Here is a 72,089-nt window from a genome sequence, read left to right as displayed (position 1 = left end):
TTCAGTTTACCATGGATCACTGTGGGTATTAGAAATGATCGAGTGTCAGGATGTGATTAAACATATTGTCGCTTAATAGAAAACACTGCATGCTTCAATGGCAATAACGTTATATTCACGACTTGTGTAATGTCATGGGCATAATTCAATGGTGGAAGGAGAACTTGGCAGTTGTAGAGGAATTATACTGAGGGTGTCAGGGACGTTTATAGGCATAGGCAACCCAGGCAGTCATCGATTGGGCGCAATTATATTTTAGTAAAATAAAATGTTCTTGTCAAATTAAAAAGTGTTTTTTTCAGAGGCGGGAGGTTCGGGTGCCAGATAGACAGGAGACGCTGCTGGAGAAAATGCTCATTCAGCATTTCATCTCAAGTGAGAATGATGGATTGTCAAGTCTTATCTTATAATCCCTCCCGCTGCATTAATTAGGTTTTGATCTTTTGTTGATCAAATCTCCCTGTGGTTTGCTTTTGAATTTTTCTTTCTCGGTTTTTAATTGTACTGGAATCAAAAAATGTTATGTTTAAGAAAGGACCCTTGTTCCATTGTGAATTGACTCTATGTCAAACAGCAATACAGAAGGTTTATATTATTAACAGCCATCCTCTGTAAGAGACTAGGTGCCTCTCACAGTCTTACATAATGTTACCCAACTGGAAACAAAGCCAGCTTTCAACAACTCCCAGCCTGCCTGTGAGAAACGGAATTTGAGAGTGGAGAAGAGGATAGACAAAGAGAGTGTGGTGTTCTCACCACACCTTTGTGTGTTGGGAGTAAAAAAAAAGTTGAGGAAATACATTGGGAAGCTCTATGGCCAGTGTCCAATTACAAATGTTCCTGTTGCCCAGTCATTTTTATAGTACCCTCTTAGGTAAAGCCTGAGGTCTGAGATGCAGCCCTCTTTTCCTCCTTCTTTTCTTCTTTTCCTCCCTTCTCCAACCCCTGTGTTCCCACCCTCTCGTGCTGGAACCTGATGGATGAGTTTCAATCACTCCTACCCCCCAGTGCATTACTCTCACACACTGTTATTGCAACAGGCCATACCAGCAACTACACACACATACTTCCAATCCAGTCCTGAACAGCATTTTAAGAAATAATAATTTGAGAAGCTCCACAGACAAGCTTTGGAGATATAACAGTGTCTGTTGTTCAATCTCATATTACTACATATCCGTGCTGCATAAGAATGTGTATGCAAGTGACTGCCTCAACATTTCATAGCGTATGTTGAAGAGATGCTATCCTAGTTGATAGTGTTAAAGCCATCCCAGTACAGTTTCCGCATATTAATTGAAAGATGAACTCTCCATCTGCTGGATTGAAGACCAAAAGTCCATTGGCTTCTCAACAAAGCCAATCTTGTCCTTTCATTTCCATCCTTTCCTAGCAGGAAAATCATAGGTTAGGTAGTGTTAGCATCTTTAGCCCAAAATACCTCAGCGTTAGCATATCCCGCTATGGTATAGGGCATTGCATTACAGCAGCCTGCACGTGGAGCTACTGTGGACACCATGCGAACAACCAGACCTTGGCTGTGGTTCAGGAATGTAGAGCACGTGAGGACCAGCTGTGGGAAGCCCAGAAACAGAGACTGAACTCAGACACCTCTTGCTGGGCAAGCTGCATTTTAGCCTAGCTGAGCTAAGAGCTGTGCAATGTGCTAAATCAATCTCAAGTACATGTGTGGATGGTATGGCTTAGGTCTGAAAGTTCCGTCAGTGAGTTTACATTTGCCTGGCTCTAACCCTATCAGACCATTGTCTTGAGGAGTAGGGAATGCCCTCTGTTGAAGATGGCTGAGAGTCTTATGAATGTCTTGGTGAACGGCTTGTCCTTTGAGTTTTTTATTCTCTAAAACCCCTTCTGTAGGGTAATCACATTCAATCTTAGAAAGACCATTGAAAATTGTTTTTGACATTGTGGGAAGTTTCTACCACATGCACATAATATAAATACATGAGGCTTTCCAATTTGACTTCTATTGCAGAGAAGGCAGGTTGTTGCAACCCAGACAGATTGCACTGTTGGATTCCTTCCTGAGGAATATTCCGCTTTTCATACAGATTCTGGCCAAACTATGTAATCTTAGTGCTGTTAGGTTTGGTTTCCCTGTGCACTGCTGCCAAAGGCAAAGTTTTGGGATTATAGTTACCATGAAAACATGAAGAGGAGTGCAAAAGTGGAACATTAGGCGACCATAATGTATTTTGTCAGATAAATACATCGTTCTGACTTAAGTTACAGTGCAACATGTCCACTTTCAACAGCCTTGACCAAATGTAGTTTAATAAAATTTCCCTTTGACATCCATCTCTGTGGCCTCTATACAGACCTTGGGATGAGAGAAGAGAGTGAGTTTGTGAGGCCCAATGACAAAGACGGAGTGAACAAGATGGGGGAGGGGGGGAGGGGTCAAAAAAGGTTGTGTGCTCCTGCAATGGGCCTCAAATTAAAATAATCCTCATAAATCTAAATTCAGAATATAGGATTTCTCTGTGTACTGCCGAAGGGAACAGGAAGGCTGAATTAATCACTTTAAACATATACAAACAAATTGGGCATTTAGCTATGTTATAAAAGAGCAGTGACTAGTCCAACCATGATGACAAAATAAGAAACAAATCTGTGTCAAAGAACAGATTTTAAAAAGGCTGTGTATACTATAATGTTGTACCTCTTCTTATAGTTCATCATAATAGAGAAATGGTTTCAAGAAAACACCAATGCACCCAACCATTGACATGAGTCTTTTTTCTGGAATGTGTACCACCACAATCCGTTCAGACTTGAAAAGCAATTACACCTCAGCATAGTGAGCAATTTAACCAGTTTCGGTTCTATCTCCCTCTCACACCATGAGACCCAATGCTTGTTAATGTGTAATGAGTGACATATTTACTTTATTTATTTATTTTTATTTATGATTCTTTAAGCTTATTATTAATATTACAATGCTCTGTAGAAGCCCATCTGCTTTCAGGTCCCTCCTCAGGGGATCAAAGCATTAGTGAAGTCAGATGTTTCCATTTGTGCAGGAAGTCTTGGCATGGTACAATAATGCACTCAAATACATTACAATTGACATTAGTGTGTTACCACAAAGGTTTAACTATGTACCGCATTTGGTATGCTTTTACTGACTCACACATTAAACAAAACTTGCTACTTAACTTATTACCAGACATTTCATACTGTATGACACAAGTCCTTTCATTCAAAAATCAGTTTGACCCATTGGGCAATGGAAAACTCAGTGGAACACACCATTCAAAGAGGGGGCCAGGGATAATTATCTTCCAGTGACCACACATAGGGTTAACCTAATTTGAACTTGCCTAAAGACTGGAATAAAGGATATATGTATGTGTTGTTACGGATGAGTGCAGGGGTAGAACCCAAACGCAGGAGAGATGGACAGGGTTCTGAAATCAAGGGTTTTATTTGTAAACTCGGAAACAGGCAGGATATTCAACAGTAAAATTTTCAAGGACAAGACAAAGACTGGACACAAAACAGGAACTTAAATACACAGAACCAAACAATACACAGGAGACAACCAATAACACTAACGAAAACTGAAACCACTCAACGAGACACAGGTGAAGACAATGACTGACACAAGGCAAAATCAAACAATCGATGAAGCGACTACTGTTGAGACAGTGTGAGCATGGTTTTTATTATCCCTTTATGATCAAATCTATCCAACTCTGTCTGGAAGATAGCCAGACGAAGTTACGTCCATGGGGACTGTTTAAAGTTGACATGAGAAGCTCCATTAAAGAAGCGGTAAGTAAATTACACTTAATCGTTGACACAGTACAACACAAGCACACCTTTCTGTTTTAAACAACCTCTTCATTCATTCCCTGACTCTGTGGAACTGATTGTAATTGTATTTTATTTGACCTCAAACTGTGCCAATGGGACTTCTGTTTTAGGCTAACATGGCTTCATCGATACACGGCCCAGTCTTTTTCCCCTTCAGCTTCTTTATTGCTTCGGTCTATGAGTAACAGTATCTTTGACATGTCAAACATGGTCATTGATATGATGCAGAGGTCGTAGGTTAACTGATTAACATGAATTATGTAAGGCTTGCAGGCTGTTAGGATCACAACCAGACTCTAAAAGCCATTGGAGTCAATCTGGGTTTATGATTGTTCAAAACCTTGTTTTTGTTCCTCTTTACAATGTTAAATTCTTTGTTAAAGACAAAGAAAAAACAAGAACAAGTTTTTTTTAAATTAAACATTTGTTATTTCACATATAACATATGTAGTAAGTAATGGTGGCAACAACCGAGATTTTGTCACAATATACACATTCAAACTACGTGTGTGGGTTTAACTCAAATGATAGCTACTACATTGAAACAGCACGAAGAAAGAATGGCCTTTATTTTATCATTTGAACTTAGAGTTGGACATTTTTATACACAATCGACTGGCTGTGTTCATTGATCCCTTTGCTCCTTCTACAACCCATGTTGTTTTTTCTGCTATACCTTGTCTCTGGGTGAAGGATCATGGCTCTTTGGGGTTAAGTAGTTAGTGACCCTTCTTTCTGCTACTGCCATTTTTTGTTGACTCTATAGTCAACTCCTGATTTAACCATAGTTCAACAACCTCATGTTTGAGGTTGTTGAGAATTACACGCAACTGTGTTTAATAGTTAATATTTTATCAACAATTTCATTTTTGATCTTCGTTGAGATGCATGGTCATGTTTTAACCATTAGATGGATGTAATGTTAACATTAAACAGTGAACAAGCACGAGCCACAGAAATGTGAATAAAAATGTGTATAATACTTTTTTTTAAGTTAAGTCAAGAACCGTGCTGGGATCAGATGGTGGGTTCTGAATGCACACTTTCTTCAAGGCACAGAATTGGATGTAGATGAGGTATTTTGATATGGCCCTGTCTGAGGTAGACTGCATTGCTGTCAGACTTGCTGCACTCCAGAAAGAAACAAAATAGATCCTTGTGGCTGACATCTGTAGGATGTTACAGCAAATGGTGCAAACAAGGCACTTTTGTAACTTCATATTGGCACTACAGACCTACCGGACATCCCAGGCAATTCATTATATAATGGAATGAAAAAAAAAAAAAAAAGGAAAAATATTGAAATATCACTTTTTCAACAATGGATTACTGTTGGTCATGAGTGTGTCACACACTAAACACTTGATTAGGCTAATCTTGAAGGTAAAAAAAAGGCCCCCCCAGTCTGTCTCAGCAACCTGTATTGTTGCGTTTGTCTACAGTTTGAAGGGAACTTCGCTCACCTCCTCCAGTATTGGGCCATCAAGCACTGTGAATGTGTACATTCATGACAATTATGCAAATGTTGTAGTTAATTAGTCAATGGTGATTTAGGAGAGGAGGCATTTTTCAAATAATGAAATGGACCAATATTATTCCTCCTCAGTGAATCTGTAATCAGTCACTAGACTGTGGCTTTTATTTTCAGTCTGGGTCACAAGAAGATGCAACATTGTTCTCTCATCCTCTCCTGTAAACTGCACTCATTCTGAATGTGCATCCTATCACCAAGATGAAAGGAGGGAAAACAATACATGAAAAGAGATAAAATAGTTTGAGTGGAAAACCAATTTGTTAAAAGTAAAATTATGACTATTTGTAGGCATATTTCCTACCATTGTCTGTTATGTAAGGTGGACATTTTCAAGATGATTTAAGAAAGCCATAGACCTGATATTTAAGGCAGGAGTACACAAATACAACTGGGTCAATATTTCAGATTCATGAAATATTTAAATATATTTTAGGTATGCACTTGTAAATACATATTTCATGTCTTCAATGGGGAACAGTGCTGGAATTGCATCACTCTGAACTGCTCATCATCTATCCATTACTTCAACCTGCTATCACTGCATCAAACATTTACCATCAAACATTTAGTAAGTTAACAATGACATCATTTTATAGCAATAGTCATTTTAGATTTTAGCCATCTTAACTGTCATGAACTGTCGCATGTGATGATGAAATTGGAAATGTGAATAGTTAATTCAGTTTGGCTTTCTTTCTGAGCTCCTTCATGAGTTATGACAGGGTTCATCAGTCCTATGGGACTGCTATGCAGGTAACATGTCATTAATAATTTTAGCTCTATAAGCAACATCTAAGGCCAAAGTTGATGGCTCAAATGACCTTATCTCTTCAATGACATTAACTACTTTTAGTGCAATTTCACACCACATCCAATAAAGGACCTCAAAATTTATTAGACCCTTGCCAAATGAGAGAAAAATGAACTTTAGTCTTCAATATAAATGGCAAATAACAATTATAACCCTCAAAGCAGCCCTATCGGAGGGGTTTCTTCTTAACATGTGGCTTGTTTTAAGAGGGGACTAAATGTATCTTAAATTGAGGTCAAGTGTCATAGTTTCCTCATAAATGGTAACACTTGGCCATTTAATGATCACTTGCATTGCCTCCAAGGCACAGCGGTGGGGACGGCCCTGAAGGTGCTTTGCAAGTGTCAAGATGAAACGAGAGGCCCCCTCGCTCTTTGGCACCTTCACTTACCTATAATCCCTAGCATATTTCTAATAGTGAAAAATGGCAAGCTACTGGCCGAGCAAATAGGACAATGAGCAAAGAAGGCATGAGGTCTGGATTTGCACCACTTCCAAGTGCTTCCTTGGTTGTAAATCCAATTTTGTAGAAGAAGGCCTATAGTTTGACATGACACAGATAGAGTTGAGAGACTGGGGCCAAGTGACCACAAACGTCATATTATTTTCAGCCATGATTGAAGATGGTTCGAATTGAAGTGCTTAAGGAATTAAAAAACGTAAGTAGCACAATTCATTCAATAGTTTAATACTGATGGTCAAACATGACAGAAGTTTGATTTAGCTTTAGCAGAAGCAGTCAAAAGTAGATGAATATTCGGCCTAGGCAAACATCAAATGTAGGTGTCAATAGTGTGGTATTAGATGGTGATATTAGTGCAAATTGAGATTTGAAGGCAAGGAGGAAGAGTTACAGAAGTTCAACTGTGAGTTGTTTTTGTTGTTGTTGAGAGGAACACACAACAAGGATTTAACAACCCCAATTTCTCTAACACATTCTGTAGGACGAGTTTCAGGCTGTGGTTGCTTCGAAAAAAATGCATGGATCAACAGGCCAATACTGTCATTTGTTCATTTTTTTATGGGTTAGTTAAACAGCAATAGTTATATGCTTATAATACAGACCGTTCTGTGTTGCTGCCAACATTTCTGAATCATAGAAGGTCACCAAGATATTTCTTTGAGAAAATGATCTATAATTGGGCCCAATCACGGTTTAGATCATCTGGATTTGGTTTTTGAGTCAACAAAGTGAGGCAGGGAGAGAGTGGTGGCCTTGGTAGTTCCCGTCAGTCCCGTGACGGGAACAGAGGGCCATCAATGGACACTGATGACCTCTGCGGAACTCTAGAAATGTGTTGAGCTGTGAGAGTGGGACAGGTGACTTCCAGTGATGACAGTGACTGTTGTCACAGATGGGTGAACGTCCGAGACTTGTGTCACACGGTGGGACGCCTAGGGCGCCATTGGGCAAAGAGGCCCATGCCGGGGACTGCATACCCTATATATAAAATGTAATTGTCAGTTATGTTTGTGACAATGTGGGATGTTGTTAATACAAGTACAAATGCTAGTAAAAAAAAATCTCCCATCTTTTCTACTTTCAGAATATTCTAGGTAAAGTTTATATTTATAAAATTCTATCAACTCACAAATTCCTTGCATAATTGTGACATTGAATGTTTTCCTTGCAACTCCAATACACAGTGAAACAGTTTGTGATAGATTGCGTTCTATTTTCAATTAAAACACTGCGAGAGCGGTTAGGAGTTCTGACTCTGGTTAAGATTAAGACTGGAATGAATCATTATTTTCTGTGTTGGGGGCCTGCAAACAATTAGCATCAGTAGCTGGAGGGTCACAAGGAGGAGGGTGAGCAGAAGGGAGAGTATACTGTAGTTAGCACACGTGACACAACACAAGAAGGAGTTATCTGAGTGCGTGCGTGCGTGCTCGTGCATGTACATGTGAGAGAAACTTTGGGTGTCCTCCCTCTCTCTCCCTCTTTCTCTCTCTCTCTCTCTCTCTCTCTCTCTCTCTCTCTCTCTCTCTCTCTCTCTGTGCCTCTCTCTCTCTGTTCTTCTTAACAAAAAGGCTGTTGCATGGCACTACAGACGCCTTCAGAGGAAGTAACATTTGGCATTAGCAATGCTAAAATGTCTTTCACAGCATTACTTCCTGGTCTACTTGGCAAACTCGCAGCTGTGCATGAGAGCTAAGAAAGCTCTCTCGTTCCGTCCGTCTCACGTGAATGGTCCTTAAACCTTTTTTTAAAGAGGAGAACACATACCACATGGTTGGTTGTGTTGCTGAAATCCACTGTCATTGGTTGGCAATGTAACTGTTAAGAACAGGTGTGGTGTGATGGATGCGTTTGAATGAGCCGTGGTATGTACTGCCACCTAAACAACTGTCCTGCAAGTGCAGCTTGAGGTTGACACAGTAAGCTTAGGATGAATAATAAAACTTCATAGTAAGATACCATGATCCTAGGTGAAGTGTATCCCATCATTTCCCTCACATGCAGGAGCAACCCAACAGGGCAACACCATACTTGATTTCCACCTGAAACCATACTTGATCTCCACCTGAAACCATACTTGATCTCCACCTGCACTATCTTAACCATGTACCTTTGGCGGTGAATTGAACCTTAGCGAACTTTAGCACTCCACCTGCATTGTGTACGCTGATAAGTGTTCTCTGTACCACTTTCTCTAGGACGGCTGATAAGGTTTATATGGGGGGCAGGGATAGGAAACCATGTTGACAGCTGGGCTTTGTTCTTTGTGTACCCAAGATGCTGTCGTGCCTTATCGCCAAAACAGATGAATGATTTCCTGCCCTCTCCTGGCATCGGTCCAACATTGGAGGCGTGGAGACTGGCACCAAGACAACAGTCGCTACAGTCGGTAGAGGAAGGAAACTCCTTATATGGGTACTCATTGTGTTAAATGGTATGTGTATGGTTTTGTTTAACCCTTCAAAGGAGAATTCTGTGAGTTTTTGCTGCAGCAATGCATGCGTTTGTCTTGTTCACTGCGGCAGGGGGTACATGAATGTATCTGTGTTCAAGTATACATTCTTCACACTTTTTTGTGTTTGTACAGGACTACGGCCATATTGTACAGTATGTTCTCCAGTAAATGAATTACGATTTTACCTTCCAGTGTTTACATTTGCTCAAGGGTTTGGGGTTTAGGTTTACAGTACATACAACAAAGAAATGAGGCGAAGACAAGTAGGCAAAGTAAACAAAAACACACACGGTCATCAGAATCTGCCCGGAGATTTCCAAATTGAATGTAGTGTAAGCCTTTTAACTGTGAACCTGCTTCCTTGGTGTCACACTGCATTACATTTCCGGTGATAGTGAGTGAGTGAATGCCATGAATCAGAGTAAGGGGGAGTGGGTGACAGCATTACACGAGAGAGCTTCTCAGGTGTCTCAAACTATAAATTTGCTGGCTGGCTTTTGCATGCTGTTGATACCCAATACCTGTTCACGTGCAACACTTAAAACAGAAAAGGTTTATGCCCATAGCACATGTAATAAGAATTCAACCCCCATAAGGGGTTAACTGTGGGTCAACACATTTTTATGACAACCCACGCTTTATTACAACTCTTGTAGTAAATGTAATGTCATCCAGAATCAAACTATGACTTGTAACACCCAATTGGGCCTGAATGCCACTCATGAACCCTCCAGCCTCTCTAACCTCACCCCCAAATTCTCTGTCACCTTATCTCTTCAACCACAACTGTCTCCTATTCCAGTTTCTCCTTTGAACCCACTCTGCTCCACTCAGACAACTCCTTGCTCTTTCATGTTTTTGAAGAAAAAGGAGGGGACGCAAGATATCTGTTTACGGCTTCAATCTTGGCTGAGGAACACGTGGGGTAGAACCTGGAGGTTGAGTGCTAGCCTTACCAGCCCCGAGGGACACGCATGTCTGGGTCAGAGAGATCTGTGCTAGGCAGCAGTAGCAGTAAACTCCAGAGGTCATGCTTGTGTACGATACCTACACTACCAGTCAGGGGTCAAAAAGACAGCAGGACGGTGCCAAAGTTCAAAACCTTATTAGGGACATACTTTACATGTGCCATACCTACAGTACACACACAAGCATTATTTATACTACATTATCAGACCAATAGTTGTATGCAATCACGCAGACTCGCAGACACACATTGATTTATGTGGGATGTGAGACATTTTATACAATCACTTGCCTGTCCCTTAAAATAGCCTTTTGAGCTGTTGTTTGGAAATTTATTTCAAATATCATTTAACCATTGACATTGAACCAAGCTTGAATGATGCATTGCCTTCATGTCTCAGGAGAAATAATTTCCCAAGTCCCACGGGATGTTGTTTGTGCACAGTTTACCCAATTCTGCTGAAATGTTTCATGCCAATAACTCTATTGCTGCTTGTCACATTGACGTATGATGTTAGCTACTTTGTCCTTCAACCCTATCAGCTGCCATAGTTGCCCAATCAAAATGCACACCAGACAAACTCCTCCACATCTGCAACCCCAATGCTCAATAATATCATGTAATGTGTCATTTGAAAATTGCATTTAAAAAATTACTTTTATTTTACTCTCACAGACAACCACACAATGGCTTCCAAACATTGCTTATGGCTGATTCTCCCATTCTCCTTGACTGGCTACAACCTAGCAAATTGGAATTAGTCTATTGGGAATTCTGTTTTGAAAGGTTGATGGTACAATTGGGAAGATCTTTTCAGTGGATTTTCTATCCCTTTCATACATTTGTTGCGTAAGCTAAGAAGCCCCTCTGAGACTTTTTTAGCAACATAGACAGTTCAGTACCAGTGGAGTGTCATTCAGAGTTCTTAGCTATAACATGGTGTTGTTCATGTTTGTAACACAGGTGCCGTTAGTTCAAGTTTGTTTTCCATTTCCAAGAAGGCTTAGCTTGGCACAGATTCTTAGACATGTTTTACAATGTATTTTATAATCCTTGAGGCTGAGCTTTGTCTTCTCCAGGAATCCTCAATTATAGAGAAATCCTACTGTAGCACCAAGAGCCATTTGTTTGTTTACTTTTGCAGCATATGGCAACTAAGATGAGAATGGCAGCTTGACAAGGAAGCTGATGAGTGGAGGGTAGAAGGGAGAGTGTGAGAGAGCAGTAAAACAGCACATTGGGTCATTAGGCTATTCAGGTCCACACTTGGGGGCAGTTGGAGGCACATGTCCTTGGTATTGAATAATTCAACTGCAGTTACTTACCTACAATGCATAGTGTAATTGGTGTACTCTTGCTATTACTCCTTTTACTTAAAAATACCAGTGTTCTTACTACTCTGTACGTACAGTAGTTATCCATATTCTTTACAGTGCATGGCAGTGGACAGTCAGCTGATTTGAGTTGAACAGACTTGACATGGTTCATAAGGTTGTATCCAAATGTGATTTACACATTTGTAATAAAAATAAGAATAGTTGTATATTTACATATAACATCGTTATTGGTGTTAAGTGTAGCATGTAGGTTTATCAGTTGTGTTAAAATCATCTTTAACACGGCAAGACAAGTCAAGGATTTTAGATCAATTGCATAAGCTGCTAAAACCAGTCTGTGGGGGGAGAGAAAGGTCAAATGCACATGCTCCCAACACCTGTTTCACATGCTGTTCTACAACCTTTCTACCAAACCTACAGTGATATGTTTCAACAATGAGAAAGAAGAGAAGACTTGTTAACTTTAAACCTCCCACCCCCTTTTCAAAAAGGAATTGGCCTCTGGGCTCATAAATGTCAGCGTGGGCACACCTGGCACTATCACAGTTTGGTTTCAGAATGAGCACTTTTCCAGCGATACCTCACTTTTAGCTGTGCAGGAAACTCATTCATTTGAGATTAGGCCAGAGGCCCTAGGTGGCCAGCCATTGAGCCTCTGTCTCCAACTGAAAGGGAGTCACAAATCAGTGTCAGGATAATAAAGGACTTCAGTGGAGATCATATCCGCCGCTCACACACACCAGCCGTAAAGATAAGCTTAATGCTTCAACCTTCTGTGCTTGCTCAATTGGGTACCTATGCTCACAGTTTCTACGTAACTTCTCATAGAAAAATGCACATGCACGTTAACACCTAATCTCCAAGTCTATTTCCTAGTTGTTGTTTTTTTACACACACACACCTTTTGACACAGGTACACATGTCACCCACACTCAGAAAACGTTTCACTTCTTTGATGAGGCAACCATAACATGCAAAGGTGGGGCTCTCAGCTCCCTACTTCACATTGTTCCAAGGGAATGGATAAGTACCTACAAGCATGTTCAAACAGAGCTTGGAAATGACTCATGTTCTTAATGAAGATTTAGCTTAAGCTTTTTCTAATTTCAAGTTTCCAGTTTAGACTTGTATGCATCCTTATTCTTATTTTATGAGAGAATCTCTTCGGAGGACCCAGACAAAGAACAAACATACTATTTGAGCTGCAAAGAAGGGAAGAATACTGCATAGTTACCAGTGAAAGTGAAGAACATGTCATGACGTGCTGTGAGACCAACTGTTGGTTTAAGAGGGCTGAAAAAGGAGTGCGAGAATAAATCTATAAAACAAACAGTGACACTTCTCTGAAGTATGAGGATATAGACTCTGTGTTAATGTTGTCAAATGTAAGGAATAAAATCAACATAATTTAGTGGTGGCAAATGACACCTTGCATACTTAACAGTAATTTTGAACAGTATTGAATGGAAGTATAAAGCAATATTGTCATACAATGCACATATTTTGTTTTCAGGTGAAGGGCAGTAGAGTTCAATAGTGTTCTTTTTTCCTCCCAGATTTTTACTTCAGTATAACCTTTAGTAACTGTGAATCTGTATGGATCGTCTGTGGTGGGACAAAAGAGCATCAACATTTTTTACAATTTTAACTTTGACCATTGATCACATTTATACAGTAAAGGAGGATAAAAGCGAATAGGATTAAATAAAACCAGTATTATTGAATCATATTATAACATGGCCCTTTATGGTGTTTGGGTATGGGAAGTGGGTTATGTTTGAAGACCTTTGGTTTATGGGAACAATAAAAAAACTTGGAAAAGATCAAAGGATCTTTATCTGCAGTTCTTTGAAATACAGGTGACTTATGTGAACAGTGAACGTGCATTTTTTCTTAATCCTATAATCAGCGTGTTCCTTGTTGCTGGAAGACAATGGCATGGATGTGGTTAAAGACTCAAGAGAGATCAGAACAGATCAGTAAAGAATGTCATCACAGAACTCACTATAGCACAGATTATGTAACCCGTGCAAACAACTGAATGTTTTTCAAATTCATAGTATACTAGAGTCAAGTAATTAGTCATTAGATTTATATTAATTAGATTAATTGATGTATCACAATGTATATGATACATTAATATTACATTCCACCAAATATGGAATGTAATATTAACATCAAATCAATTCCCAGTTAAACCCACACACATCAAAATGTATTTAATAAATAATGTAATATGATTTACACACGTAATTCACATTATAGTTCCTCAGATACCGGTATTATTTCCCTAACTAGTAAATCTAATCTAAACCCCACACAGTAATTCCAGTTGAAGTGTCCAAACAGTACATCTAAACAAGGGAGAGAAGTAGACTTGTTTTATTATATTATTTTAAACTATGTGCAAATGCATAAATTGGGATTACGTAATATGACAAATTGAAAACTGAATCCAAAATGAAAACGAAAAAGCTGATTTCAAAGGAAATCTAAACTAATGTGCAGAAACTAACCCCAAAATAGATATTGCCCAACACACTAAATCAGAGAAGTGTGACTAGATGAGGATCCTGGTAATCAAGTCCACCATAATGTGTCATGCTGATAATAAACCATATGATTGCATGTTTGTCAACATGATCATAAGTTAACAAGATAGAAAGAGGTGTGGTTGGGTGTGTGTGGCACTTCAGACTAAGCACTGTTGGTGGCAACATCTGGAAACATAAAAACGGTGTGTGGGGCTGTGGTGAAGAGAGCAGTAATGTACTGTACAGTGTAAACTGTATGACACAGTCAGGGAGTAGTTAACCACTGGGTGGATTGTTAAGACTACAACCATAGAAACTCAGCCACAGACCTCTTTCCAAGTCAAAAAAAGGTCACGTAGCTTGTTATAATTTTACAGAAAACCTCAAATGAAATGTATTTTTGATTGTAAACCTATGGCATATACACAAACTACCCAAAGAATGCAGAACTTGAATGTGTGTGGATCTTCTGCATGTAATCGAAAGCAATGTCACAAGCGGTCAATGAACACTAATTGTAAACAATGTCACAGTTAAAGACTGCAGTTTACGGTCTCAAAACCATGTACCCATTCTATATTTTCGACCTCCCATTGTAATGAGAATCCTCAAATTCTGCATGGTTCTGACATAGTGTTGCATTATAGCGTTAACCTTTTTAACTGTAGAATCCTAGGAGATGATGAGACGATGATGTTATTTTTCTATAAATGCAAGAGTTAACTGCTCAATAACTGCTGTAACATAATATTCAAAAGTTATTGTGCTTAGTAACGGACACAAAACACAATATTGAGTAAAGGTTCCAACTACTGTACATGTGCTAAACTATGTACTGTAACTTAGGGCCCTGCACACTAGGGTCGGTATTATAGTCTGCATTATCGTGTTTGCTGAAGCTGTGGGCCATTCATTAATAATGTAATACTTAAGTGAAGGCATCCATAAAAGCTTCTGCTTGTACTGTAATATCAATATATAATTTATAATATCAATATATAGTTGTATAAAAAGTATTTGGGAGTAGTAATTATTCAGATTCACACTATTCAGGACTGCCACAATTTTAAGGCACCAATGTCTCTGGAAAGATCTACTCTAAGCAACCATTAAAGCTAATGACGAGTGTGGTCAGAAACTGTTATCTGTGTGGAGTCTGTACAGTCCAAAACAGCAAACCTAAAATCTGCAAAAGGTAAGATTTTTGATCTAAATAAAATTTGAAATAAATTCAAATGTGAAAAAGCCCAAGTTTGCTCAATTTTGATTGACAGGGGTTTCACAAAATGAGCCAAGGAGGAAGGCCCACCTCACCGAAGGCGATTGGATGGAACAGGATTACTGGAACATAATTTGCTGGAAAGTAGCGGGCCGCTCCAAAATTAGAAATTGAACAGCTATGGTTAAATGCTGTCTTGCAATCTCAAGATGCAGATCACCACCGCCTTCAAGCAGCTTCTGTCAGCATGAAATAAAGGGGATTTCCCAGCTTAATTGACAGTTCCAGCATGACACTCTCCCACCCAGCCTAAGGTTAACATCTTTCAGAAAACAAATAATGGGGCTGTCCCACAAGTGCCGACTGTTTCATTGGAAACTACAGACTAAAAGTGTCCCCACCACACACACACACACACGTTCACTTTGACATACCTTCTTTAATGCATGCATAAATGCCCGCACTCACCAAGACTCCCCCTTTTAGTTTCAATAGCTACAGTACTGCACAATGGGCCTGATAACCACTAGTCAAATGGACACCCTGCTGCCCCCATCCCCTTTATCTTAAACAAGCATACGAGGACGAGAAACGGCGCTACTGAATTCCAGCTCTCCAAACACATACACTTTATCCCCTTCTTCTTCCCTCTCAAGCACCCCCCCCCCCCCCCCCTCCATTTTGAGTTTAGGCCTCAAGCATCAATACGGTCTTTGTTGCAGCGTAGGAGAAATCCCTTATTGTTCTCTGGTGAGACGCCGAGCCCACCACCTTGCTTATTTACCCACGTGTCAGTGGGGCCGGCCCGCGAGGCTGTGCAGCCACAGGATGTCCCCTGTGGGACTTGGGAGAGACAGAGTAAGGGGGAGAGGAACTGAACGGGTCAGAGGAGTGTAAGCTGGAGCCTTGTGCAAGTGACCGTCTCTCTCTGTCAGGACAATCTATCATCTGTAGGGAGTCCTCTGGCTGTGAGTGGAGGAGAGGAGGGGGAAAGAGAGGGAGATATTTAAAAGGGGAAACCTTAACTGATTTACAAGGAAAATTGAACCCTGCCTCAGAGCTGCTGGAACAAACATGAACTAACGTCTTTGATTTCTAGTGGGTGAGAAGGGGGAGACAGTTTGGCTGGGGTAGTGTGTAAAATATTTGTGGTTGTTTAGCAGTAAAAGTGTAATTCAGTCATTCAGTAGGCTTACATATCAAGGCATTACAGTAGTATCATATGCCTACAGTAGTATAGTTTTACATATATCTCAAGTATAAGAAACGAACAGTCAATTATATGGAAAGAAATACTATTGTCCTGTGACAATGGTGTCTCAAGATATCCTTATTAGACAAAGACGTGCATTATTATAAACTTATACTCCTTATATATGTGTTGAAGTGGAGGCAGGGTGCCGGAAGAGTTAATATTGTGTTTCAAGGTAATTTGCAGGAACTAAAGAAAGGGTACTGATCCATGACTATACCTCCCACTCTCGCTTCACCTGTCAGTTAGTGTTTGTGTGTGTGTGTGTGTGTGTGTGTGTGTGTGTGTGTGTGTGTGTGTGAGTGTGTGTGTGTGTGTGTGTGTGTGGTTTGTGTGGGCTCACACACTGCTTTGTCATTATGCTGGAGGCATTTGTTGTCAAATAAGCCTTATTTCCTCTTTTGCACTGTTGGGACCCAGGAACTAGAAGTTCTTCTATTCAAATATGTGTTTGTTGTATTGACATGGGTATATCTGAAATAGTACACGTTTGCACATCTGAATCACACACACACACACACACACACACACACACAGAACAAATGTCAATGCCTTAGGAGATGGACATTTAAAAGCAATTAGGGGCGTTTGTTGATTTGAGTTCTGCTGCAAGCCTGAATGCTGCCTTCAGAACCTACTGTTTTCAACGATTCACTGTTGAATAATTAAACATGACCTCTGGTTAAAGTTAAAAAAGCAAGTGTCGGTTTCCGGTTAAAATAATTTCTTTTTTTTTGGACTAAGACTGCCATGTCACATATTTTTTCAGGAGGTGTCTTGAATGAAGCAATTTATGATCAGATCATGCCAAAGTGATTACCTTATATTAAACCTCATTCTTCCCTTTCAAATCAATACCCATCCTTTGCTTGTTTCCCAAGAGACAGAGACTGGGACTGAGCTATATCTTCGCTATCCATCTGTGTTACTTGTATTTTTTTTACCATTTGTCATTTTTTGCACTTCTGTGAGAATAGTTACCATATACAGATAGTACATCCACAAAACTATAGTAGTGTTGCTTATAAAAATGGAAACTTGCAGATTCATCAAAAATGTCATGCACAATTTAATTTTCTAAATCTTTTCAACATAATTTTGATGCGCGGATACGCACACACACGCACACACTCAGCCCATTTGTTGTATGATAAGTGCTGCTGCCACCCTCCACCCTCCCCTTCTCCCCCATGCTGTCTGTATGTTCTATCCATCAGGGGGATTATATCTCTATTGCTCCCTGCCTCATATGTCATGTATGTATGTGTTGCATCGAGGAGGCAGAGTGCTTCCCTTAGATCATCCACTCCGCCAAAGTTAATCTACATGTCCATGTCATGTAACAATAAATGCTCAAATCTAATACGTGATTGTCTTGACTGAACTAAATAGATATTCAAGTTTAAGTCTAAATAAGTTTAAGATGAATCCCCCTTCGCGCTACACATTCCAGTGACCCTCAATAGTGTAGGATTGTAACCAGTTATGTCTTCACATAAAAGGCAATTTATAGGAAGCTGTAAAAATCTTGATATTAATATTTGAAAGGCCTTTCTTTATCTGCAGTAATATTTGCATTGCTTGCAGCTTAAGGGCCCCATCAGTAGTTTGACTATAAAGAACAAAGAGCCATATAACGGTTAATAGTAGAGGTAATAAAAAATTTTTTTTGATGTGAATTGATTTGGAAGGTGGAAGAATCCAGGAGAAAGTACATTTATCTTTTCTGTACGCATTCAAAAAGAACAGCTACACATACTGCTTTTTTTACCAATTGAACTTATTGGGTTAGTAAGATAGGATAGGTCTGTAAATGCTGGGGTTTACCTAAAGGTGAAATAGATTGGAAAGAATATTAGTATTCACAGAAATAAACTCTTGTATTCAAAAAGATTAGTCTTTATTTAATTGAACAGACAGGTTGAAACTCCTACTGTACTGTACATGAGAACTAAGCAGAATCAATACAAGAGGATGAATAGAACCCTGCAGTGCAGACACCCCTGTGGCAGAGATGGTCTATCTAGCTTTGGAAATTCTGAGGGGACCAGCTGTATGTCCTGGCCAGAGGCCTCAAGCATTATTTGATACCACTGCTCCACCTGCAGGAACATCACATTCACACAAGACTTTGAAACACTTTTTAATGTTATTTCTCATTATTTTGTCTTTAAATGGTTTTGTTAAGGATTTAACAATGTGATCTTGAATGTGGGCTAATATGTGCATTTTATTATACATACATCCACACAACACCTGCATCAAGTCATCATGTCTCTTAGAAAAAGGTTGTGTAAACCTGAATATTCATTGATATCAAATGCTCATGCAAGGCACCCTTTAAAACACAACCAGCCAAACCAACCACTGAACATAACAAAGGAAAATCAAGAAAAAGAACACTTCAATATAAACCAGCAACCATGGCTGTGTCTGCCTATTCCTCAGCCATCTAGAGGCTCCCAAACAATCTCTACCTTTCTCCACAAGTAATCCGTTCTGGAGATGGGAATATGGCACAAGAACACACTAAATCTACCACCGTATTGTAGAAGCAAAAAGAAACAATCCCGTCTGCAGTGCATGCTTGATTCATTATAGGGGGCAATGACATTTCAGGCTGAGATATTGGCCCCAGTTATGACTGTACCATAATATTATTACCAGTGCCAGGTCTTGTGCCTGATTACAGTAATATGATTACAAGACAACAGCTGCCATGATAACCAGACTCCAGAGCAGTCCTTGGTTTTATCATTATGTCACTGTACATTTGCTTCCATGGTTATCCTGAAAAAACCCTGCTCTGAACCAACTGGTTGGAAACGTATCTGTTCCCACATGCTTTAATTGAATTTAATTTGAGTGCATTGTGCCACAGTATCAGGGAGGGTCTGTCTGGGAAGAGGGAGTGTATACTGTTTCTATTGGAAATATTTCAAAGAAATGACGACAAATTCCTTATGCACTGGCAGCAATGTCCTCACATCATTCAAAGAAATAAAGCTTTTGGAAATGCTGGTCATATACAGCATGGAGAAGAATAGTGAGTAGACAAGCATGCTGCGCATTATTATCCAAGTGCCACGAATGACAGCAAAATGGCATTCTAAGCTATACATGAAGTTTGCAAGCTGAATGACAGAAGTTTCTGAACATAAATTTCAATCTTAAAGCTGTATCAAACATGTTGATGTAAACCGGCAAACTGTGAATTTATTGTATCTTAATGCTTAATTTGAGATGACCCAAAGACCCATCTATAGATATTGTGCGTGCACACTATGGGACTCTACAGTTTTTGTTTTGCTCTACAGTGTGTTTATTTATTTGCCTTTGGATGACAAACTTCCTCTTACTGTCTCATTTGGACCACATACTAAAACAGGAAGTGGTCTACCCTGTGAATCAGCCTGCACTAGTGAAGCACTGCTCCATGTGGGCTTTACTGAGTGAGTTTCACATCTGCTTTTCATACACTTCTTTATTCATGAGAGTGTGCAGACATGACTCACAGCTGAATCAAAGGGCAGAAGCAAGGAGCAAATATGCCCATTTCCTGTCACACTTTTTTTGTACTGGAAGGTTGTCCACCCAAGTTCTACATGCTGATCACCAATGTTGACTGGATGAATTGGTCAATTATATACAGTACCAGACCAAACACAGCAGCAAGCAAGGCAGCCCTGTAGTTAAAGGTTGAGAAAGAGCCTAGGGCGCGGGGAGTAAGGAGTAGAACGTAAGAGCATCCAGAGTCTGATTCTTCCTTCATGCTTAATAGTCCTGGTTAGTAAGACGACCCTAACTACACCAGTGCAGCCCCTAACCTTAACCAATAGAGGTGTTTGTCTAACTTCAAAATTGCAATCAAATGTTCAGAGACAAAAAAAAAAAAAGTGTCTCTTGGCACAATAGATTATCCAATTAAGTTAATGGTCCTGGCGTGAAAAGACAGGAGGGATCAGCTAACCCTGACCTTGGCAGCTGGTCCCCTTAGATCTATGTAGAGGGGGTGTCTACAGTGTCTGAACAGTCTCTCCGGGTCTCTACCCTTTACGAGTGCCTGTGGTGTACAGTAGTCTACAATGAACTGGTGGGCATCCTGTACTGGGAACCAGTGGTATTTTTGGGTCATACTGTTAAGAAATCAAATGTAGTTATGCATTTCAAAGCTTTTTACAATTCATTGTCAAAGCAACGTTTATCTCAGTGAACACACCCTACAATGAACAAGGCTCGGAGAATGAATCCAGGTTCTGCACACAAGGCTCTGTAGTACCTCAAGCTTATAACACATTTGGTGTCATTGAGCCTAATGTAAAATCCACTAACTACTGGCCAGGCAGATCTATTAATAGCTTACTCTGTAGCAGACTACAGTTGGTGTGCCAGACTGGGTGAACGTCAATGAGGATTTTCTGCTTTTGATGTGTTAGAGATGGGGCAGGGGGAGGTGGGGGCGCATAGTGCATGTAGCACATGCGTGTGACTGTCCCCAGACAACAGCAAGCATCTGCTGCCACTTACAGATCCTTGTTGGAATTGATGGAGTTTATTGCTGAAGGGCAGGTGCCAACAGTCCCACACAATTGTCAAACTATACAGTACACACACTCAGTCACGCACTGCTCATAAATACATTCATTCACACACAGACTCTCTCTCACACAGACACACAGGCACACAAAGACATACGCGCCTACAGTGAGCAGTCACCTCATCTCTCCTAAAATTCCCATCGAGAACAGTGTTTCATACCTCGTAGTTTAATTATTTTAAACAAGGTCCACTTTGGGTTTTAATTTCCCCTCATAGGGAACAGACATGATTGAAGTGTAAAAGGCAGCGTGGCACAGTGTCTCCGCTCACTCTTTAGGTACTCTGAGGAGTGTCTGAGGACCACCTCTAAACATGGCCCCTGCTGCCAAGCAGGAGGTGTGAGATGGCTGTTGGATGACGAGCCTTGGCCTAGTTCTTCACACTCTGTTGGGTCCCACCCTGACTGTCCACTCAGCCTCACACTAACGAGGACCTTTTGTGCTATCAAAGAATTTGCCCTGATCAGATGGATTTCTGTGAGGGGTATTTGTGGAAGGTGTGAGTTGACAACTCCAGTGTCACATATAGATTTTGTGGAAACTGTTAAACTGATGCAACACATTCTAAAATGTTCTATGGGCTGGTGCAATGATTTGACAAGTGTTTGTGCTCTACGCCACGAAAAAAAAGCATTTTGTGTAAAATAATTCTTAAAGTGAAAGTGGCCTTGTGTACTTGCAGATGAGCATTCTTAGATAGTCTGTTGGGAATTTGTAATTGTAATTTATTTGTACGTCAAGCAATGGAATCAGATGTCTCTTGAAAGCAAGAGTAGTATGCCATGGTAATAAAGAAGATAATAATCAAAGAAAAAGGGAAGAAAAAGCAATATTCATCAGCGATATGATAAACTGTAATCGAGGCTCGGTTTTCGTTGAATTAACCTTTAAAAAAATGTTGAGGCTCTGAAAAGTCCATCTCAACCTTTCTGTGGCCATCATGAAATGCTTTTCAATGGACAATTTGGAGTTAGTATCCCCTGCAACATTCTTTATATGAATTGAACGTAAAGTGGAGAGGACACTTTCTGTATGAGGATAAATGCCAGAAACATTTTTAAGACGTTTCCTACTCATGTCCTCAGAGAACCTCCCTCTGGGTAAATCCTCATTCATCTGAATCAGCCTATAGAAAGGCCCCAACATTAATGCGGAATGTAGATTAATGTCAAGATGTATACATTTCCCTTGATATACTGTAACTATATGGTCAAATATTTTTCTTTGTTGAAGAAATAGGTACATTTACATTTGCATTTACATTTAGGCATTTAGCAGACGCTCTTATCCAGAGCGACTTACAGTAAGTACAGGGACATTCCCCCGAGGCAAGTAGGGTGAAGTGCCTTGCCCAAGGACACAACGTCAGTTTGCATGACCAGGAATCGAACTGGCAACCTTCGGATTACTAGCCCGACTCCCTCAACGCTCAGCCAACTGACTCCCTCCACATTTAAATATAAATTACTGGTCACGATCGGAAAATGTGCATTGTCAGATAAATAACATTTAAAAGGTTTAAGGATGAGTGAATATTATGCCTCCTGCCCAGCCTAGTATGTGTGTTTGCGTGTGAATTCCCTGGTGTCTATTTGGCCATGCATGCCTATGTCTTCTATTACTTTGTTTATTTGTTTGTGCAGACAGCAGCAGAAATTGTACAATCATGTGTAACGTAAATGGCCGTCTGTGCAGTAGTCTGGCGTTAAAGGAGGCCATATTGTGGTGATATCATCCCTGACCTGGGGCTGACACATTGTGTTTGGTTTCTGGCAGGAAGCCACACTTGGATCCAGGCTTTGTCTGGGTGCACACGGATTCTGGGTGAAGATCCAAGGGACAGTGAGGGGCCGGAACTTAGAGCGTGGGAACGTTAGTCCGGAACCGGAATGGATGGGAAAGCTGTTAGGAAAACATACTGCAGCTCATCCTAATCAAAGAAGGAGAGAGAGGGAGGAGAGAACAATGAGGGCTCGTGGAAAAGCTGAGGAGAGAATGGAGATGAGGATGCAATCATGGAACTCGTGGCAGCAGTCATGATATGATGATTCTGTGACAATGAGGTACATAGGATTGTAATTAGGTCACCAATATGGTTTAACCTCAATTCAGTTTGTGAATTAACCAAAATATGGGTCACCAAATGCTGTCCATTTTGTACGCTGGTACCACATTTACCTAAACCCAGTGGCCAGCAGTGGGTCCTGGGGATGGGGCGAAACAACTAATTTCACCAAAATAATTGAGTGATTAAGTTATCTGCTGATGCCAAAACAATCAGTGGCATGTATGAACTTTCCTTTCCCAGCCAGCCTGCCAACCAACTCGCCTCACTGTCACAGTTCTGGTCCGAGCCACGCATGAATGTGGAATGCATTACTCACTCCACACGCACTCTGTGTTTCCGGGGTTCAGCCAGGAGGAAACACAACTATCGCCCTCTACTTTCTTTTATGATCATAATCCAAGGGAGAAACAGCTGACAGGCAGGAACCAATGGGAGGCAAAATGGTTGTTCCACATTCTATGTGCTTTGGGAGAGTTGAGTCTCCCAACCGACTTTATTACATGTGTGTAAAACGGAAATTCTTCATTCCTAAATTTCAGCCCACAGTCTTACTCATGTGGGTGGGGGTAAATAGTTTAAATGTGTGTGTAAAAGAGGCATGCCTCAGATGGGAAATGGAAAGTAGAACCTCCAAGACTGTAGTGTACACTAGGGCAAACATTTCTCACTTAAGTCAGAGAGATGACATTGAATAGTACATTTACATTTATTCATTTATATAGTAATATATAGAATATAGAATAGTAATACTATTCTTCTTATTTACCCATTAATAGCCAAAATGTTTACAAAATTGCTTACAAAAATATTATCTAGTGTATATACGTATATTACTTACACTTGGGCTATTTCCAAATCAAAAGCTTACATTTACTCAGCCATTCAATACTGAACAAACTGAACAGTACTGTAGGCCAAAGAGCAATGAGACAGAACCAAATTTAAAAATAAAAACCATTTATTTTTATTTTGTCAACTCAAACATTCTGTACCTCTTGCAAAAATAAAAATACATTTACATTTTAAAAAATGCTGACACTGTATCATACAAGTATAAAAAGTTTTTTTTTGTTTTGAGTGCTTCCAGTTATAATTAATACTAAACTGTCGTTGTCCAGAGATATTTGTTTTCGAAAATGGGTACCATCACTTCACAGCACTCTTGTCAGGAGTGTAATTTGATGTATAAGCACACTGTTGCAAGAATTGCAATCTGTTCTGAATATAGAACCATATGTAATTACACACTGTCATTTAACATGTATGACAGTGAATGCATTTTCAACTTACAAGTTCCTATGAACTTTTCTGCATGAGTAATGTCAAGTAAAGTGTTAACAAAAAATATTTTGAATATATAGATTTGTAATGCACAAAACCATATTTTACAGTCAAATTGCTCCAGTGAAATGACTTATGGAAAATTAGGGCCTTACTACTTACCTGCAAGTCAACTAAAGGCCTGATGTCTGTTTTGTTAATTAAAAGACTGCCTTTTTGAAACTATACAAAATACAGCAGTTTAATTAACTCTTATGTCAGATAATGACAACTCCTGATACTGAACCGTTTCAGTTAATTGACTTGTAGCATATTCTTTATTTGCTTGGAGGTAGTCTCATCATTCAAATGCTTTGTTGTGTACCTGTGTGTAGAGGAAGAGAGTTGTAAGTAATAGGTATGCAGTCGTAAGTCACTAGTTACCAAATACACAAATCTATGATTATTGACGTGAACTGGTAACCATTTTACCTTAGTTAACATGAATCATTATGTATGATGTGTTATAGCAACACCTGTAGGAAAAACACCTCCTAAAGCTCAGCTACTAAGCACCTACTAAAATCCTCCTCCCCAATACTTTGTTTTACTTGTGTAGCTACTGATGTTTCTATACTGTAATATCATGTTGCCATCACATAACCATTTATATGTATCTACAATGTTATCACTACAGGTAATGTAAACATTGACCAGTAAAAAAATTGTGTATGCATGTAACATTGGTAGTTTTACCCCCGCAAAAAGAAATCACAATAACGACACTAGTTTGTAGAAGGTTCCCGCCCTCTTACCTGAGAGCATTTAAAAGGCCCTCCACACTGCTTGGAGGCTGATCCTTCAGGACTTTGATGCATCCTTTCATCTATGTACAATATCATTTAGAAGATACAAGTCCATTCATTTGTTTTTTAATCTTAAAAGTTGCCTTAAATCTAGATGTATTTGGGGTTTTGGCCACAGAAAGACTATGAAACTGTCTTTTTTCACATTTAATAAAAATGTGGGTTTATTCAGTTAAGCTTCATCCACAGATGGCATATCCAAACAGTGTCAGAATGCCTGATAAAGACAATAGCAGTGATTCGATATTTGATCCTGTTTATACGTACGTCTATCTTGGAGGACCTGGTGAAGGCTCCTGCAGGGTGGACATAGTCGTAAAGGATGATTACCCCCACCATCACACGCAAACAGAAGGACACAGTGTCCTCGTTGGCAAAGCGGCTACGGTACTCCCTGTTGACCACACAGTGTATATACAAGCACACACATCAAAAGTAAGCACTCAACGTTTACATAACAGTGGTAGCCAGGGTGAACAAACCAGGTGAACAATCATAATACTGCTATCAGAATCCTGCATTCAAAGGTGTTTATAGGATTGTGTTGACAAAAACATTTAACAGTTCGTAAAAATTATATTTTAATACACAGGATGCAATGACACAGCAATGATGATTGAAATTGTGAGCAAAACACAGTGAAGGCAACCAACTCACGGTGTCTCCAACATGACTTTACACACACTGGCCATTGTACTGAGGCAGTCTGTCGTGTTCTCAATGGGTAAGTCAGTGTTCTGAAAAATATAAGCAAACATTAAAACATTGGAATAGGACATGTATGTCAGAGACTTGTTAAAGTATGATGTTACCAAAATGTACTTATTTATGGGTACTGTCAATAGCTATGACCTATCTTTGTCTTGGATCCTGTACATGGGAGGTGTTTGATGTAAAACAAACTTTTATCCGGCAAGTTCCCAAGTTTCCACACTCACATCTGAGACAAATTTTGTTGTGGCGTCGCTTAGCGTTTTCAGCATCGGCGTGGCATTGGCATAGAACAGAGACATCCGATTGGCCAGTTCATTATTGACCTCGTTCTGCTCCTCTGCCTGAAAATAGAATTACTTTTTACTATTGTTTGTAACCCAGGTGTTCTCAAAAGCTAGGATGGAGGAACTTTTTTGAGCATTAGGACCCAAGGTTAGGCCATTGGCATTGCAAATTAAATCTATTCGGCTTTTGCTGCCTCTGCTTTTTAAATTGGTGTGCTCATTTAAATGTAAATCAACATGAGACGGACTCCCAAATTGACAAAAAAAGCTGCATTTACAGCTGAGCCAACTCATTACATTAAGTGAAGGCAATTCATTATATCAAAGCTTTATAGAAAAGGAAGCAGTCAGCATGCAATCTGTATGCCTCATGCATGAAGCTGTACAGTATGTTGGTGTAATGAGCCTGGGGAACTTAATGAATTATTCCCCAGCAGTGAGTGCTCCTAATGGGGGAGATACAAGGTCAACGAGCCCCTTGTCTCATCCTTATCCATTGTTCATTGGTGTTCTCTTTTGATCATCCTTGAAGGTTTAAGGTGGCTAAAGGCGGGATGGGCGAGTTTTGCGAACCCAGCAATTTTAGCTTGAGTACAAAAGGATCCAACCCAAAATATCCCACCCCCTCCCTTCAAAGCCCCTCCCCCAAAACACATGAACGCGCTGCCTGGAGGTAGGTACACAGACAAGTAGCCCGTCCAATCATTGCATTAGGTACGAATGCCATCCAATCATTGTTTGGTCTTAACTTAATCATCGGTCATGTTTATTACTGTCCTGCGATGCCCAAAGATAATGGATTGATTTAATTTGACTATTAAATAACCAATAAATCTAAAGGTTTCAGGATGTGGATACACCACAACTTATTCTTATAATAATTAAGGTTAGGGCAGTTGATGCATAAATATATACAATACTATTATAGGCATTTTATTGCATAAAATATGTTTTTCTGAGAAATCATTTTCAAATCCATCAGCAATTTGTACTCACAGCGACATTGTTGATGCGCATTCGGCTCAGTGTCCTCCTATAGTAGCTGAAGTCGTTTTGGATGGCGGGGTTTGTCATCTGTCATGGAAAGACACAAAATCACCACAAAAAACTTGATTAAAACATGCTCCTACCCTGTGCTTGACATTTACACAAGTTATGTACAGTGTATGCCTGGAAATGTGAGCAGTATTACGGTTATAACAGATGAATTGTCATGAAGAGTTTATAGAAGAGTCTATATAAGAGTCTATAGTAGATGTACCTCCATGTAATCAGTTCTCTTGGCAAAGTATAATTCCAATACCTTACATTTCTTTCAGTGTTACATTTCTGTAGTTTTTTTTATTGAGAAAACGGTGAAAAAAGGGTTGATCTCTTCATGTTCCTGACTTTCCCTTTCATTCATACCTACTTGCTATTACTCTCTCTTACTCGCTACCAGAGTTATGCAAATCATGACCTCTAAAGGGTACAGTAAGATAATTTAAAAAGAGAGGAGAGGATCCCATGGGGACTTTCTCCCCTCTCTATTGATTCACCATTAATAAACATGCAGTTCAAAGAGAACGAATATCCCAGTCTCATTTCCATGGCATATGTAGGTGGTGCCAGTGACACAGTAGCTCAGAGGATAGGGGTGAGTTGAATATGCATTGGAGGAGGGACAGGGTGGGGGAGGGGAAGATGAGGAGTCAGCAGTTCTTAAAGAAGGTGAAGATGGTGAATATGCTAAGGTACAGGGACATTTTAGTCAGGTGGGTTTTATGTGGTAGTAGTAGTAGAGCTGGAATAAGTGCTGTTTTTTTATCCAAGACGGATGTACTGTATTTCTTTTCCGTTTCGTTTTTTATTTTGTTTCAATGAACTGCAAGTTGAGAGAGTTAACCTCATCTCGACCTTGGGAGTGAGTTAACCAAATAAATGACAAATAGCCGAACCCAAACACAATAGTAGTAGGAAGACACCAGACCTTTAGCTCATCAAAACGCAGTGTGAAGTGGAGGATCTCAGCAAACTGTCTGGCCAGGGCCTGCTCCTGCTCCAGATGCTGTGTGGGGCTGCAGCGTGCGCTGGTCAGAGACTTTAGCAGACCATGCAACGACCCCTCTGAGGAGGAGAAAGAGAGACACACAGAGACAGGGAGGGAAAGTGGGGGAGAGAGAGAGAGAAAAAGAAATGGAGAGTTGTAGAGTAGAGGGGGAGAGAGGGAGAGGAGGGTTAGAATGAGAGTATGGGATCAGGACGGATAGAGGATCGCAGGAGATCTGCAAATGAGTCCTCTCGTTCACCTTCCGCTCTCTGCAAGTGACAGGCAAATCTCCACAGCACATTTCTCATGCGTATCTGAATTTTTGTGCCATACAGACCCATCTAAGATGACATTTCTACCTTACTATTTGGTTTTTACCAGAAACGATGACCTGTATCAATTACATATGCATTAAACGTTGGAAAGGAAAAAGGAATAATGAAAATGAACATTTCTTGGTCACCCGTAACCGCATCACATATCTGGGGCCGAGACACTTCATATTTAATGGATCAGACTAGTCTGGGTTCTCTCCTGATGACAGACCAACCCAGTTGCTGAGTTCTGTTGGGATTTCATGGCAAAGATTTAGCTTGTCGCTGTCACAGCCCATCTCCTGAGTGATGCGCCACTGGCCGAGGTCTAGACGTGATCAGAGCATGTGACAGATAATTAGGTCACTCCAGTTTTTCAGAGGCAGCCCCCCTCTTTTCCGCCTGTATCATTTAGTGAATAGAAAATCTTTCGCTTAAGGCCATTCATGTCTAGAGACTAATGAGATCTCATGGACTATGTGTGCTACATATGTTTTACATTCAATTATACCTATATACATCCTTGTCAATAAGATCATCTTCCCGGTAAAATCAAGTTGTAAAAAAAAGAAAATGGTGCTGTTGACTGTATATTGATTTTAGAAGGCAAGTGACAGGCCTGTACTTTACCTGGGAGCGGACGCATGCTTGTCAGTTGAGAGTTACCGCAGCTCATTCAAATCCTTATTTTTTTGCTTCTGAAAAAAGCTTTGCAACTGAGAAGGTGGTCTATGTCTCTGTACCTACCGGTGGGAGCAACAGAGGTGGTGTACACTATGGATCAGCCCTATTTTGCTCATGTCCATTAGCCTATTGGCATATTGGCAGGCCGGTATTGCAGAAGCACAGTGATCAGTGTCATAATGATCCTGCCTAAATACAGAGCCCCTACATACTGTAGCGTACAACGGACAGTGATATAGATATATTTGATCAACTTTTATTAAGCTTTAATAAGGAAGTTTGATCGTGTTCGAACGTGATTGTTGAACGCGTTTAATGTTTACTTTAATCTTTTTCATACATTGATTTATTTGCTCAAGTGAGAAACTAGATGAGAATACAATCAACTCAGTATTATCCATGTTGGTAGTACATAATGTTAATGTCATGATATTGTGATATAATTTAATCATATCTTTCCACCCATTACATCAACACATAACATAATGCCTCACATTTGCTTCTATTGTCCAAATGTACTTTTGGACATTTGCTCTTTGATTGCTGAATAAATTTTGATATAGACTTAAGTCAATGCACTCAACATAATATTTTTTTGTAAGAACTGTATTTCTATATTTTTGTGATTCGTTCCAGTGTTTTCTCAGAAGAAGCTCATCACCACAGTGTGTGTGGCTGTTGTGATGTACATACCTAACCTCAGAGAGAACTCATAGAACTTCTTCAGTTTCCCCACCAGCGGCACCACGGCAGCCCAGGCTCTCTCCTGGACCTGGTCCACACTAGGATTCTGTATCGCCTGGAGGGGGGGAGGAGAGGCATGGAGGGAACAGTGGACGGATGGAGAAAGGGATGGAAATGAAGTGGAAGAGATGAGGGTGGAGGTTAGACCAAATGAGGTTTGGAAATATTGGAGAGGAAATATGAAATCATTAGAGACAGTTGGAAATGCAGAATGAGGGGTATCAAGAAAAGGGAGGGAGAAAGGTTTGGAGAGGTAGAAAGAAAGGGGTTGGGCTGATTTGTCTTGGGAAATGCAATTCACTTAAATAACTAAGAATAGAATAAAACTGACAGAAATTGCTACTGTCTCAACATTGTGCTGTGAGGAAATAAAGCTGGTGAGGAGGGGGGGGGGTATGGGCTTTCTCTAATCTGCACAAAGTTCAGTAGCTTTTCTTTTCTCCAAAATGACACATTTTGATCAAAAGAACAAAAGCATTGGGAAGAATACAAGAGTAGGAGCCTATTTCCAAAATAATACAGGAACCTTTGGACCAAAAAAATAAAAAAGGAATACATGATTGACAGCTTGGCGCATGCTGCCCCTTGGTTCCTGCTGTTACCACGGCAACCATTAAAAGTATCTAGCTGAAAATAAACTGCTTTGCCCGAACGAAAAACCATGGATACAGTCAAAACCCTGTCACTACCTCAAGCCTACCAAGACAACTGCACAGTGATTCTTGTTAAAACACCAGTTTAATGTTCAACCTCAAATTACATTCTATTTCAGTCAGGGTTGCTTCCTATCGTAGCCTGTTGAGCATCAGCCACGGTCAGAGATTTAGGAACCGTTAAATGTCGATGCTGTTTATATTTCTTGTTCCTCTCACCTGTCTGATCTCTTCTCCTGCTCCACGGTAGGACTGCAGGTCATCCAGTATGGCCAGAGCCTCCAGCAGCACCTTGTTCACCTGCTCCCACTGCTGCCTCTCTGCTTCTGTAGGCTTGGCATCTGGGGACGGTGCAAAGTAGCAGTGAACAGAAGCCTTACGATGCTATAGGATGTTGGGAGGACATCTGTAATGTGATTTTATGTCTGCGAAATGAATGTGTGAGACTAGTCAAAAGGATGAACAGTGTCATGTGACAACTGAGATATTAGTCGTTTGCAAGGGAGATTTTCGGAATTGTGAAAGTAACAGAAAAACCCATTGGAAGCAGTGTACCCCTTGGCCCGAGCATAGTCTACAGGACAGACGCTGAACGGATGAGGGAAATGAATAGGAAATGTGAGCAAAGTGTTCTACCTACTAAGCTAGGATGAGGAGACTTGTGTGTTGATGAAGGTAAATAGGCTGGATAAGTGAATCCTACAACCCTGGTTACAAACTTGGCAGTGAGGACACATAATCCAAGTTGTGTGCAGGAATAAAGGGAGAATAAAGATGGATAGCAAAGGGAGGAGTGATGTAAGGAGAATGAGAGACACAGTTTTGAGAATGTTTTTTTCTGTCGCAGAAACCTTTTGCTTTCCCTAGCTGAAAGGGCATTACCAGATCACTCCTACCACTTCTGCCCCCTATACATACCTGTCCCTCAAATTGAATGTCTGAATGGATGGATAGGTGGATTGGATGGATAGGTGTTGTGTGTGTTCTGGGGTTGCTGTGGGTGTACCCTTTTGCTTACTCTCAAAGTCCAGGAAGAAGTTTCCCGCATTGTTATCAATGTCCCTCGTCAACACCTTGATCAGGTTCCCCATGATGGACAATGAACCACCTACAAACAGTGGAAGGGAATTGGTCAGATTAGATATGCATACATTTACTGCTTCCTACCAAACTGTGTGTGTGCTTGTCTGTATCTTAAATTTAACATGGTAACAATATTATATAATTTTCTTAAAATGTCCTAATAATGTTGCAGTGATGCCAAACTCTGAGATGATAACCGCTCATTTCCAGAGGTTAATTACTAGGGTAAATATTCTGAACTTGACATCACAAAACATTTAAATTACAACAACACAATTAACCCTACAGCCACATGCATTTGGCAATTCATTTCACTGTATCGTTAAACGGCAAACATGTACAGCCGTGGCCAAAAGTATTGAGAGCAACATACATTTTGTGTTTGCAAAGCTTGTTGGGCCTTGGCATAAAATGACTGCTAACATAATTTCAGTAATATCATCAGCACAGGGGAAAGTGTCAACTAGTTTTAGCCAGGTGAAATCACTCTGATTGGATTTTAGGAGCAGATTGACTGCTGTAAAAGGGGACTATTTGCATATATTGAAAATCTTTACCCCCAAAAAGCTTTAAAAAATATGAAATGTGCCTTATTGTATTCCAGTATTCTATAGAAACATGTGAAAACATTTTCATCAAATACTGAACCAGCAAACCTGTTGTGCAAAACACAACATTTGTCATTGCCAAAACGTATGACCACGACTGTATGAGTTCTAAGCAAAGGGAGAAAGGGTGTTTTGTATGTATGACATGTTTATAATATAGAGGAATCCTCGTACTTACTGATGCCCTATAATGAATCAGAAGTGTTATCCCTTACTTTTTAGCTTCGTCACCAAACAGAGGTTGTGTAGAAAATACATTAATTACACTCAGTACTGAAAACACTTTCATGGAGCACTATCCTGACATTAGGTCACCACGTTGTTGTAAAAACGATTGAGTTGCTGTTTTTTGGTTGACAGATTAAGGATGGGCGCTGTTTTCAAATAAGGAACTCAACTCTGTCAGTTGGCATTGGCTATTTCAAGTTATTAACGAAGCCTGTCCTTACAAGTGTCATTGCGCATCACCGACACTCCCTTCTGTGCCATGAGCCCCACCTGCTCTCTCACTGCCATCACATCTGGGTGCATGTGTGGGAGTGGGTGAGGCAGAGGACAATCCATGGGGCGCTACAATCACACCCAAATATTGATTTTTCTTTTAAAAATGAACATTGAGTTGTCTACAGCTGAGTTATCTACAGTTGGTAACTTGGGTGCAAACCCTGACTTTTAATATGTAGTGGTGGTCAAATCATGATTCACATACAATGAGACATAGTTAGCTGTCAGCCGCAGTGCCGACAGCCTTTAGTACAGGCAGACCACATACTATTGTCATAGACAGTCGCTATGGTTCCCTGCATGGAAAAATAAATGAATACACACAAATGTTTTGCTTACAGCAGAACTAATATTTTCTGACAAAGGTCACTGATAAAAATGTATTACTAAATCAAATAAAAGTTAAATGTATGAGCATCGAAGACGACCCTTGGGCACAACACTTTCTGATTACACAAACTTGACTCATATATGATGGGAATCTTTAGGAGTGTGAGTGGACAGCAATGACTAACTTAGTTGGTCAGATCTTCATCTCTGGGGCGACTGGATGACTTCCTACTACAATAGGTTGCGGGGTGGTTGCTAGTTTGTCCTTCACTGCCCCCTGGCAGTCAATCTGGCACTGAACGTTTAAGTGGTCAGCTGCCAACAGGATCCTGAGTAGCTGTCTTGGCAGTCGTTTTTCCTCCAACCTAATCTAATGCACCTGAACCTACTAATGATCTGGTTGATGAGATTAATCTGATTAATTACAACTGGGGTTGGAGTCCAAGGCCACAGGATGGGAGCTCTTCAGGAAAAGGATTAAGCAGTTGGGAGCGGCACTAAAACTAACTGAAGCTGGTACACACTGGCTTAAGAAATCAGTTCTACTGTACGTCTATCATGGTTAAAGAACTACAAGGTGTGCAGAGAGAATTTTGGTCAAGAAAACACTGACCTAAAAATGCCTCATCAATGTCATCAGTGTGCTTAAAAATTGTTTTCTGGATTAATATTATTATTGTTATTCTGTAGCTTTTTCTGAAATGTACATGGGATTAAACTACAGGATCATCCATCTGGTAAACTAATACAGAAAGTAATATCTCTTTAATGTTAAGGATAAGACCTGAGGCCCTGCACTCAACTAAACATACCCTGCTACTGTACACAGTACCTTAGAAATGGTCTGTACTTTGAAACTGAAACTGAATTTTGACTGAACTATTCTAATTGATTCTAGATATCTATTGATGAACCATAACTGTAAACTAACTGAACCTGCTGAAATCTGCTCTGCCTGATGACATGCAGTGAGCAATGTCATAAAGTACATTTGGATAACTCAAAGAAAATTATTTACCATATGCTTAAACCAATCAGCTATTGGGCCTGGCTAATCCGTCACTGCATTTTAGCAACATGGCAAAACACTGTATTAGGCTAATGAGCCTACTACAAATTGGCTTTAATGTGGCATCTAAATCAGTCATGTTTAACAACTGCAACAGGCCTTGTAATCCATGCAGTTAGCCTAGCCAAACATGCTTCAAGCAGAAAGATGGATGGGGTTTTTAGTTTCAATACTAAAGGCTGTGGTGTTTCAGATGTGCACCAGAACTATTAATCTGTTGATCTATTTGTAATGCTAATAAACATACACATGTAATGGATTAGTACTGTATGTGGCTTTTATATGAACCATGTTAATTTGAGATGTTCTTGGCATTCATTTACATGTAAATGAATACAAGTATACAACTTTTTTATTTGACTTGTCACTTAAACTCACAATAGACTGTACTAGACATAATGTGATCGTAAGAGTAGTATACTTATAGCAATACCTTTGGATTTATATTTGATACTTATTCAAAGATGTTATAAATAAAAGGCAGTAGTAGTTATATTGACAGACAGGATCTCAAGGAAAGACTGTTGGTATTGGTGGGCGTTTGATTGTTATTTAGTTTGTGTGGACCTGTGTGACCTCTCATGAGGCGTGTGATTTGTTTATCTAGGCTCCAGTATGATAGAGGCAGCTCTAAGGTGGACTACTGTTGATGAGAGAGATTCAGGGCAATGTGTATGACATCACTACTGACATCACTTGTTATTGTTTACAGGATAACAGAAAGCCCCACCCCTTACTATCACCCCAAACCCCATCATCCCCTTTGAGCTTGCCATTGGTGGGGGGTTGGTGAGCCACGGCAGAAACGGGTTACAACTGTCTGAAGCCCCCTCATTCGTCTAGAACTCCTCTATCCTTCTTTCCCATTGGCTGAGTAGAGGAACTCAGCATTCGACTGTATCCATGGAGCCCCAAAAATATATCTCCACTGAAAACAGTCGAATGGCCAATCAGAGGACAGCTTTGGGGGAGGAGAGGAGATTACTACCACTAATAAGACAAGAAAAGGGATATATGCATACAGATTGAGTGCTGCTTGAAATCAGAATATGACTTTAAAAAAAGCAGTTCTTTCTGTAATCTGACAGAGTGGTTTTTAAGAAAAACAAGCTTTGCAAGAAACAGAGGGAAACCTTGTAGATTGTGAGAGGTATCTAAATGAAGTTTTATTTCTTAGTTGTCAATATTTTTTTTTGGGGGGGGGGTTGTCTCACATTTAAAAAAAATTTGCTCTGGTTTAACAAAACAATCAAAAAATATATTTAGAATGAGAGCCAAAGATTTGGTATTGCTTTTCCCATTAGTATATCTATTGTATTCTTTTCTGGTTATTAAGACCCACAACTTTCTGCACAGTGGAAGGGCTGTTAGTGTGTGAGGAGAATCTCTCATGTTGAATGAAGCTGTGTTAGTACATTCCTAAGCCTCTACCGCAGTGCAGCATGATAGTCCACGTGCCCTCCATACAACTACTACTACTACCTAAAACCACACTATGAAAATCACCCCCATTTCCCTTCAACATCTCCTCTCTCTCTCTCTCTCTCTCTCTCTCTCTCTCTCTCTCTCTCTCTCTCTCTCTCTCTCTCTCTTCAAAGGGCTTTATTGGCATGAAAACAACAATTGTTCATATTGCCAAAGGAAAGGTAGAATTACAGAAATAATAATAAATGTAAATCATGGCCTTATATATACTTATATTTCACACACTCACATACAGAGACACACACGGCAGTTTAACATATACATACGTGTAGCTACACCACACAGGTGTACAACTTGTGTACAACAAGTTGGTATATTATTAATTTTGCCAAATAATCGGTATAAATAAATACATAAATAAGTAAATAGATACACACACACATGTGTATATATACATATATATATATATATATATATATATATATATATATATATGTATACGCATACACACATGTATACACACCCACACGTATATATACACACGCATATACCCATACATACACATACATACGCACATAGAGGTTATATAATGATAATAATAATACAATTTAAAGAAAATATTAAAACAAAAATGAAAACATGTTATGTTTGCCATATTATACATTTTCCTCATTGTGGCTGTCTCTAAGGCCATGACAGGCTGATACAAACTTTTGTGGTGGAAGGTATTTTCTTCACTTTGGCTAAGGTGTAGGTAGAATTTAGTTGCTCTTTTTTGTATTTTGATGATTAAAGGATACACTCCTAATTCAGCTCTGCAGGCATTGTTTGGGGTTTTGAACTCTTAATATGTTTTTACAGAATTCTGCGTGCAGGCTTTCTATGGGGTGTTTGTCCCACTTGGCAAATTCTTGGTTTGCAGGTGGGCCCCAGATTTCACAGCCATGTATCGCAATGGGTTCTATAATGGATTACATAATTTTAATACAGATTTTGATTGGGATGTCAATTTTAACATTTCTTTTGATGGCGTAAAAAGCCCTTCGTGCCTTGTCTCTCAGGTCATTTGCAGCTTTTTGGAAGTGGCCTGTGGTGCTGATGTTTAGACCAAGGAAAGTATAATTTTTGGTGTATTCTAATTGGTTAGTTCCCAGGAGGAATCAATATTTGGGATCCTGATTTCTTTTTTGGAAAACAAGAATTTTAGTCTTTTTTAGATTGACTGTTAGGGCCCAATTTTGACAGAATCTGTGCAGCAGGTCTAGATGTTGCTGTAGTCCCTCCTTGGTTGGGGACAGAAGCACAAGGTCGTCTGCAAAGAGGAGGCATTTGACCTCTGTGTCCAGGAGAGGGATTCCAGGTGCTGCAGACTGTTCTAGTTCCCTCGCCAGACCATTTATGTAGATATTAAAGAGGGTGGGACTCAGACTGCATCCCTGTCTTACTCCTCGACCTTGGACAAAGAAGTCTGTATGCCTTTGTCCAATTTTGACTGCACACTTGGTATTTGTGTACATTGATTTTATGAGGTCATATGTTTTCCCCCAGACTCCGCTCTCTATCAGTTTATATAAAAGGCCTTCATGCCAGATTGAGTCAAATGCTTTTTGGAAATCAACAAAGCAAGAGAAGATTTTATTCTTGTTTTGGTTAATTTGTTGGTCGACAATTGTTTGTAGAGTGAATATATGTCTCTCTCTCTCTCTCTCTCTCTCTCTCTCTCTCTCTCTCTCTCTCTCTCTCTCTCTCTCTCTCTCTCTCTCTCTCTCTCTCTCTCTCTCTCTCTCTCTCACTCACTCACTCACTCACTCACTCACTCACTCACTCACTCACTCACTCACACACACACACACACAAAAACAGACACACACTACTAATACAACACAATTCCCAGCCAAGACCCCTCCTCTCTCCCCCTCACACACACAGAAGTAGAGGCGACACGTGGGGGCGGGCGACGCAAGGCTAGAGAAAGGAGGAGGTTGACTTGACCCAGATATGCCCAATGACACGCCATGTAGCATTAGCCTCCATGCTATTGCTAGCCTCTAGCTCAACGGGGTGGGAGTGGCATGCTGGGGGTGCCGACTGCGCAGTAAAGCAGAAATCAGTGGGGTATATCGACCCGCATGGGACTGGCACAGATTAAGGCATGTATGCTCCATTTAGTGGGCATTTTCTTTTTTATATATAACCTAGACGCGTACCTTTTAAGGTTACCAACAGTACTGTACCAGATTATCTATGCCCTTAAATTTGCCTCCGAAAGTTGGTAGCAACTTCCTACCTTACACTGGTGCAGCCAAAACCCCAGGGAAGAGGAAAGACAAACACATACATTGCAAGATATTGATGTAGTTTGTATTTACTCGTGTTTGGATTTGGGTGTTTGGTTGTGCCAGTGTAAGATGTTACTATTGTCATATATATATATATATCAGGGTTTCCCGCAGAAAATGTGTTGGTTAAGGTGGTAGTGTGGGGTTTGCCGACAGACGAGGGAGGAGGGGGGGGGGGAGGGGGTAGACTGGCGTTGGTCACGGTTTGGAATAAAAGGGAGAAAACAGGACAGAGTAACACGGCGGATATCGCTCATAATTTTTTTTTAAATGTTCATTTTTTGGACAACGTAGTTAAGGCGGCTTTACTTCATTGATATACAACTGTGATAGAATAGAAGCACCCCACCATTAATGGGATCAGGGCAATTTTTCAACTGGCCGTTGCTGTTCATGCTTTATTAAGCCCTTTGTTTGACCTTGGCACTGCCCTCTACTGTTAGCGACATTTGATCAAAAACACAGCTCAAATCAGCACACAGTGAACCCAACCACTCCCACCCAAACACTGCCATAGATAAACTGTTCAGACACACATCTAATGTCTTGTCAATTCCAATACACACACTCACACACACAGAGACCTACACACACACCCTGTACCCAGCTCCTTTCAAATCAAAACAAGTCCTCCCCTCCCACCACACACCATTGGCATGGTCTAATTCCGAGCATAGCAAAGGCTGGTACTGAAGCATCTTAACTTGTTTACTACTGCTGCAATGCTGTGGTCCTGTGTACTTCAGATGTGACTAAATCACAATATGTTGTAATGTTCTACGTCACCCTGTGATAGTGTGTGTGTGTATTTACGTGATGGTTGTCTTTATGACTGTAACCATGTTTTGGCAGAGTGGGGGGGTGTAAAGATGCCAGACTCCAGGCTTAAAAGGGGGGTGAGTGGAAACATAACAGGGCATTGAAAGGGCACAGACATCCTGAGACATTATCAGCACAGTGCTTGGAGGCAAAAGACAGAGGTGTCTTTGAAGAGTTTTGATTGCAAGCTTGACAGATATGCCACACACGCACCCACGCACAAATGCGGATGTCCACATGAGATACAATATTATTAGTAGGAAAATTCACTCACTTTGCAAACCAAATACAGTACATTTACTTACACACATATACAGTACACATACACAAGCCCTATAGGATAGCAGATCCAAGAGAAACTTTTTTACGTAACCTAAATGTTTCTAGTTTAATATACAGTATTTCAATAAAATACATTTTATAATACTTCCTAATAAAAATCTTGATTTGCACTTCCAAATTCACAAATGCATAATGTTAAATTCTAATTTGATTCTTTCTTAGAAAACCATTTAGTATTTACATTTACATATTTTGGGGCCCTCTATCATATCTATCTATTTACATAGACAGCTGTGCTAATGTTTAGTGGCTTTCCAAAAATATCTTCTTTTTTTTTTTTTACTTTTTACATGAAAACTGCAACCAGGTCACAAAAACCAGGGCAGTGTTTCTGGAGTTCCAGCCTAAGGGTGCACAACCAATCTGACATGCTAGAGAGGTGCGGGAGAACACACGCTTCCATGTGTGTTCGGTGGTGTCATTTTGCTCTCTGGTGGAAGGAACTGGAACTGCAAGGTGAAAAAACACCTTATGGTTTCAACCATAACCTGTTATTGGTGTTGAGGCATTATAAGCAGCTGTTGACACATTTCTCAATGTCTGCCAATGATAAAATACATTGGCCTATAAATGGGATTAAACAGGATAGCACCAACAGTTTTTTTATTATATAATCTAATTTACAACAGTTGGCAGATGCATTTTTGACTAAATTGTTTCAATGAGCACATACACAAGCACAAATAAGCACAAACATAGGTAATGTATGTGTCTCATAGACTGTGCATGAGAATTATTATTCTTAGTATTGTGTATTGAGTGCAAGAATGTAGTAATTTGAGGAATCTATCAAGCTGTGGCTGCATTAATCTTTTACGATTTAATGGTTTATGTAAACTCAGAGACGAAAGTGAATTATGCCAGGTCAATATCAAGCCTACAAATCAGACCTAAAATCGGGTAAATCATCTACTTTTACAGTCATTTTGTGGTAAACAATACCCTCTAGGGACGAGGAACAAAAAACTATCCAAAGAAACACATTAGTGAATTGAATATGTGGAGAAAGCATTTTGCAGAACCCCTGGGAGAGGTACTGGACCACCGACACAATGCTTTTGAATGATTGCCTCATGTAATCAAGTAAAAAATAAGTGTTTTGCAAGTCTTTTTTTTTAAACATTTTTGTTTAAACTTCTGTCGAACCGGAATCCATCCACCAAGACTTCCTGTCTGGATTGGGGGAAGTGAGTTCAACAGTAGGATAAAGTACAATCTGTCTGTGGTCTATCGAGTCACCTAAAACTGTCACACACCCACTGTATACACAGAACACCTGAAACACATTATTGTACATTATACAGACATTAAAAAGTACTCGATTGTAATTAAAAGAGGTTGATATACAGTGCCAGAAGTGAAGCACAACTTGCAATTACAGTACTGTCGATTTTGGTACAGTACAGCAGCCTTGCAGATAATAGACAGCAGGACAACTCTTAGACACAGCAGCTATAGTATATTGGCATATATGCCATATGCTTCCAAATAACACTGAAAAAGACCCCCTTACACACATTCATACATAATATATATTCAGTACACATACCCTAACTACTGCTGTCATGGAAATGAAAAATACAAAACAGCACGGAAAAATGCCAAGAGCTGCACCATAAGAGGTGTGATGTCAAGTGCAGCGGGAGGGGAAACTTGTGAGAACTTGCCACTCGTGGCGTGACTGTGCATGCTATTTGTCTGAGCACAAACACCAGCAGCTCTAAATGGCCATGTGGGGAACACATTCACACACAATTGGGGCCTTTAGTCAGAGTAGGTTTGTATTCTAGCAGCAGTGAAACAGAAAATTATTATGATAATTTGTTCATTTATGCATCTATATGTTAATGTATTCATAAACATGTTTTTTCTTATATATATTACATACAGTGTATGACAGTGATTATTCAAAAAACACAACACTCGTGTTGTTTGAAGCCTTCTGGGTCTAATTTCACACGTTAATATTGGTGGGTGCTGCAGTTCCAGACACTTGTGGTTGCAGACACAAGTGAACAGAGATCCACACTCAAAGAAGCCTTCCAGGAAGTAGAGAAAAGCAAGAGGCTGGTATTTCCTGTGCAGTCATGTTTCTCTGTCTGTACCTTTTTGACTGTCTTTGTCAACTTGAAGGTCGTAAGCCACAAAATATATTGTTGCAGCTATTTGTGTTGATCATGAGAAGTGATAATGGCATCAGTGTGTGAGACAAATAAGGCAACAACCCATCTTATTATGCCGCAGCAAAATAAGTTTTACACCCAAGACAATTTCTGAGGTGTGAAAATATAATGATGGTTTACAAACAATTTCTCATGACCATACTACAGTTCAAACTAACTTAACAAAATATACACTGCAGACGTGCAGTAAAGATCTTTAATCTATACAAAGGCTTTGTTCCTGTAAACTGTCTGAATAAATAACTAATCTATTCTAATCTGTTTATTTAAAGACACTTTCATTAATAAAGGTCCCTGTCATAGTAACAGTACAACTTTCATATAACCTTAACTTTATTATGACTAAGCCTATCCATTTCGAAGACTCCTAAATAATACCCCCTGAGGCTTAAAAGAAACACAACCTGTAACTCGGGTAGTCTAACAAGTGGCACAGCTTACGGACCTGCCCTGCAGCGCAGAAGAGATGCAATCATTTGTACAGGAATGCACACAGTCTCACCAATGTAAGAAAGTGAAGTTTCTCAATAACAAAACTATGATATATACTTATTTATACTTATGATTGATATACTATAACATCTGGAGGTTTTGCTTACTCCAAAAAACCAGATAAAGAAAATCCTCTTGCCTTTGAGATGAAAGATGTGTATCTTTTTCTTAACCTTGTTTATCTACTATAGGCCTACAAATGATACGAGTAGCAGGTGAGTAAGACATCATAAAAGGGTCAACAGTCAGTCTACAGTATGCCTGTGAGAGAAGTGAACCTAGACAATAGACTGTACACAAAGTTTACTGTCAATAGTAATGTATTTACTTATATTCACACTATTGTTAAATCATCCGGTATGGACACATATTTTAATTAAATTCTTTAGGAAAAATATGCTAGTTACTTATTTTTGACTTTTGAAATATGATGGTCAGCGTCAAATGACAACAGGTTCTATTATGCATGAGAATGTCTATGCTGTCCACAATGTTCAGTAGTGTTCTCTTATCCATTCATTTGACTGTAACACAAACAAGATGTTGCTGAACATCCTATTGCATTTTTACAATTTAAGGGGCCCATTGTGTAACATAATATAAGTGTTACTTCACGTTACTTCACCAGTTAAATAGGTGAAGCAGATTATGTTTTGGTCTGAGATTGAGATATGATTTGTTGATAACTAACAAAAGTTGAGTTAACTCTAAACATCAAGTAAATATTTTCTCTTCATTTTTGTCTCCTAACATTTCTAATTTTATAGTGAATCGATGACGATGGGCAAACCATTAATTATCAGACTGTAAGATGCAGTACTAGAAGTCAGACACAACGATAATGACGGAACTAAAATGGATTGTGCGTGTTTTGAATAAACAAATGAGGAAGTGAATACTTTGTCAGTTCACTACGGAAAATGTAATATATAACATAGTTCAGACAAGCATCAGACAGTATAAAACTGACATCTTTAGGCGTCATAACACATTTAGTTGTTTTAACTCCGTAGAGACAAGGCAAAAATGCTGCGTTGCATTATTGTATGCCCTTTCCACATATAGTCCATAATTAAATAAAACTGTTAACTTACTTTGTACAAGCAGAATATTTAGGTAAATCCTGCTGCAATTCAGAATTCGCGTGGAATGTATACCTGAATATGATATTGCCACACGTTTGCAACCCCCGACACGCATGACATTATAAAACCATTTCCAACCGACGTGCAAGCGCAAAAGTAGTTACATTTCTGTACATGTTTAACTTACCTTCGAAATGTAGCCAATTTCCACCTGACCTTGGTCGGTAAATGAATGTTTTATCAAGTAAATAGACAACCAGGTACACGGTCCCGTACGTCTCTATGAAGATGATTGGTCAACCCGGAAAAATAATTGCTTCTGCTCAGGTCTTGTCTAGTAAGGCTTTTGAAAGAGAGCAGCCCATAACTATAAAAGGCATTGATTTCACGAGTAGGAAGTGACACTTCATGACAAAGGCGGCAATCTCCAAACTCTGACTGGGTGTGTGAAGAGATTCAATACATAGCCTAAAGGTAAAGTTGATATAAACAGTCAGTATGCCCCCATTCACAGCTCGATTAATATCATAACTTTTTCTTTTTACTTTCTCAGGGGCTTTATTTTGTTGGATAAATGTAGGCCTGTTTGCAATTGCACATCAAAGACACTGCTTGATTTTATCCACTCATTCAATTAAGGAAAGGAAAGTGATGGGTTGGTGTAAGATATTAAATTAAATATATGGTATTACATTTAAACAAACACATTTCACCATAAAATATTTATTAATTACTGAATTATGGAGCGTCCCCAATACAAAGTGGCAAACAGTGCAGCCAGTACACAGGTAAACCAAAAGTGGGGCAAAGTGGGGAAAAAGATGAAGGGATTAACAATTGAATCCAGTTATTTCACAATAAAACATGTAAAACTACAAACAAAACACTGTTTGGCAGCACCCTTTACGTATACACATCCAGTATCTCATGTTAGGTACAACACCAACTGGTGAACAGTGTTGAGGTGACAATGGTGAATTTATTTGCATTTATTTGTAATTCCCCTTATCCAGCCAGGTAAAATTATAGGTTAAATAAATAAACTAATCTAACACTGCACTTTTTTTTCTACATGTATACATAAGCGACCTGTAAAGCAGTTAAGTTATTGCCACAGCTGTAACTTGTCTTCAGGTTAGCTACATCAGTGGGGCTCCACTGTTTTTGCATGGTCTAAATGTTTGGATTTTCCATTCCACAGCATGTGTATTGGGGTAAAAGTCTTGCTGTGATAGCATAAGAATTAAACTAAACTATTCTCGCTCTTCAGCCTCTGCTCACGAGGGGCCCTTTCAAAACTTTTTATAAACTGAGGAGGTGATACTGCCAAAGCGCAAGCTAAAAGGAACACATTAAATTTAAATGTCAGAATTGAACATTGGTGAGATCTTACACCAACTCTTTCTGTTATCACTTCCTCGAAAAAAAAACAAGCTTAATGAAATGTAAACAGAGAAGTTTGCAAACCGCTGAGGCCTGCTGTCTGAACAAAGATTCTACAATTAACAATTGACTGTCAATACTCTCGAATGGAATTGTTTTTGCTTTCACACTTGTACTTACAACAGTCCATAAAAATACCAGCATCCAAAATACAAGAGGCATTCATAAATACATCTGTCTTTGTTAATTATGACAATAAAACATAAGTAAAACAATTTAGTGTTACCTCATTACAAGTGTTTCATTGGTCACAACTGATTCCACTGTAAGAACAAACAATAAAATCATATTTGACCACAATAAGAAAGCATAAAAGTCCTGAAGGTTAATGAGATTATGCATATGTCTTTTTCAGCAGATCCTCGAATGCCTGTTTCAATCAGACTGGTCTGTGACCAGGGTCAAGGGTTAGGGTTTGTGGGCCAGTGGGTATCCCTGTGTTCTGTTTCTCCAATCCCCAATGTAGTCACCAATACTGGACTGCACTTCCATCATACAGGCCTTCCAGCAGTCTTATGCATAGAAATTGTAACAGTGAATGTCATTTTAAGATGACACCGGAAGTTTGAAAAGCCAAGTTAGACGTCTCACTCACCCGTCATGTAGATGCCTTATTCAATTGTGACAATGGAAACCGCTATAATTGTTTACAATGGCAGTCTTATTAGGGTGCTTTTTACCTATAACGTCATCTGTAATTTGTGAGGGGGTGTATAAGAAGCAATCATCCCTTTCACCATAAACCTTCCATATTACAATTCTAGGATTGGTTACAATACATTTCATATTGTGATGCAACATGGATGGTGGGCACATGTTCACATTGTGGACTAAGTCTATGTACATGCACAGATGTCAAAAGGAGTTTTACATAAAACTGGGTTCAGCACGTGTCTCAAGTAACATTTAGACACTGATTGGAGACAATGAATGTGCTGTCACACAACACATTTTGATAACACATCACTTGATTTGGTCATTAACAATACTATAAATAGTCCCAGGAAATTAAAGGAAATGAGCAATACTGTACTGAAGTATGACTGTAAGAGTGGTCACAGTAAATATTAGCGCAAGTGAGCATCAATGACAGTCACTGTGATTTTTCCTTGACCGTAAACATTCAAACATAACATTCTCATAAATTCCTAAATGCTTTTACTTCCATTAGATGTTATCACACAGGCAGCATGCTAATGGAGGGAAACAAATGGGTCTAAAATGGACATGTAGTAGTGCTTTTCTTTCCCATAAATGGAGGGACAGAAGCCTGTTGTGAATCTACATGACCAATACTGTGGGAAATGGCCTCATATCAATATTAAACAAACCTTCAATGTATGAAAACCTTTGACTTTTTATATTTTCACATCCCTTTAAGGGTTTATAATAAATGCAATATAACTAATTAACTTATCATGGCCATGAATGCCCTTCCTCCAGGAGTTCAAGAGATGATGATGACGACATAAAACAGTCCATCTAAAAGGGTATAACATTTGAACACCAACAAGATAGCCCTACTTCTGTAAGCAAGCAGGGTAATTACAGTAAGTACACTATGCACACTTGGTTATGTACAACATTATGTACGTGTTAAGTACATAGATATACACTTGACGTGTACATATACATGTAGAAAGACACTAACAGACGTACATATATTTTTGCTAACATATAAACATACAGCGTACATCAAGAATTCTTAAGTGCGTGATTCCAATAGCTACTGCAAACCCAGTGTTGTGCATGCCGGGTTGCTATGGTAATACTGGTAGGCAGGATAACACAGCATTTTTACAAACAAGTCTTCATTACTATGAGGCTGGGTGGGATATGTCTTACATGTTACTTTGTTGTTATGTTTGTTTGGGTTTCCACAGCAGCTATTTACACAGACTCCCCTCACAGTCTGATGTGAAGCCAGGGGAGGGCAGGGCTTGTGCTAGTGGGAGGCGGTCTCACACCTTTCTCTCCGGATGTCAGTCAGACAGAATGTGCACAAAGGACATAGGAAAGGCCCCTTTTCTCTCGGGGTGTCCTTCTATGTGCCCAATCTAAAAAGAAAAAACAACAGTAGTAATAAACAATGTTGCCCATACTTAATATAATGAGTGCAATCAGTATTAATTTACAGTTTGTAAACTTAAAGCCTGCACATTTGAAGTCTTTTCACATGACATTAAAGGTAAGGTAGGTAAGTTTTGCGAAACTAGCAATTTTGGTGTGAGTTTGAAAGTATCCAACCTAAAATATCTCACCCGCTCCCTTCAAAGCCACTCCCCCAGACAACGAGCTGACTACTGACTGACTACTGCAATGATTACATGAGCAGTATGCGCTCAAGTAGGTACGTAGACAGGTCGGTAGACAGGCAAGAAGCCCGTTAAATCATTGCATTCGGTCCGAATGCCGTCCACTCATTAAGTTTGGTCTGAACGCAATGATTGATTGTGTTTATTACAATCCTGTGACAGCCACAGATATCAGATTTATTTTATTTTACTGTCAGAGAATTTGATTTATTGATAGCTATCAGGATGTGAAGTTTATTTCAGCAAATATGACAAAAAGTGCTTCTCAAAAACATTACCTACCCTGCCTTTAAGTGAAAGCCTCTTACAGATAATTAGTTCTGACCACTTACCCACCACTCCTGGTCCTCCTCTCCTGTGACAATAATGACCTCTCCCTCAGCAAAGGTCAGTTCGTCCTCATTATCTGCCAGACAGTCATAGATGGTCTTCACCCGTTTTAATTTGCTCTTGCCCTGCAGGAAAACAAAGACTGATGTTAATACATGAAAACCCCCCACAAAAGACTACAACACTGCATTGTTTCTGAGTGCTAGGTACAACACAGGACAACTCAATTGTAGAACTGGAAAAATTGTCGTCTTACTGTATTAATCTTGCGAGGCAAAGGTACAGGCATCTCCATGGCCCCTGGTGGGCTCCCATTGGTCTCCTCACTGGCCTGTCTGGGAGATGGCTCCCCTTGTAGGCCAGACAATTGGCCATCCGCCACAGGCTTGGTACCTGCCATGTCTGGAGGGGTGCGTTTCTCACTGACGGACGGTTTCGGGGGGATGTCACCCAGTTGTGGCTTGGGAGGAAGGTCTTTGAGTTGAGGCTTGGGAGGAAGGTCGGATATCTGTGGTTTAGGAGGGAGGTCGGACAGTTGCGGTTTGGGGGGCAAGTCAGAGATTTGGGGCTTGGGGGGGAGCTCGCTCAGCTGGGGTTTCTCAGACAGAGGCGCTCTCTGAGGGGTGTCCAAAGGGGTCAGTGGGGGTTTAGCTGTGGTGTCAGGAGGCTGGGGGGACTTCTGGGAAGACTCTGTCTTCTGGAAAACCTCTGGTGGCTGACTGGGCTTGTCCACAGAGGGGAGGTGGATAGTATCAATCTTACGTAGTGCCACTTGAACAAGGAGAGAGAGATGCAGGGGGAAATATGTTGGTAGACTACAGACAGGATTTGTAAACAAGATTTACATCCAAACTTCAAAGATTATTTAACTTTTTTTTTCTTTTTTACAAATGCACTAGTATATTGAATTGTATTTATTATCAAAAGATATAAATAGATTAACCCTACCTTTCTGAGGTAGTTTGGGAAGAACCCTTGGACCAAGTGTTGATTTTGTGTTACTAGTGGTAGTGCTGAAAATAATAAATAAATACATTGTATGATGTCTGGGATTTTTTGGAGGTAAAACATATACTGTACATTTACAAACTGTTTAATTCAAACCATCATTTTAGATGTCCAATAGTACTCATTATATTTAGGCAATTCTGATATGAGCCGAAGGTTGCCCTTTGATTAAAACTGTAGTGATGGCTCTGTACCTTTGCTGCTGCTGAATTCCTTCAAACTTGTTAGCAGGTGAAGTCCTGTTTCCTGGTGGGGGAATGGACTCACTTCCTGTGTGGAAACAGTTGGATATTACACGGCTGCATGTGGCGTGTCACACATCACATCAAGTTATATTGTTCAACACAGCTGATATAGCAGTTATACACTGTCTTTTAATCTGTAAATATGAAATGTGGCGTCTTAAAATTCACCTGTACAAACACTAATTAATAAGATCAAAAAGTACATAAGCAACCAACCACACTGAGTCACAATCCCAAATAAGTGATCTCAGTATCAGTAATAAGTCTTTTGTAGGAGCAATGACTACTTAGACTTCAGGCCTCATGACATGAGGTGATGTGTGAATGCTTTAAGAGGAAGTAAACCTAAAAAGTTGCAAAGCAGAACCACACATGGCCAGTGCACAGGCGGAAGAGCAGCTCTATTTCGGTACGCCTTTTTATTCAAGCTTTGCTTAACCCTTGTGTTATCTTCGGGTCATTCTGACCCATCAGTCATTGTGACCCACCGTCGTATTGCGACAACTTTACCGCATACAAAAACAAAGTGAAGCATTTTCTTTTAACCCTTGGGCTGTCTCAGACCCCCCACATTGCGAAGGTTAAAATAAAAATAAAAATATTTGTTTTTGTATTGGGTAAACACAACGATGGTTCGTTATGAACCTTTGGGTCATGTGACCCGAAGGCAGCACAAGGGTTAAATCAGCCACACAGGAACCAGTGCATGCTGAACATTGTAACATGGATTATGCTGGATTCCTTGAAATCTGACACTATTTAATAGCAATACAACACTTAGAATCCAAGACCTTGGAACCAGCTCCCATTTGAAACTCAGAAACGTTTTCAAAGGGAACCCATTCAGCTGACTAACTTATAACATTTTGAACGTGGTGAATCACTAAAGGCACTTTCTCTAATTATTTTAAGAATCTATTGTTACATGCACTACTGATGTTATTGCCGTGACTTTTCTCTTTCTGGTCCACAGTCCCACTCACCCCAAGCGACCCCACCTTTGCTCTGGGGGCCTTGCAGGACGGGGCTGGGGGGGTCGGAGTGCGTGCGCTTGTGGCCTGGGGGTGGGGGTGGGGGTCTCTTTTTGAGGGTGGAGCTACCTCCTCCGCCTGCAGACTGGGATCCCAGCGGCAGGGAGGTGGGAGGGCCACCTAGAAGAATGACACGTATTAAATGTGAAGGGACAAATCAGTAAGTAATCATGTAAGACAGAAGACAAATAAGTCTGTTTGTCCAGCAATTAAATTCTTCCTGACACACATACCAACCCAATAGTCAGCTAAAAACATTGCTGGTCTGACAGATGGGCCTTGAATTTCAAGTACATTTCAGACCTGCCAGTTGACAATGGAGGTGAAGAGGTGGGGTTAGACTCACTTCACTGTCTGTTCAACATGCAGAATCTGCTTTGGCCAGTGGCCAGGCTTGTTGAGTCATGCAGATTTTTTTGGTCAATAACATCTCAGCTTGTCTGAAGCAGATAAATCGTTTCAGCTTCAACATCCTCAAATTATTATAGATTTTTTGCTTTCCCCTCAATGCAAACTTGCAGTTTCTGAATATGAGGGAAACATGGGGTAACTTGTGTAGGCTGCACAGACTGCACACTTAATGTAAACAATCTATGTATTTAGCTACGTGCTTTCATTTTGAGTTGGAGTTTACTGAACCAAGGCGTTGAGAAACATGGTGCTGGCGGGCAGCATTTGCATATGAAGGCAAAACAAGCATGTGAAGTGTGATCTGCTGAAGCAGTGTGAATGCCTTCTGTCTGACTGGCTCTTACCAAGGCCGTAGCCATGGAGTCAACATTGGGGGGGACAAATTACATTTTTAGATCATTTCGCACAGCGTGCGTGGTTGCCTGTTGTAGCGTAGCACATTAATATTTTTATATCAATATATTGGACATTTTGACCAGATTTGAATATTGGGGGGGATGTGTCCCCCCCAATATGTATTATGATTAGGCCTTGGTTCTTACCACTAGTTATAAATATTGGACAGAACGTCGGTTTGGTGTCTTTTGACACGGACAAGAACACAAAGCAATGTCTAAAAACAATAGATTACCAGTTTATTTTTTTATCTCCATCAATCTTAATCTAAATGTTAAACACAAACCTAGACACATTAACTATGCAGCAACAGTAACTGACTAAGAGTTTGTCGTTTAAATGTCTCTGGATCAAAACCCTCAAACTCTGAACACTGTTACATTCCTAGGTAAGGCTTATATAAACAGTGCTGTAACCCTCTATGGCACCTTCCACTTACCCAAGGGCCCAAGGCTGGAAAAAGGTGCATCCCAGCTCGGCATTCAAACTTATCTGGCTAACCGCTGTAGATTTCACAAGTGTACCAGCTTGTGTGCTACTCTGGCTGCTATGCAGTGTTGTGAGTGCAGTCCTCTCTGTGTGTTAGTATGATCAGCTTCTCCAGCTTGACGGGGTTCACTCCCGACGAATGACTGCTTAATTGCTTACTTAGAAAAACAAAGAATGTGATCAAGTGTTTACATGTTTGTGTGATTTTATTACTTTCAGTTTTAAATACAAAAGCAAACAGTGAAACCTCTTCAACTTGGGCTATCCAAATCCAGTGTGTTCTGTTGTGTCTGTTACCTGTATCTCATTGTTCCAAAAATAGGAACCCTGTTCATTACAGAAAAAATGTAAGGTACAAAACCCCTCCAGGAACAGCCAGTCAATGAGTCCTACCTTTCCCAGTGGTCCTGCCCCCCAGGGAAGCCCCAGAAGCATCGGGCCCAGGTGACGGAGGAGTGTCGGTGGAGGTGCTGTAGACGGGGTGGGCAAAGGCCCCGTAGGACAGCCGCTGCTTGTCTCTGTGCGGAGCATAGCTCCCTGGGAGAGTGAGTTTATCTTGGGGGGAGACGCTGGACGAGTGGCAGAAGCTCTGGGGCCGTGGGGAGCGCTCCTTCTTCACGGGGCTGGGCTGAGGGTGGAGGTGTATTCATTCTAACATTATCCTCACGGGACTGGTTGATAAGCTTACACTAGAGCTCAAGACCTGTGCTGAGATATTCCGTTTCATCTCCTCACGGAATAATTAGATGCAAGTTCTCACAGACACAATTACTGTCACACAAGGGGGGGGGGGGGGGCATTGAGAACCTTGTCATCCAGGTCGTCGTCACTCTCGTCTATCTCCTCCAGACGCAGGCTCCACTCATATTCCACATGGACATGAGGGTTGAACTTCCCTGTTGCTGCCTCCACCAACTACGGATGGAGGGAGAGAGCACCAAAGGTAAGCAGGGTTACTCGGTTAGCAGGCTCAATTGTACAGACGCGGTTGGTGCTCTCGCCTGGTGGCTAAGGGCAAAAGGCTACAGCGCTAAACTGGCACTTACTGGTTCCTCACACAGGGAGTTCCTCAACCTCCGGGCTATGTCCAGTGCTGTCTCTCTGCTCTGATTGGCTGAAAGAACAAAGTAATGAGATCACCATTAAAAGCAGTCTGCAATTTTGTAAGACATTATAATTTCCATGAGATTACCATAATAAGACTGCAACACAGTTAAGACAACATACAGTAAATAAATAACAAAGTGGCAATAAAAAATTGCTAATATTCCAGAAGCAGACCTATGTCAATGTCCGGTTTTCCCCGCAGCAGTAATTTGAGGCACTCCTGTTTCTCGTACAGGCAGCAGTAATGCAGTGCAGTGTTGCCGCTCTCTGTCTGCCTGTCAAGGTTTCCACTAGATGGAGCAAGAGAGGCGAGACAGAGGAAATCAAATCCAGCAGGAAAAAAAATACACATTTAAATAGAAATTCACAGATCCTGCACAGGGTTATGTTAGAGTTGGTGTTAGAACTCTCTACCTGTTTTGCACGAGGAAGTCAACCAGATGCAGAGAGGTCTGGTCTGCAGTCCTCACAGAGTAGTGAAGAGCCGTCTCTCCAGCCTCCTGTACAAACGACAGTTTTCGGTTTGTATTCATCATGCTAACTGCAGACGGTTAGCCCTGTGACATAAAGCCTTTCGTACAAGTCTGGCATACTGTTTGACAGTCTCTGATCGGTCTTCCATTTGTCTGTTTAGGTTTGAGTGACAGGTCTTTTCACCTTGCCTGCCTCTGGCAGCGGCTCCATAAGCTCCGCCCCCTCTGCGTAGAGCTGAACCAGTGACAGCAGATCTCGGGAGCGCACAGCCTCGTACAGCTCTCCCTGCCTGCTGGTTGCTGTGGCGCCGGTCCGGCGAGCAAACTTATGATCCATGTATTTGGCGTTGATATACTCCTTCCTCACTGTCCTGGGATAGGTAGTCACAAGTGTGTTGGCAACGGGGAAATATTGATTGGAACCTATGCATTACCGGCCTTTACCTTCATCTGTTTGTGCTCATACAATTGTGGAGTGTCCTATTTGGAGTTTTTGTCATTGGATAGAAACCCAATAGGACCTATAGGGTTCAAGAATATGACTACCAAGTGTTCTGTTCTAGCAATATGTATTTCTATAAGATCATGTTTAGTAATATCAAGCAAAAGAAAAAAACTATAAGAACAAACACATGTAGGTAAACTGGCTAGCTCGAAAGTTCAACTGTGTCAGACATCAGCAGCATAGCCTGTAGCTTCAGTGAATACGTGGACACTCACATGTCACTAGATGGGGTTGGTTTTGGCGATGGAGATGGGAGGTTTCCCTCCATGATATAATTGAAACTGCTGTTGCCTATGTTCTTTGCCAGCTGGGGGGCAGGGGGGGGGGGGGGGGGGGTAAAGGGAGAAAGAGACTGACTTCAAGAACACATCTTTTAAAAAGTTAAATGTAATGGAAGTGATTGGTAACTTGAAAGGCATTAGAATATCTGTCTAAACCAATTAGGAAAGTGCAGAAAATATATTAAGTGTTGCATAACAATTAACAACTGTAAATAGCAGTTTATCACAATACCGGTCAGCCAAACAGTATGACAGCTATACATCATAATTGTATTTGTATCTTTGTTTTGGGATAAGCGAAAACATTAAAATACTAAAATCCAAAGAAAGTTTCTGTGTTACCAGGAGTTCGGAGGAGCCTAGCTTGTCCAGCTCCATTGACTGGATGCGGGAGATGTGGACCCCCATCTCCCTGTGGATCCCAGAGCACTCGATACACGTCAGTATACCCAGGTTTGTGGACAGCCACTTGGGGTCTGGGGAGAGAAACAGAAGAGAAATTAAACAGAAGAAGTTCATTTTCTTGTCCTCCACAGATTTTTATGATATTGTCACATGTCTCATGCTGGAATCATCATGGAATCATGTGTGTTTTCCAAATGCTATCAAGGAAATTATAGTTTTGATTATAAAATATCAAAGTTGGTTTCCAGTTTTAACTTGCATATATCGAAGAAAAGAGATCTATCACACCCACTAAAAGTAAGTTAATTAAAGATCTGTTACTATTTGGAGATGTGATTCATACGAAAAGGCTTGATTGCACTTCACTTAATCAGCAAAAAGAGGGAGCGTGATCCTTTCCAGATTAATAGTTTCATGCAACGTCCTTGAACAGTAAATTCAATCCATGGCGGAGTAATTAAACACCAAACTGTATTGGGTGACAACCGCAGCATTACACCATGTTAACGGTGTGAATTGAAAAAGAAAAACAAGTTACAGGCACAGATGAACACATTTCATTCGGCTTAATTCAATAAAATTAGTAAGCAAAGCATAGGTCAAACGAGAGAGAGGGAGCTAAGGGAGGAAAGATGGGTTGAGAGAGATGGAGAGGGAGGGGGTAGAACAGGGGGGGGTAGAACAGGGGGGGGTAGAACTGCGTCAATTTTTGCTGCATTCACAGAATACACAAGTAGTCAAGAGTGCAGGATTTGCCCAGATACCAAAATGGTGGGTGGAGTCTGGCTACAGGAAGTGGAACAGAGGAGGACTCAGGAAATAGAGAACAGCAACACAGCTGCATGGAACTGGCTCACTTAACGGATGACTTGAGCAACTAAAACAAAGTAAATTGAACTGAAATGACACATTTCTTCAATTCTCTTTTCTTTCACACCAGAACACATGTACACACACAAACACAACCCTATTTGCTGACACACATTTACTAGCTCATGCTAGTTCATCTATGCTGACACACACACTGTGTGTATGATTGTATAGCTTACCTGCAGCGCCGCAGTCACAGCAGTGCTCATTCCCGGGCATCCGGAGTACATCCTCAATGATAGCTTTGGTCAGATCCTCCAGAGTGTCCTCTCCTGCTGAGCTCTGCCCCCCCTGGAACGCCATGTTCAGAGCCTCTTCCTTACTGTTGGTCAGCACCGAGATCCAGCTACATGCACACAAACACTTACACATTAGCACAAAGACACTGCTGGCAGAGATTTCAACAAGGTTGATGACACACACGTCACTCACCTTTTTATTTACTGTTGAAAAAGATCTGTTGGTACAGTCACAGTACACAATACACCTACACTACCATGTAGTACAAGAATATTCAGTAAAGCATCTTACATGACAAACTCCTGTTCATCTTCAGCCTGGAAATGATATGTGCGATTATCTGCGTGAGGGAAAAGACACACCGTGAATTCAGTAATATTACAGTAATAAATTAACATAATATTATTCCAAACTCCTTGTACAAACGTGTCAACTGTAACACATTTGAGTTCAAGTTCCCAACAGTCTGGTGTACTGTGTCCTGTTCTAAGCGAAGGTAGACTATCCACATGATAAAAAATGCACATGCACTATTTATTGACAAATACATTGTTTTAATAAACGTATCAGTAAGCTACCTACATTTTAGCGGAGTTCAAAGTGAATTCAGAGGATCTGAAATTTGCCTCATTATTTTTCACTTCTATAGTGAAACAGCAATGAACCCTTTTAACCCCGTCATGTTCATGCAACAGTAAAATGGGCTTTATATGGTGGACTAGTAACCTACGGGAGATGAGGTCAAAGCACTTCTTATCCTCCCCACTTGGTTTGACCTGGCAGGTCAACAGGTTTAACCTTACTGGCTGTCTGTTGGACTGAAAGACAAAAGGGAAGATGAACAACAGCATTAAAAAGAAGCAATAGTATCACATACAGTAGTTCAAATAATTAATAAATGCACGTATTTCAGTGAGTAACCATGTTTGGTGTGAAAAACAGCTACAGTGCACTGTCTGCTACCACATAAACACCACAACAAACATCCAGTGTTGACTAGCCGAGTAGATTTTAGCACCAACCGAAAGACATGTAGTACAAACACGGGGACACACACAATGTTAGTTTCATAATGTTGACATTGTGTAGCTCACAAAGCCCACGCACGCACACATGCACGCACACCCCACCAGGGATGACAGGGACGTGGACAGAACATTAATGAAGCAGCCTCATTTGCACACGGCCCCCCTGCAGCGTGTGAACTGTGGGTTTGGTGGCAGGAGACACCAGCCTCAGCATTCACCCCTACCTAACCCACTGGAATATAATCAGAGGATCAGTCACAGCTCAGTTGAGATAGATACAGAGAGAGAGAGAAACTAAAACCGAGAGAGAGGAAGGGAAGAGAGGAAGTTATGATGTAATAGTGACCGTGGCATGGGAGATGGTGAGGATCCCACTCTTTACGGAACACTTCCTCCTCTGCCACACCTTCCGTAGCCTTGAAAATGGAGAACAGCTCATTTAGGCAGAATGCTTACATGGAAATAGCCAACCATGTTCATTTTATTCATGGTAATTCATTGAGTTAGAATTCAGTGGCACCAGCTATTCCACTCACCCGTCACTCTTTTTCATCAGATAGCCCTTTTTCTCACTCCCAAACTCTTTGTTTCCTTGGAGCTGGTGCATACTGTAGCCACTCTGCTTGCTTTGAGAGTCCTGCACAGAAACAGCCATGTAGGATAACACAACTCAAATTATTGACAATGTCCATTTATGGATTTCAAATGTATGTACACAGGGGAAAGGTACTGAAAGAATATTGGGCTACACATGACAAAGTTTGGAGTACCATGTAACTACATAGCAATACTTATAGTAAGGTTGTAGTACAGGTTATTACAAAAGTATAAGAAGCACAGTATGGATGAAGGTAGTTGGATAAGTGGATATTGTAAAGAAGCAGTTGAAGATTGTTTTGCCAAAACAAGATCAACATTCACTTTCCCCTGGAAAGACCAACTTCCCTATACCAAGTTTCACTTATGTAATAACTTGTACTGCAAAAGTCTGTAGTTCCATGGTAGTTAAACACTACAAAAATCACGAAAAAATATATCATTCCGTTACAAAAATAGCAAAGGTCATGCAAATTTTTTTTTTTCCATCATTAACTACTATCCAAAAATGTTTTTCAAAGACTCGACCGAACTTACTCTCCTAGACTGCAGTCAGAAAGGGCAATGAAAAGGAGAGAGAGGTGGTAGGTTAGGCACACATATAGGTTAGATCACAGACACAGTGACAGTTCAAACAGAGTGAGGAGTGCATGCTCTGAGATGAACACGGCACTTTCTGATGGCAATCAAATAAGACAAGGGCGACAAGACGAGAGAACATTTAATTTGTGTTTTGTTTACAGAATCTTATGAAGAGAATGTAGAGGTGGACGTGCCATTCAAATATGCAGTTCAATCAAAAATAAATTACCCTATATATGACTGAATTATATATTGCTCAAATTGAATAATAATTACTTAAATGATCAATGGAAATTAATTGATCATAGATTAAGCAGGAAGCCCCTAATTAATAGTACAACATATCCACCTGCTGTAAGAAGCCCAACCAAAAGCTAAAGTAACGCTGGGTTCATATTTTACTGAACAGTTAGTGTATGACACAGGTCACTGGCTTCCAGCACAGTACTGGCCACTCTGACTACTATTACTAACAAAGTAACAAATGTCTTAAAGATTCATCAAGTCATGTCAGGTGTTTAGCTGTGACAGCTAAAATATGGGTGTTATAATAACATGAATGCTAACATTTGAGACGTTCTCTCAAGTCAGTTCTCAAGTTGCCATTTTCTCGTCTAAGAATTTAAAAATAAATATTAGAGATGCGAGCAGCATTGAGCTGATCAACGCAGGGGATGAACTCAGTGGGCACTGCTAGATTGAGCACACAATACCTTCCTTTTCCCTGGCCAGTGGTCATGTCTCGGTGCGATCACCAATGAAGTGAGCAAAATGAAACAAGAGCTTTCTCACTAGAACTACTTATATCAGAGGAGTATCCCATTTATCCCATTTTAGTTAAGTTCAGACTTTTGGAACTGATCCCAGATGTGCTTTGAAGCAACATTGTACAATAGGGAATTTCATCCTTCAGAACACCATCATGGACATCTTTGTGTTACATGAAACATGTGGCTTACCTCCTTTTGGTCAAGCTGCAAAGAGGATTTAATAAGGTCCCGGAGAGCAGTTAACTGCTTCTTCTCTTCATCCTGGGTTTGCTTTATCTGTGAAGACACAACATTACAACATCATTAGCAGAATCCCTAGTTAGTGGTGCTAATTAACCTCAAATGATACATTTGAAACACTGCTTGCAGAATTTTGTCAAAAGCCTTTTGTCACTACCCTTCATTCGAAGAGCAGTGCAGGAATAAAAAGTGGTGTTATAAGTAGTGAATAATGAAAGTCAAGCGTGTCACCTACATTGTACAGGTCAGCGGCAAGCTTCTCGATGTATTGCTTCAACTTGTCTGCAGTTGTCATGCCATCCTGGAAAAAGCTGTGAACATGGAGATTGCGATTTATAACTAACTGTTCAAGGATTAGATCATTAAATCATTTTTATTAAAAATATTTGTATGCTTGGTAAACTTGCTTTGACTCTAGCTCAATTCCCATGGCAGGGTTAACATTGTACCCATCAGTGCACTTACTTGCACTGTGCGTGGTAGTATTTTATGAGGTTCTGGAGCAGATCGACTCCCTTCTTGGTCTTGATCTCATTTACTTTAATCAGGTACTGTTGGGAGAAGGGTTATTCGAACAAGAAAAACATGACTAATCAGTTAGACATCTGCTATTGACAGACAATCAAATAAGAGTAAACACATGTTTCATTAAAATGCGATAATGTGTCCAGCTTTTACAGAAATAACTCTACAAAAACAACTGAGTATTTTATGAAACATTGTCCTTAAAGGAAACATGTCTTTATTTTTGTATATTGTATTGTGTGAGGGGAGAAAGTGTGTGAGTGACGAGAGGGAGAGTGCGTAAGTAACTGTGTTCGCACAGAAAGAAAGGGATGGCCGTGTGATATTACAGGTTACAGTGAAAACAAGGAAGGTTTAAAGTATCCCCTTTCAGTCCGCAGAATGGCTAAAGACACAACTAAATCACGTGTGTAGCTGAACAGACAGACACATTTACACCCACACTGACCTCACACATCTGTAATTGGAAAAGCCGGCGCTCCTTCTCCATTTCCTCAGCTATCTCGGCACCAGTAATCTCTGTCCGGATCATTCCATGCTGTTTTGCATGCTCTCTTTTCTCCTTCTCAATCTTGGTGCTGGGATGAGTCATTGAAAATATTATTATATTCCTTCCGGGCATCGTTTATGTTATGTTAACATTTTGACATTCATTTAACAGACACTTTTCTCCAAAGCGACGTACAAAACGTGCATAGAGTAAGTGCAGCTTATTTCATTGTAGCTACAATATGAAGTTTGAATACCCTACTGTGTATTCTACCGTCTAGAGCATATAGGCCTAATGACACTCAATGATCAGTCAGTACTGCAGGTGGTACTTCATTACCAAAAGAAACATAAGGCTTAGGAAAAAGAAGCATTACACTTTGAATCACACAAACAAAAGCATGTAGAAATGTTGACTCACAATTTCGCTTCGTAGTCTTTCCATGCCTTGTCAAAAGGTTTCTTTATATCCTGGGGATGGCAAATAATTGCATTTAAGTTATTTCACATTGATCTTCTGATCCACCAACCAATTTCAACTCTATTTTACATGATATTTATAGCAGATTGTAAGACTTATTGAGAAAATATAAGTAATAGAAAAGAGTATTAAGCCAATAATGGAAAGGTTCTGGATTACTCATTCGATTCAATGCTGCTCGGTAGAAACCATAGCCAATTCTTTAATTCCAAGGCAGTAAAATGTAGAAGGTCACACTCAGACATCAAATAGGTCTTTAATCATAAACCTGAATTAATGAGTGTTTTGAACTCGAATGTACTTGGCCACAACCCAGCAAACATGATAACAACTGTAGTGTGGATATCAGAAGGAGGAATGGTGGCAAATACAGCTTGATTTTATGAAGCAGGTGATAAACCTACTGGTGTCTAGTGTTTTGCATTCAGACTGTACAAAAACGCGGTCTCCAGAGAGCACTCTCCAGTTTAACACCCAAAATGAGACAAAAGTGTCAGCTCAATTCATGGGCTTCCTCTGATCCTTGGACACAGGGAAATGGCAGCGTCGCAATAAAAACCCAAAACAAAGCAGTTTATTTCAGACTGTGACAGCCAGATGAAAGAAACTCAATGAGTAGTGCTTTCAAAAATTTACTATGTAGACTTTCAAGATGGTAATGAACAGTGGCACAGGGGCCATTTCTGTGCCAAGTGGCGGCACTTGGCAGGAAGGGAACAGGGCATAGTTTTTCTTACCCCCTTCACTCCTTTGAGGTCCCCTTTGAGAAGCGAGTCCAGGGTGAAAATTAAGTTGTGGCTCAGGCTCTGAAGCTGGCGAGAAAAAGAGAAAGAAAGCTCATTTTAAAAAAGAGTATATTTTGGGGGATTTTATTATCACACCCTAGCATGTCCTCGGTATAAATGGACTTGGATACACAAGATGTGTTCTGTTTTCCTCTGGTCCATAGAGGCATCCAAGTATTGTAACAGCCTTATCACAAGGTTACAGGAACTTCCAGCCATCATTCCAATACCAGAATGAATAAACAAAACTAGCTGCTTGCCCATGTTCTATAGTTAAGCTGACATGTCTTAATCATATTTTAAGTAATTTTCCTCACCAGGTTCTTGAGCAGTGCTGACAGCTCCTTGACTAGACTTGAAAACTTGACGAAGGCTGTGCCCAGGTCTGGGTTGTCCCTGCCCAGGTCTGGGTTGTCCCTGCCCAGGAAGTTGCTGCCAAACTTGTCCAGTGCCTGGCCATAGGTCTCCTCATTCTGAACATGATCTGTGTTGATAGAAGAAGAAAAACAAACCCTTTTAACGGAAAAGTTAAGCAAAACACTATATTTGCAGATATTTACACTTGATTTCAGAGACATTTTCAGAAACGATGTTTTAGACAATGCAATTTACGTACATTAACACAAACAAAAACACACATTTACACAAGTACATGGATCTGCATTCTGCCATAATCCTCCGTAGCATGAGCATCAGGTGCAGTCTAAACTCTGCCAGGACCACATCTCCCCCAGAGCCACTGGGTTGCCTGCCAACTTATTCAAGATTTGACCTTGAATGGGAGCTTTACAATGATTGGGGCAAAGACAATAGGTTTTTCTTTTGTTGTCTCAAAATGACAATGACCACCAGACTACTTGGTACAGCGGGGAACAACAAACTACCAACTCTGCTTAAGTTAAATGAATGGTTACTACATCCCCTTCCTTAGACAGGCTACAATATAAGCAATGCTTCGAAGGTCTTTATCTGAATTATTTCTTTACCTCGTGGGAAAGAGATGATGTGGCTGGCTAAACCATGACATCAAAGCAGGGATGTGTGCATCTATCCAGTGTGAACACAACGACAAATGATCCCAACTAAACATCCCTGGGAAAATCCGCTTCTTTGCTTGCTTCTAATCCCCAAACTGGGACATACTATCATCTCTGTATTCCAACCCGGAGGATGAAAGAGGCAATAAAGCTGTCTCGAATCAAATGAAAACTTGTTTTTCCCCCATAAGGAAGGTTTTTCCTACACAAATTGTGCACAATACATGGTCACTACACATGTAACAGTGTGTTAGAGACCAAAAGAGAAGGGGACTGTGACAATAAATGTCTACTAAAGAGAATAAATTAAAAATTAAATCTATTAAGCATACAGAATGCGTTCTTACATACTTAGTCAGTCCGACTGAAGGACAGAACTTTTAAAGTGACGGACGGCATCATCAGTAATTGCATTCACAAAATGTTGTTGATAACAATAATGTAAATGGACCATAACAATATTCTAAAAGGACTTGAGAACTTGTAATTGTCACACTAATTTTTACTGTAATTATTATTATTGTTGTAGTTTTAAAAGGATGGAGGACAAACACTCAAGTAAGAGCTGGGTTCCACAACCTTTCTGCCAAAAACGTTCTCCTCTGATATTCCATTCTCATCTGGCATTGATTCTCTTATGTTTAATGGAACCATTCCTAGGCAGTGACAATAGGTCCCCTGTCTAGTAAAGTGTGAGAGAATGAGATAAGAATAAGAATGAGAAAATGAAAAGAAAAGGCCATCCATTAAGCTTTTGCATTCTGTTGAACTTTAGGATTTTACCTAGTCAAAAAATATGAATCCCAAAGTGGCCATACAACGCAAACACCGAGAACAAGATTGACAGCAAAATTATGGCTTGAGTCCACATGAAATGCACTGTACCTTGACCAGAGTTGTATATGGCTTTGACAGACTTCTTCACCTTCTGAAGCGCTGTTCGATCTTGATCCAAAGCCTGTGAACACAATAGGATAACATTCTTACCTTGAACAATGGTTCTATATTCTTGATTTTAACATTCTTAACCAATCACCATTCTTCCACTGGTGTTGAAGAGCTATATGGCTAGGGGTGTCATAGGTATGTTGAATGGCTACATTCGTTTAAGAAAAATAATAATATTACTAAATCATCATTATCATCATCATCTGGAACAGATTATGGAAATGTAATGGAACAAGGGAGGATCTGTAAGATTTTTTTGATAACATATTTAAATTGTTAAGCTAAATGATACTGTAGATCAAGTCAATGCATGTTACTGTAGGAGCCCACTGTTGTGTGCCTACTCTAAAAGTTGAAAGCTGAATTATTTCTCGAAGGACCTGGCCTAAGCAAGAAACACAATGGCAGCTTCACTTAGTGTATTTATGTTACTGATCCCTCAAGCATCCCTCAAGCACATTAAGCAGTTGTACATAACATAGCATCCATTACTGTCATCGTCCTCTAAAACACATTTAGGGGACACATGGCTATGCAGGAGGATCAATACATCATTACAAGTCTTACGGGTACAGTCCTGCAGTTTCCCAGCAAAATGGTAAGGGACACAAAGTCGATAGCAGACGTTAAGCCTACTGCAGCACTACGCAAGGGCACGGCAGTGGCCCTGTAATTGCAACTTTGAAGAAACAGCTTTAAGAATTGTGCTGATGAATTACTTCCAACATTACTGATGGCTTGCTATATTGTTGCTGTTGAGCTAGGTAGCATAGATAATCACTTAAACAAAAACAATACAAATAATGTTTTTATGTTTTTACCATATTAAAAGTACTTAAACGTTGTACATTAAACTAACCTAAGCCTAACAATACAATATAGCTCTTTGTAAAAGGCTAAATGGAACTCAATTTAAATGACAGCGGCTTGATAGGAGTGGCAGATGTATATATATTCATTGTAATCATGGCAACAAGGGCTTCGCTTAGACTGTCTAGTAAACCCAGATGGCCTGTACAATAGTGTGATCCAAAAAACAAAGATACTAGAGCTTGTTCGAGGTCTATTTCCACTAAGATGTTTTTCTTTCTTCACATAAAAAATAATATGCAAAAGACAGTTCACAGACGTGGAACATGTGGGTAACTGGCAAGATCGACAGGATTACTTTGATACTGTAACCAATTCCATTTAAATTCGACTAATTTGCATATCTCAACAATTTGTGTGAAAAGCTAATGAACCCTGCTGCTAATAGTGGGGCTCATGTGGTATTGAAGCCAGTAGAAATCATTTCCCTTCGGTTAAACACCTGAACCTCTCCACCAAATCTTATTTGCCATAAAGGAAATATTGATTGGAGTTGTTGATTTGTGTAAATCTAGGATAGGGTTAGCTCATTCTAACTGAAAACTACATTTTACAGAATGTGTTGAGTTGGTTTGTTGTCTACTGCACTTCAAACTGTAGGCTGTGTACTCACCTTCACTGTCAGGTTAGGATTCAAACAGTTTACTCTAATGTGTTGTAATCCAGTGTGTCTATGATGTAGTTTACTGAATTTGGTTTACATTACAATTACATGATACCCCAAGGAATAAGGCTGACCAAACCTGTAGTACCCAAAAAGTGGTATATGTCAGTTGATGTGCCAAATCATAACCCTAACCCCCCAAAATAGGGAATCATTTAGAATCATGTACAAGAAAACACACATTATTAACTGGATTATCAATTGCTGGTGTGCATGTACAGGATCAGTGGCATCTGGATGAGCTGCCACTGAAACTCACAGGTTAGAGAGAGGTATAGATACGCTGAGCAAAGTGGGCCAGACCAAAGCTGGTGCCCATAGGGAGTACTGCCTCTCTGTTCAGGTCCTCTAGACTATTCTAGTCCCTTCCAGTGCCAGCCAGATGAGGAAATGCCAAGACGAGCAGAGGGCAGAAGAGGTACGGTATCTGAATCCTCACTCCTTTGCCCTTTTTGTACTTGACTTTCAAGCCTCCTTTACACACAGTTTGGTATATTGAACTGGGTATTACAAAAAGTCTGAAATAGCTCTGTCTTCAGACAGGATAGATTTTAATAACATTAATAACCTAACACTATATAGCACCATCAACAAACTGGCACTGAAACAAATCAAACTACCCCATTTTATGCCCTTCACAAACACGTTAAGAGCACCCAAAAATACATCTGCTGACTTGTGCCCTAGAACTACCAGCTGCCTTCACAGAATCAGAGTAAACACAGTTAAGTGGACAGAGCTATGGGGCACAGACACTAAACAAACACACTCCCTCTCTCTTTTTCTCTCTCTCTTTCCACCTTTCTAACACTATCTCAGAGACCATATCACAAAAGCTTTCCCAATCCTCTACCATCAGCTTACAAAGCACTTGAGATTCTTTAATAATATCCTTTTCATCATTATTTTTTCCACAGCTCAGCCATTGAGCTCTGAGCCTACAAACAAAGGCATCAGTCATAGTTCAATTCCAGTTTTAAATCTGATCAAATATTAATCTCACTGATCAAGGAAAATATGGACAGAGTGGCGATGCTGTAGGAAGGGAAAAATTGGAAAATGAAAGACAAATGGAAAATGAAAAAGCATCAGGTTCCACAATTAAGGGAGGGGGATGGGATGCAAACGCCACGTTCAACAGCGACAGACGTGTTACTTCTCTTGCGCTGCCAGCGGCATCCATTGCCATAGCAACCCAACCCAAAGGATGTAGGTCGTTGTGAGGCACGCATGTGGTCTGACCTATAGAGGGATGACGACCAGTCATCTAGGAGTCAGAATAACATCCTTCTCATGACGAATAGTGTTTAGACTAATTAAGGGACTGAGGCTTTTTCTGTATTTCAACATGATGTTTGCCCCTTTTTTCCTAAATGTATTTGACAAAATACTACAAATGGTTGAGAAAAGCTGAACCCATATTGTACAGTACAAATGACCTAAAGAGATCCAAAACCTAACAAGAAAAGGTTAAACAGATGAATACACATACTGTACACACACAGATTAACAGTGAGGTCATTACAGCAATGCGTGCCAAACTTAACTGCCAACATCTTGTCTGTCTCCTGCCAAGACAGGTCAAGTTCACAGCACAGGACTGGGTCAGCACTTAGCAGAGAACTGCATTGTGGGAAGTGTCCTTCACAGGCCTTTCATATTTACCAAGGCCAAAGAAACTCAGCAAACTCACAAAATTACTAAAAAGACACACATACATGTATTGCAATGTTTGTATGTACCATGTACTGTATCTCTACTGCACGTTTGGCTCACAAATAGCTCCTCATGTGACTCCTAACACACAAAGCCACACAGATACTGCTCACTCTCACACACTAAAAGATACACAAAGTGTGAAGACATTTCATTTTGACATTAATTGGGCCGTTTTATAAAACTATGCTCACTTGATGTTCATTCTCTCTTCGTGCCTATCATGGCGACTTTCTCTCTCTTTGTAGCATCAATGCATTTGCTCTTCCTCCCTTTTTCTGTTATCCTTTCCCACTCGTTACAACTAAGTGTTTTAAAAATGTTCCGGGGGAAACCATGCTAACTGTGTTTATGTCTTCATTCACAGGTATCCCTATGGATACAGACTCCCAAGCACTGCTGAGTCATCCAACGAACAACCTGGAAGACACGTTGACGATGCCAGCAGATTTCCAACCTAGCGGACGCCCTGGTCACACGCATCATGGCCGCTCAGGACCTAGAACAGATACGAGGCTTTTTCAAACAGAGTGAGAAGCACTTTGACAGGCTCCTCTCACAACAGGAAGGCTTTGAGTTGAAGCAATGATTGGTGGAGAAATTATCTACTGATTTAACAAGGATAGATTTTTGACTGTGGCTACTTTTAATACAGTGGATGGTGACGAAGGTGCATTAAAACTCACTGCATCCTTGATGTTTGAAATTGTGGACACTCATGTATTCATAGCACTCAAACACATTAGCTCTTCTGCATTTGCTGTATACAAAACAAATCAGTCCACATTTGATGCTGAGAAAGATCAAACAAACATCTATAGTACTTAAACAAAATGGAAAATGCAGCACCATGGTTGTTTCCCTGGGTCAAAGGTTGTTGAAGGTTAGTGCTTTCTGAAAATGTAAACTGTTCAAGTTTGACTTGAGCTGCTCATATAAAAAGGTACAAGTCTGCCTTGTGTACACTGAAGAACTCACCCTGTGAGAGCTAGGAAACTCCTATATTTCCTTAGGAGAAACATTTAGCCAAATGCATGTCTTTTGCGATTACCATCACACTGTGTAAGACGGGTTTTTTGGAAAGTGTAGCATCAACACCAGCAGTGGTGAAGACACTCACTAGATAAATGACAAGAGCAACTGCCTGGTGAGTTTTGTATCCTGCACCTATCTCACTGAGAATTATTAGTAGGAAAGCTACTGGGGATCTCGCTAAAAGGAGATCCATTGGCATGCTAGCCTATTAGTTTTATTATGTATTTAGTTTTTATTGCACAGATTAATATTTTTGTGTTTCGTTTTAAATCTTCATATTGGTAGAATAATATTGCTTAGCTATTTTGTTCTTGTTTTCACCATCCATTAAAATTTGAGCAATACATTTGAAGCACCAAAAATACATCTTAATATTTACCTGACACTTTTGAGTAGCACTTGGTGACCTCACCCGAGACAGGGGACTCGGGCTTGTGTAGCTCAGCCTCAGAGGCATTGTCTGGAACAGTCCCTGTCTCCCAGACACGGTCACTGTCCCTCAGACACAGTCACTGTCCCCCAGACACAACCACATCAGACCAGTCAACCACAATGACACAGCTGAGCCCAACTAAGTCAAACAATTTCACATACACAAAAAACACTAAATCCAAAAGATGTGCCTTTCATGTAAAGAAGCCTCTGCTGTTTAGTTGAACGAAACCATCTAGTACATTCTTGTTTGTGATTTGTTTTACGAGTCTTTTTATTGTTGCTTGTCTAAATAATTAAATTAGTTTGAGCTCCATCTAACTGGTGATATTTAAGAGTTCTAGAAATCCTACAAATTACAAACGACAACTTGAAATAAGTTGTTATTTTTAAGTACTTGTTTGTTTAATGTTTGGCTGCAAGTGAGACAATAAAGAAGACCATGACCTGGATCCGGACTAGCTGATAATGGATGAGCATGTGCCAAATACAAATCTAATCTATCAGCCTACCACCTTAGCCATCCTTCTGTAGGAATAAACCCCTCACGGGAACTGGGGACAAGGTCTTTAGGTTGTTAATCTGTGTGTGTCCCTAAAATACCTTCAAAGAGCAGGGTCTCTGCCTGGAGTTCTCTCAGTCTGGCTGTTCCTTCTCTCTCTCTCTCTCTCTGCCTCTCTCTCCCTCAAGGGCGTTATCACTCTTGGTAAAAGCATTCTCTGTCTATCTGTCATTCTCTCTGTTCTTAATCTTCTCTCTCACTGAGTCTCAGTGACTCAAGTTACTCCCAAAGCCAAATTGTGAACAACCCAAACCAGTTATTGTCAATAGACAACACATTATTTCACATTATTATCACTGCATTCATGAAAGAAAAAAACAGACAGCTGTATATAAGGTCACAAGCTTTTTAATGGACAGATTGCAACACAGATGTCTATACCAGACTGCCTACAACTATCTAATGTACTGTAACAGCCAACACTTCTGATCTAATTTGATCCAAATTTTGGGATTAGACAGATGGCATGCAATGGTTTGACAAAAATGAAAAATTGTGCATTTATAAAAAACAATGTGATGCAATTTTTCATATATGAAAAACAGTAACTAGGTTTCAATCAAATTATATCACAGTTAAATAGGGTATTTGATCAACGTGATTTGCAAATTATTGCCAGTAACAGATTAAGGCTAAAGTACCATTGTACCATCATACTTTGATAACTAGTCTAAATGTTCAGGTCGATGGCATGGGCAGGCATCTCTGGCAGTCTTTCTGGCCTGATAGTCTGTTCACTGCCACAGCCCAAAATAAATAAATGTGGAATTGCGCCAGCAAAACCATTATCCATCTTAAGAGTGGTCTTTATGGGACTAATGGTTTGGAAGACTGAACCACATCCTCTTAGACTCACACACAGCAATGCAGTATGAAATCATCTACCTGAACAAGGACAACTCCATCCTACATACACAAGCTGGGGTCACTCCCCTACTGTTAAAGTACACCTGAAAAACAATGACACTCAATACTAATGAATCATACTTGTATATTTGACCAAAAGAGGACAAATGCAGAATAAGATTCCTAGATGATATGGGTGGCAGAGGTAACCAAGATTTCCATGAAGCAAATGTGGATTGTTAGTACAGACAAGCTATAAATGTAAGGCTCTTTGGAAAGCTTTCCTTCTCTCAATCCAAGTCAGCACAATGAAATATAACTCCTGATTAATTAATCAGTGCATTTTGTGATTTGTGGTTTGGAGCTAAGATGCTAGTTAAAATGATCTTCAATCACAGAAGGTTGGGCTGAGAAGCAAGTCAAATTCACCACAGAAATGTAACTGTGAAAGCTATAGCAGTGAGCTTGCACTCCATCCAGGATATCTGTGCAAAGGTGTATCGTATGCCTGAAGGCAAACAATCTCTGGGCGCTCAGTATGTTTGGGAGGGATGTAATGTAATGTGGCTGTGTTTGGCAGTGCAAGACCTATAATGCTTCTGTTTGCCAATGCAAACGGATACAGCTAGAAGAGAAACCACCCGATATACTGTAACATCAAAGTCTTGCTTGCTCATGCAAGTAAACACATGCACACATACATGTGCACATGGGAAGGAACAATGAATTGATCAATTAGCAGCCACTGGAAAGCAGAACCTGACACTGTGGATGACTCATCCCTGTGGCTGAGTGCTCCAGCCAGCCTGGCATCACTGGAGACATCATTAACTCAAATCACAGGCTGCTTTCACTTTTAGAGCTGCGCTCCCTCTCGCCCAGCCTGCCCCCTTTTAGAAACAATCCCTGTCAAGAGCTTGACACTCGTGCTCATTCAGAATTGCATTCAGTGCTACCTGCCTGTCTACATGTACCGTTACCATGGTTATTCTTGATGCACTGGATCAAACATATTTGACTATACACACGCTGCCCATTATTCGCACCTATCAACAATAGCCCACGCAGTAAGTCTCTGAACAAGCATTCACAGATACAATAGCTACTACTACCAACCACAAGCGTTTCTAGCATACTCACAGATCGAATGCATTAAATTGATTCATTATTATTTACCCAGACACAGTGTACAGCATTAAAATAACCATGGCACAGATGCAGTTCCTCCCTAGGCTATGGAGGTAGCTCCCCTTCTGTGCCGCTTCCTGGATCCCTATCATGGCAGATATCTAGCAGGCCAGGTAAGAGCAGAAGAATTGCCTCTAAAAGTAGGTTAATCCCTCGCTCGATCCCTCCATAATACCGTAGCTCCAAAGGGATGAAAACCACTCCACAGTTGCACAACTGCGCTATGGCCGGGCATCTATATTTAGCCCCACCACAAATCTCCACTCCTCAGAGGATAAGATGACTTTACATGTTAGCTTCTGAAAAGGTAGCTTGTCAAAAGATATATAAATAATTGTGCTTTATGTTAAGTGTTTGGTTACCTTGACATCCTTATTCTTGAATAGAACCTAATTGATACAACTTTACTAAGCAAGACGCACAAACCGAATGATGAGGTAGTCAGGCACTGATGTAAAGAACAAAAAACAAAAAAGCAATGTCCTTGAGACATGTATAACCGTTCTCAGTGCTATGGTGTTGCCACTCCTGTTACAATATCGGTACTAAATGACTTACAAAACAAAGATGCAGTACTGTGCGTGCAGGGGGAACTAAAAGTTACACTTTGGATAGCACAGCGGCACAGATGATTCATCCCTTCTTCATGTGCTACAGCACAACTAGATGCATGTCTGTCGTAGTTTAATACAAAAACATGTGGGTAGTAAACAATAGGCTTACATATTTGATAATTATGTGTCTTTATATCCCTTTCCTACCGACATAAGACGGGGGGACCAACTGTTGTGAATGGATCCACCTTTCAAGACGCTGAATGAACCTTTGACTGAAACAGCTTGGCTTCTAAACGTAAAATTCATGGCACTCAGGCCTTTTGCTGTGCATTATGCACTAACCAGAGCCACTTAATGGATTATTACCAGTCAAATCTCGGAGATTTTCCTAGAGGGCTACGTCACTGGAAGTGACGTTCATTAATGAATATAACGGGTAGACAACTGGGTTATTGCAACCAGGTGGTCTTTCGTGACATTCCTGTGCTTTTGCCGCCATATACTAATTAGCTGACTGGTTATTCAGCATGGTGATAGTTGGTCACAGGTTTGTGATGTTGGCCTCATAAAATGATGTTATATTGATGTTCATAGCATTCCAACAAACCTTACTACATGGGCTATTGAACTAAGCACCAGATCATATTAAAATATTGTTTACGTGCTTACGAATGTTGAAATATATACCTTCCATTTTATGTCTGCCCAAGAACAGGTGTGACCAATCATCAGTATTTTCAAGCCTTCCACAGGTAGTAATATTCATCTGACTTAAGCAATACGGTGGTTTAGAGGTTCCCCAAATTCATCACAATTTGTCAGTGTGCTAATCTTTACACAATAAAGGGAATCTTTAAAGATAAAGTTTTAACTTGATAAATTAAACTGTAAATCATTGTATTTACACTTTTCTCCCTGATGAATCATGGGCATTTCATGCCTCACTGCAAACAGTTATGCGGATTTCTCCCTCATATGACGTAAAAATGTATGACACATGCTGTCAAGCGAATGTTATATTTCATTATCAAAACAAGCGCGTTATAAGTAAGCATGTTACATCGGTCTCCTAGAACAATGGACTGAGCTTATCACTGACCTCTTCCGCATGCCGACACTCATCCCTGCGGAAAATATGTGGGCTTTCATATTGCATACACTAGGATATAACTGGGAGAGTAGAACTGGGTTGCCCGTTACATTGTCGTCTGCAGAATGTTATGGTGCGACTGCGTTTAAACAGGGATTTGTCTCATTTATCAGGCCTATGTTGACAACGTTCCATGGTGCTTTACATGCACAGGCAACACCGATTGTGCAGTATACATCTAACCGGCTGACAAGCGATTTTCAAATTGGCCTTACCTCTTCCAAGACGTTAACCGTGTTCCGACAGCTCTGCAGCCGGGTGGTAAAGCTGGAGGTCGTTGGCGAATTGTAGTCTTCTGTGGTTTCCGAGAGAAACTCGGACACCGAGATTTGGTCTGGCATCCTTCAACCAAGAAGTCGCCACGACCGAAAAAAGGGATGAGGAAAAATTCAGAGCCTAGACCATGAATATGAAATTAACAGTTGAAGGGTAGGCTCTTACCCTTGGATATTTGATGAAATACGACGTGGAATTAAAATATTATTGATATTGAAAAATATGTAAAAATGTCCAAAGCCAAATTCAACCAAATACCACCTCTGCCCAATCCGTTTTAATACCGCGCTTTTAGCTATAAAAACAAAGATTCTGTTGTCTTCCCACTCCTCCAAAACGAATTGTGCGTTCGGATGACAAATATCCACATTGCGTTTTCCAACTTTGATATGATGTGTTGGTTGGAAGATATAAAGCACTGGCGCAAGGAAATTCCGTTAATGATATTATTTTAAGGGCTCGGGTGACCGCTTATATTTACTCTTCGCTTCCCTTTCTTTTCCCTTAATTTTCTTTCGCACTGAGTAGACCTATCTGCTTTCTGACACTAGCGCACGCACGCACGCATACTTTTCTCCTCCCCGCGTTCAATGACGGCAATAAACAAGGAAGCGGTTTGCGCATGCTTCCGCCACCAAAGATGGGATAAAATAATGATAAACCGTTTCATAAAATGTAGCCTACACCAATTTCCATTGGATTAGTAATAGCCTCAGATATTAGGATCACTTATAGGTCTGCATGTTAAAATAAATGATCGACAACAATTTTCTATGCAAATTCAAAAGGCTAGGGTATCAACTCTATAGGCTAGATTTATCTAATCGCATTCCATTTATCAATTTCAAATACATACATTG

General features: G+C 40.2%; 2 protein-coding genes and 1 long non-coding RNA gene across 4 annotated transcripts in view; 1 reads left to right on the top strand and 2 right to left on the bottom strand.

Annotated features, from left to right (window-relative positions):
- The window catches only part of LOC136959339 (uncharacterized), a 54,456-nt gene extending 45,287 nt beyond the window's left edge, over positions 1-9,169 (top strand). For both annotated transcript variants that reach the window (XR_010878731.1, XR_010878730.1), the window contains exon 4: positions 8,923-9,169. This is a non-coding gene — a long non-coding RNA (uncharacterized lncRNA). The remainder of the gene's footprint in view (positions 1-8,922) is intronic.
- Positions 9,170-24,015: 14,846 nt separating this feature from the next.
- On the bottom strand, positions 24,016-43,229 carry fam49ba (family with sequence similarity 49 member Ba). The gene is made up of 11 exons (XM_067252772.1): positions 43,090-43,229; positions 31,642-31,731; positions 30,843-30,964; positions 29,920-30,025; positions 28,169-28,305; positions 27,196-27,273; positions 26,140-26,256; positions 25,859-25,938; positions 25,469-25,595; positions 25,151-25,221; positions 24,016-24,720 (listed from the first exon to the last, which is right to left on the bottom strand). Exons 2-11 carry the CDS (start codon positions 31,712-31,714, stop codon positions 24,651-24,653), a joined length of 981 nt encoding a protein of 326 aa, XP_067108873.1. The 5' UTR covers positions 31,715-31,731; positions 43,090-43,229; the 3' UTR covers positions 24,016-24,650.
- A 387-nt stretch (positions 43,230-43,616) lies between these two features.
- asap1a (ArfGAP with SH3 domain, ankyrin repeat and PH domain 1a) lies at positions 43,617-71,309 on the bottom strand. Its single transcript, XM_067253190.1, has 27 exons — positions 71,169-71,309; positions 61,871-61,943; positions 60,266-60,432; positions 59,901-59,975; positions 59,104-59,153; positions 58,642-58,771; positions 58,134-58,219; positions 57,904-57,979; positions 57,618-57,704; positions 56,016-56,116; positions 55,826-55,895; positions 55,182-55,269; positions 54,743-54,791; positions 54,391-54,557; positions 53,279-53,412; positions 52,871-52,962; positions 52,335-52,521; positions 52,092-52,177; positions 51,852-51,967; positions 51,617-51,684; positions 51,378-51,485; positions 50,964-51,198; positions 48,193-48,268; positions 47,939-48,003; positions 47,247-47,761; positions 46,993-47,115; positions 43,617-46,402 (listed from the first exon to the last, which is right to left on the bottom strand). The coding sequence occupies exons 1-27, from the start codon at positions 71,292-71,294 to the stop codon at positions 46,328-46,330; spliced, it is 3,225 nt and encodes a 1,074-aa protein (XP_067109291.1). The 5' UTR covers positions 71,295-71,309; the 3' UTR covers positions 43,617-46,327.
- Between the last annotated feature and the right edge of the window lie 780 nt (positions 71,310-72,089).

The sequence above is a fragment of the Osmerus mordax genome, chromosome 16 (genome assembly GCF_038355195.1).
Source record: "Osmerus mordax isolate fOsmMor3 chromosome 16, fOsmMor3.pri, whole genome shotgun sequence".
Classification (NCBI taxonomy): domain Eukaryota; kingdom Metazoa; phylum Chordata; class Actinopteri; order Osmeriformes; family Osmeridae; genus Osmerus; species Osmerus mordax.
This window is presented reverse-complemented; position numbering and strand designations above follow the sequence as displayed.

Coding starts and splice junctions, on each gene's coding strand:
- fam49ba (XM_067252772.1), bottom strand. CDS start 31,714: ATGGGGAACCTGATCAAGGTGTTGACGAGGGACATTGATAACAATGCG. Junction 25,939..26,139: donor CAACAAAATTTGTCTCAGAT/GTGAGTGTGGAA, acceptor TATATTTTTCAG/AACACTGACTTACCCATTGA. Junction 25,222..25,468: donor CCAGGTCCTCCAAGATAGAC/GTACGTATAAAC, acceptor TATTGTACATAG/ATGAAAGGATGCATCAAAGT.
- asap1a (XM_067253190.1), bottom strand. CDS start 71,294: ATGCCAGACCAAATCTCGGTGTCCGAGTTTCTCTCGGAAACCACAGAA. Junction 53,413..54,390: donor CTGTGACTGCGGCGCTGCAG/GTAAGCTATACA, acceptor TTCTCTCCCCAG/ACCCCAAGTGGCTGTCCACA. Junction 48,269..50,963: donor GGGCAGGACCACTGGGAAAG/GTAGGACTCATT, acceptor GTTTCCACACAG/GAAGTGAGTCCATTCCCCCA.